The sequence below is a fragment of the Amblyomma americanum genome, chromosome 11, assembly GCF_052857255.1.
Source record: "Amblyomma americanum isolate KBUSLIRL-KWMA chromosome 11, ASM5285725v1, whole genome shotgun sequence".
NCBI lineage: Eukaryota > Metazoa > Arthropoda > Arachnida > Ixodida > Ixodidae > Amblyomma > Amblyomma americanum.
The window spans coordinates 122,756,261-122,828,349 of record NC_135507.1 but is presented as its reverse complement, the minus strand read 5'-3'; the positions used below and the strand labels follow the sequence as shown (position 1 = coordinate 122,828,349).

At 47.5% G+C, this 72,089-nt stretch overlaps 1 long non-coding RNA gene and 1 pseudogene across 1 annotated transcript; both read right to left on the bottom strand.

The window, feature by feature from the left end:
* Positions 1–27,266: 27,266 nt before the first annotated feature.
* On the bottom strand, positions 27,267–47,470 carry LOC144111516 (uncharacterized). Its single transcript, XR_013310072.1, has 3 exons — positions 47,273–47,470; positions 27,995–28,221; positions 27,267–27,915 (listed from the first exon to the last, which is right to left on the bottom strand). It is a non-coding gene; the product is annotated as an uncharacterized LOC144111516 (long non-coding RNA).
* On the bottom strand, positions 41,306–44,361 carry LOC144110867 (uncharacterized; annotated as a pseudogene).
* Positions 47,471–72,089: the final 24,619 nt, after the last annotated feature.

Genomic DNA, 72,089 nt, shown 5'->3' with positions numbered 1-72,089 from the left:
GTGGCAAGCAGTATGTAGGGCAAACCGGCAGATGCCTGAATGATAGGCTTCGAGAGCATGGGCGTGACGTAGATGATATGCGTGGAAAAGGGTTGTCAGTCCACTGCCGGTCATGTCACTGCATACCGCTTCTTGAACAATGCATGGTTTTAAAAGTGCACAATAACCGGTTGACACGAGAAATCATAGAAGCGGAATGGATATCACTTTTGAAAGATGATTGTGTGAGTACCCCCTCTGTATCATTGATGGCGAAAGAGCTCGCATATCTGGCTGATACGCTTTGCTAGCACATGGTTTGACGGCGTGTTGGTCGTGATTTCGTTATAAAACCACTTTTTCTTTCTGAAATAAACCATTGTTGGAAGTAAGCGCCGTGTGTTGTCCGTCTTTCTGTGTCCTCGTTTCTTTGCGCTACGTTTTTCACCTTGAACTCCTTTATCCCTTCCCTTACGGCGCGGTTCAGGTGTCCAACGATATATGAGACAGATACTGCGCCATTTCCTTTCCCCAAAAACCGATTATTATTATTACTCAAGAAAGCAATGAAGGCTAGGCTCGCCAACACAGACATAGGCTTCCATGACAATGGCTCTGACAATGGCTCAGCACCTGTGTATGTCTATGAGCATCTTTGTGCCGCACTTAAACGGCTGCTCGTCCTAGCCAGAAAGAGGTAAACAGAGCACAAATGAAAATCAGTGTGGTCGTTCAATAAAAAAATCGTTGCGAAGCAGACAGAAGCCTCAAAGATAATACAGATTGCCGGAGAACACGACCTTCCAAAGATAAACGAACTTGCAAAAAGCGCATTAACCATTCAGCATGGACTATCGAGAATTTGCTGTACCTGAATTTGTTTTCCCTCCCTCTTTGTCGACCACATCTGCCCTACATTTGAACACCCGTTCGGCACTAAACACGGATGACGCCATCAATAGCTTTTTAAACCACTTTAGCTTTAAATTTAATACAATTATGTTGACTGAGACGAGGTACTACGAGGTCTGTAATATCCCTTGACCAGTATGGATAAAGAGCTTTCTTTCTTGGAGGTGGTGGTACTGCAATCTGTACTGATTCGTCTAAAAATTATGATCTTTTGCCTGGATACAGCAAAGTGACTGTTCACTATAAATGTTGGTGTTATGAAACAAGGATTAAATCCTATCTGTTGTTTACCGCACTCCCAGTGGCAACTTGTCGTGCTTTCTCGAGTTTTTGGAATATATCTCTGAAACCAGAATGCAACTAACACACAGTTCTGGAGATTTCAGGATTGGTATTTTAGAAGACATTAACACAGCTTTCGATTTTATTACTAGATTATCCTCAATTGGTTTTACCAACGTAATTTCTACAGCCACTCGCGCCACATTGTAAAGTACATCGGCACTAGATCTAATTATCACCAACACTGAAACAACCATCCACCGTGACGGCACAATTGCATGTGATGTAAGCGACCACTGCTCTGTACTCATGCTTCATTCCAAGAACTCAAATGGCAGTAATGTGAAAGTTCGCGATTCTTTCTCTTTTCAGTGTATTACAGCTGATGCAATGGAATCATTTAAAAATGAAATAAGCACGTGTGGCTGGTCTTTTATTTTGAAGACATGAGCGGTCGACGCATATTCTGCTGTTATTGTAACATTTGTGCGCTTATACAGACATTTCTCTTTCAGAACAGGCACGCGCTCAAAGAAAATAAAAAAAGCTCCGAATCACGCGATGTCACATGAGAATTATACCGCATAAAAACCGCTTGTACCATTCTTTCCTGTGCGCGCGTGAGCCAGAGGCTTTTCGGGAATTCAGAAAGACACGAAATAAACTGAATGCCGCGATCAAATCAGCAAAGAACGCATATTATAATCACCTGTTTGCAGATATATCTAGACATCAGCCTAACCTAGCTTTGAAAGTAGTGAACAAAGTATTGGGCCGCAGCAACTTCAACTCAACCTCAGATAAAGTCCCTGTTGACGATAAAGAACTCACCAGTAAGTCGCTTGCACATTAATTCAATAAGCATTTTGTCAGCATACGCGCAACAGCACACCTCGTGACATAGGATAAAAATATAATTTGCAGCCCCGTAAGCAGTTTTTATGGAATCCAGTGACGAAAAAGAAGTGTCCAGAACATTAAAAAGCCTAAATAACAGAGTTGCTTTAGATTGAGATATTCTACAAATAAAGCCGGTAAAATATGTATTGGAATTCCTGCTTCCAGTGTTGGTGCACATTTATAACTTAATTTTTGAATCTGGCGTCTTTCCCGGTGAAATGAAACGTTCTAGAATTTCGATCATTTTTAAAGATGGTGATAAGAAAAATCGGGACTAATTACAGGCCAATAAGCATCATTCCTGTCTTTTCGAAAGGGTTGGAAAAGTTTGCGTTCACACGTCTAATGAATTATTTGGCGCTAGAAATGTTATCAGCGATGACTTACATGGTTTCAGAGCAAGGAAATCAACCGAAACTTCTCTCCTAACTTTGAGAGAAACTGTATTGGATAATACTGATAGAAACTTTGTTACCCTTGGCCTATTAGTAGACTTCACGAAAGCTTTTGAATCTTTAAGCCAGAGCATGCTTATAACAAAACTATATCGGTACGGAACTAATTAAAGCCTACTTAACCACAGAACACAACTAGTAAGCTTGGGTAATCATCGATTAAACTTTTTGCCAGTCACTAACGGTGTTCCGCAAGGAATCCTGCTTGGACCGCTGTTGTTTCGTGAGGAGCAAAACCGCAAAACAGGACGGGACTGTAGCAGGCGACAACACAGGGCGGTCCTACCAATGTCCTACCAACTGGCCTACAACCAAGTCCTTCTCAGTTACGCTGTTGTTTAATGTCTTTGTCAGTGATAATGTACACACTGGCAAATCAATTAAATTCACCATATACGCCGCTGACTGTTCTGTACTTATGCCCGGTCCAGATGCAAATGTTTTGAGAGAGCAGTGCCAGAACTTCCTTATAAAGTTATCCTCATGATCAAAGTTAAACGGACTAAAAGTCAATCCAACAAAGACGAAGGTAATAGTTTTCAAAGCCAAAAATAAAGTATATCAATTAAACCATCCAATTACCTATGACGGCCTGAATATAGAAATAGTTGAGTCAAACAAAATTCTCGGAGTCACATTCAACAGTAATCTAGGCTGGGGCTTGCATATTGTAGACATACGCAAGAAACTTTTCAAGGCAGTTGGTGCTGTGTCACGTTGCCGGACAATCCCTCCAATGCAAATTAAGCTTCAACTATATCATGCATTATTTGCTCCGCACATCTACTACTGACATCTCGTCTGGGGAATCACAACAAACAATAACATGCACAAAATTTTTGTCCCGCAAAAAATAATCTCCTCTTACTTTGCAAATCACGAGTATCCCTCTCACACTAGTCCCATGTTCGCGGCCTATAATGTCATGCCCGTGTCGTGTTTGTACGAATTTCGTATTTTACGCTTATTTTATCTTTCGCGAGGCTTCTTCCATTACTTCTTAATTGCCACCGCGTTATTAAAACGTCACGAAAGTATCATTTCAGCAAGAAACTCTGAAATTTGGTTCGTCCCGCGCTTCCGCACTAATTATAAAAGCCAGCCACAAAACATAATCTCTCATCACTACTAAACAAGTACAGTTGCGATACTTAGCCCACGCTAAACCAGATGAAGGAATTTGCAATACTTAGCCCACGCTAAACCAGTTGAAGGAATTTCTTAAGATTTCATAACAAAAATCGCATGAACAATGCTCTGATTACTAGTCTTATGCAACATATCTGTCGATGTAGTTGTGTTTTTTTCATAACTTAGTGGACTAGTTTGTTACTTTGCTGCCCTTTTTTAAATTTACATATGTGCGGTGGTGTTTTAAATACTGTATAACTGGCAAGTGTCTGCCAGTTCAAGTAGTTTCCGGCTGTTTTCTATGAGGAATTTGTTATGATACGCCTTAGCTGGGGCTTAATGACTTGACTGCAATGTTTGGTTGCGCGATTTATTTATTGGAGCTACAATGTTTTATATACTACATATCTTGCTTTTTGAGCGTTTGTGTAGCGCACGTGCGAACAAGTCGGTTTCGTTGTTCTGCTCTGTTTATTTAGAGGTGTCTACATTGTAGTGTTTTCAGGTTCTCCACGCCCTGCCTTCTAATGGTCACATGGGCCTCGTCAAGCTGCCTCGAGCAGCTTTTAACCCAGGTGCTCCAACCAGTAAACATTTGGTAAAAAAAACGATTTGATTTGATTTGAAATGTCACTGGTTCATGGCCCGAGCAAGCACTTGTCCGCCCATTTAAAGAGCTTTTAAGGCTGACAGCTAGGCTAGTTGGTGTCCGGGAGACTGCCCCGGGAGAATGTGCAAGCTTCCGGGGTAAGAATGTTCACTAATAAATGCGTCAGTAATTCATCGTTGTTGTTGCTGGACGCAGAGTTTGACTATTTAACAAAAACTTGGGGGCCTTCGTTACCGCATTCTTAGAGAAGGAAGTGCGATAGCATTTATGTTGTCAGCAGTGATGTCTAAAATGAGTGTCTAATATTCTTCTTGCAATTTTCCTGCCAAAACTCCGGTTAAAACCGATTCCATTGTCCTTATATGGTATGCATGAGTAATCATCTCTCAGAATGCTCGAGTACCATCTATTCGATTATAATATGGAATTATATTAATATAACCCACTAATTCACCTTAATCTTTTTCTGTGGTGGGCCTACTTAATGGATTTTGGGTGTGCTTAGGAATTTTTGGTGGTGGCCCAACTCCCGAATTTCCGCGTCTTCACACTACCAATTTTGCTGATGGCCTAAGATTGGTCCACTGGTGGTCACTCGGTTTTGATGCGGTCACAACCTTCTCAACAGCATTCCTAGATCGTGGGGAGACCCCATACCCCTACTGGCACATTTGTACAGCGGTTAAGGGACGCTTACGTTCCTCTGCAGATGGCTGTTTCAAACACAGCCACCTGCCTCAGGTTGCTCTTCCCGAGCTCCCGTAAGGCGCGCAGCGCCACGCTGGGCAGGTGGCAATTTTATTGAACGTGGCAACGGTGGGCGGGTTGCCGCCTTCGACAGTGTGCAGATTGTGATAGCGTCACTAGGCTACGTGACCTCTCTCAGCCAATCAGAGAATTTCGTTGGGAATTTCACTTGTGTTTTCTTTGAATGGTGAGTTGGGGTCAAATTACCGTTACGACGTCATCAGAGAATTGATCAGTCAGAGAATTTCGTTATGAAGAAGCCTTACTTTTTTTTATGAGACGAGAGTCTAAATGCTATGGAATTAAAAGCAACTTACTTCTATGATTCCTTATTTCAGTCGTGGTGCTGTATGCAGTGTAATTTTTCTTGTCACTTCTTGCACCATAGCCTGGACTGGGCACGTAACGCTTATCCCACATATTGTGTGCGTCTAATGAAAAACTGTTCGCTTGATACTAAGCATTTCCTCCTGTGTGTTCAGTTCCCGTCTTGTGATGCAACAACGTAATGATTATCATCAATAATCTTTCTCTAAGGCGATCCTATCGTAATAAGCGTTGGCGAAGAAAAACAAGGAAGGTTGGCACGCACGTAGCGGTGTGTACTGAAACGGACACGTTCACAATAGAAACATTCTGGCTGCCGGAAGTGCATTATCCCGAGCACAATTTTCTTGCATAAAACAGGATTGCAGTTCAAAGCGCATCAGGAGCCATAAATGCTCATCATGGCATCTCATCGTGCGAGCGCGTCTTTCTCCTGCCGCGACTGCTCACACTTGACCGTGAAACTGCGCCTGGAAAGCTCACGTGTTAAACGCGGTCGTGGAGTACCAGTGCCTTGTGCGGGATGCACAATGAAAAAAAATATGTATATTAGAAGGGAGAAGGAAAGGGAAGGGAACAAGAAAGTGTATGTGGATGCCACAGTTTAAATAAAATGCACGAATCCCTTAGGCCGAGTAGAAAGATTATTTGTACCCCACAAATTTGCCTAAAAGCCGGTTCTTCACTTATTGAAATAGTTCCTCTGGTCAAAAGTCTCGGAGTGCTTTTTATTGAAAATTTCTCATGGGATGAACACGTTGAAAAGGTCAGGGGCAGATCGGCAAACGTTGTTGGTATCGTGTCCCAACGGCGATATTTCTTGGCCAAGCGTATTAAGCAGATGCTGCGCAATGGACTTTCATTTCATTTCATTTTATTACCTTAAAGGCCCCAAAAGAGGGGTGTTACATAAGGGGCGGCACCAATTAAAAGCACAGATTCACTGTAACAGGAAAGTTTTTACATTTTCAGGGAAAAGACTTGGGCAAGTGATGATGGCAACGTTGTTTGTGGAAGGCCGTTCCAGTCTGCGGCTGCACGAGGAAAGAAGGAATGAGAACAAGTGACGGTGCGTGAGCGTGGACGGGCAACTTGTAGGCGATGGCTGGTGCGATGAGATATGCGCGCTGGGGGAAGAATATAAGGAGCGATGTGCATGGGGCTGTGGAAGAATCTGTGAAATAAAGACAGGTGGCAATGCGACGGCGGAGCGATAAGGGTCATAATCCGGATGCTGTTTTTAAGGAGGAAACACTGATGTCATAAGAGTGCGATGAATGAATGAAGCGAGCAGCGCGATTTTGAACAGATTCGAGGGCATTGATGAGGTAAGCTTGATGAGGATTCCAAATGGGCGATGCAAATTCTAGTTTGAACCTGACGAATGATTTGTAAGCTAATAACTACATATTGGGGAGCGTGGTGAAGATGGCGCTTGAGGAAACCTCGCGTATTGTTTGCTGACGATATTATGTTAGTAACATGCAAGCTCCAAGAAAGACCGCTAGAAATTGTTATGCCTACGTACTTGTATGACTGAACTAGTTGTCCGGGAACTTCTGATATTTCGTAAGAGAAAATTAGAGGATTACGGCGGCGGCTGATGGACGAAAAATTACATTTACGTGGGTTAAGTTCCATTAGCCACTTATTACACCACTCCTGAACAGCATTGAGATCATTTTGAAGAGAAGATTGGTCAGCGGTGGTGAGAATAGCACGATAAGGTACACAGTCGTCAGCGAACATGCGTATGTTAGTTGTTACGTTTGAAGGCAGATCATTAATGTATTTGAGAAACAGTAGTGGGCCAAGCACAGATCCCTGTGGAACGCCCGTCGTTACTAAGAGTAATTTAGAGTTCTTATTGTTAACGGAGACAAACTGCGAGCGATTATTTAAAAACTCTTCAATCCACTTAAAAATATGGGGGTGCAAAGTTAATTGGGAAAGTTTTATCAGCAGGCGTTTATGGGGTACTTTATCAAAGGCTTTCGCAAAATCTAAAAATACGATGTCAGTCTGTAGATTACAATCAAGGTTAGCATGCAGATCATGAATGAACGTAGCAAGTTGGGTCTCGCAGTTATAACCCCGGCGAAACCCGTGCTGAGCAGGTTGAAAAAAGTTGTTCGAATCAAGGAATGCCATGGTGTGTGTATAGATGACGTGTTCCATGATTTTGCTAGGAATACTATTTAGAGAGATGGGACGGTAATTAAGCGGCGAGTTCTTGTTACCTGATTTGTAGACTGGAACGACCTTCCCAATTTTCCAGTCTATGGGCAGTTGACCTGTGAAGAGTGACTGAGCGAATAACAAGCACAACAGAGATGAACATATATCTTTGGTATTAATCAGTATTTTAGCGTTGATATTGTCAGTTCCTACAGAGGATGAAAGTTTAATGTTTTCAATTAGTGACGAAATTCCTGCTGAAGAAAATGTAAGAGAAGGCATAGTATCTTGAATGACTGGTGCGTTTGGAGGAAATGTCGGATCTGTTTCATAAGTAATCACGGAAGAAAAGGCTGCGTTGAACATGTTGGCGCATTCTGTTTCGCATACAGTTTCCCCCGAACCATCGGTGAGGGAAATAGTGCGTGTGTGCTGGGGGTTACTGACTTGCCAGAACCTACGGAGGTTAGTTGACAACATTTTAGGCAGATCGGAGTTGAAAAAGGTGCGCTTGGCTTCTCGAATACTTGATAAGTACGTCTTTTCGGCTGCGTAATATTTCTTCCAAGCGTTCTGACTAGGAAGCAACTTGGCCGATCGGAAAAGACGCTTCTTTTTATTTTCAAGGCGTTTGAGTGTATTTGTGAGCCATGGGTTTTGAGGGTTAGTTCGTATATTTATGTTCGGAATAAACCTGTCAACCAAATCGTCGATTACACTCTTAAACAAGGACCAGTTATCATGAATGGATCTTTGATGAAAGTTAGATTGAAATCATGGCAAAAATGAGCGAAGTTCATTATTTATTGCCGTATAGTTTCCTTTATCGTATAATCGGATAGTTCTTTTAGTTGTGGCGCGTAAGAATGGTTTAATCGTGAATGCGGCATGTATGACGTGATGATCGCTGACGCCTGGTAGATACGGGATGGAATGAACGCATTCAGGGTTATCCGTTAATAACAGATCTAGAATATTTGCGCAGTCTTCGGTTACACGGTTACTTTTTTCATCTGATGTTAATTATTGCTTCTTGATTTGGGGTACAACTTCATTTACTGCGGTCAAACGGTCAGACCTACATCGCAAGAAAACTGATTGCAATATTACTAATCCTTCACAATTTGAACATACCGAATTGGTCTTTGCATCACTTGGCGCCACCCCCGCTTCCCAAACTGTATGAAACTATACTCTTCGGGTCGTATAAAACAATTATTAGATAAAGTAATATATTTTTGATACATCTGTTCATTTTAAAACATGAGAACTTAAGTATGCCAGCCATGCTGGTTTCACTTGGTTTGTGCCTGAAATTCGAACGAATCACGGTCGCAAAATGTTGTGCTACACTGTTCCATGTTCATTAAAAAAAAGCATCTGAATGAATGTGGACCTAGATATCGCTGACACTGTTGTGTTACTGGGATTTATACTAGTTTTTTTTTTTGCTTGTGTGCACAGATCCCGTTTTATTTCCTTATTCATGCAATCCGACTGGTACTGTTACGAATGTATGCTACATGCTGTATGACACTCTCATACTGCCCATAGAGTTCCTTAGTGCACCTAGAGGGAAAGCTGGCGGCTTTTCACTTCATCCACCATGGACGCCCGAGGCATGCTGGGAAGACAGCAAACTGGATTCACATCCAGTGGCTCGTTAACTGTGCTACAGCTTGTTTTTTTGTTGTTGTTCAGTTCCGCTTTCATGATTGTAGTTTTTACTGCCATTTTTATTTTTATTTTATTTTTTATTATTTATAGATACTTTACAGGCCTCCGGAGAGGCATTGTGTAAGGAGGTGAAATACAGAAGTTTGTGCAAAATAGGTTATAAATAAAAAAACATAGTAAAAGTACAGCAAAACACTAAAAACAAGTAAGTTTAGATAAGATATCGCAATTCGCAAAAAGTGAAAAGTAGAAAGCAACTGTGCGTCATGTAAAAAAATAGGGAAAATGCATAAAGACTTATACAAAAGCAAAAGAAAGCATATCAGGCATACATGAGGAAAGCTGCGCATCAATAGAACCAAAGAGGAAATAGTCTCAAGCAGCTGAAAACGAAGTTGTATGAATCGTGAGTATATAAATGACGAGCTAAGCGTTATCAATGAAGTGGTTGAGTAGAGGTTCGCGAAAAGTGTCATGATTACCCGGCAGGGCGATGCAGTCCGGAAGACCGTTCCAGAGACGGATGGCACGCGGTAGTGACGAGAAGGTGAAAGCATGTGTGTTGCCATAAATGCAGGCATAGATGTAGCTATTATGTAATCTTTGTGATAAGTAGGAGGGACGTTGTAGATGTGCTGGCGGTGAATCAGTAGCATGGAAGTATTTGTGAAAGATAGATAAAAGGGCATTCTAGCGACGAATTTGTAACGGGTGGAGCGAAAGTTCGATCTTTAGTAGGGTTGCACTGGAGTGATAACTTTAATTTTGCGAAATGAAACGACAAGCCTTTTTCCGGACAGCTTCCAAACTTTACATTAGATATTTTTGATGAGGTGACCAGATGGCTGAAGCATACTCTAGCTGCGGTCTGACAAAATAAATATAGGCTGGTTTACGCACGTGAGGGGTCGTGCAATGCAGGTTGCGGCGAAGGAAACCTAGTGACCGGGAAGCATTAGCGAAAATGGTGGTTATGTGTTCAGCCCAAGAAAGGTTTGGTGAAAGACGGACGCATAGATGCTTATACTGCAAAGTCCGAGCCCATGCATCGCTATTAATGTGGTAGGGAGAATGCGAATTGACTGATTTGCGGCTAAAAGTAATTATCTTACACTTAGAAATGTTTAAAGTCGTTAGCCACGTTTTACATCAGTCGTTAATGCTGTCGAGCTTACTTTGAAGTGTTGAAGTGTAGGTCGGTAGTAAACTCAAATAACTGTGTCTCACAGGAAAAGCCTTTTCTGAAACCATGCTGCTTAAGGAAAAAAAACATGATTTGATTCCAGGTGATTGTCGATGTGTTATACGAAAATGTGTTCAAGCATCTTGCAACAGATGCAGGTAAATGAGACGGGGCGGTAGTTTTCGTGCGAATGTTTGTTGCCATTTTTGAAAACCGGTACAACCTTTCCTATTTTGCAGTTGGCGGGGAGCTCACCTGTAGATAATGGCTGCTTAAAAGATGATGCTGGAGACAGAAATGGTATTTTTTAGTATTTTTTAATTAATTTCGTCAACAGCATAGGAAAAGGATACGTTAAGGTTATTTATCAGGTGTACTAAGCCATCAAGTGTAATGCCAACTGGTGCCATGTAGGGTAGCCAAAATGTGGTACATATGGGATGTTATAATTATCTTCTTCGGTGAAAATAGATGCAAAAATCGAGTTGAATGCTCTAGGAGAGTCAGCATCGGAGTAGGGGGTGTTGTTAACGTCATGTACTGAAATATCATTACTGACGCTATTCTGACGTATTGTTTTCCGGAACTTGCTTGGATTATTCTTAAGTAGCGCAGGAAGGTCTTTTGAAAAATATTTATTTTTTGCGTCACAAAAGGCTGAACAATATAGGTTTAGATAGTTTTTATATTTACCCCACGTGCATGGCGTACATTCGTGCTTTGCATTTTTGTACAATCGTTTTTTTTTCTTATTTCTCATGCATTGATGCTTTCTTGCAAACCAGGGTTAGATTTATCATTTGATAGCGTGATAAGTGGGACATGTTTGGCTACAAGTTCTGCGAGCTTGTCTCTAAAAAGAATCAAGTTATCTTCTACTGACATGTCTTGAAAAGAGGGCATCAGGATATTATCAGAAAACAATTGAAGTTCATCATTTATTCGATTGTAATCTCCTCTGTTATAGTCGCGAATCTTTTTCCTCGTGATGGCAGTGAACAGAAGTGGAATGCTTATTGTCAGTTGAAGTTAATTGTGGTCCTCAAATCGTCTAAGTAATTTATGTAAGACACTGTGTCAGGGGCTGTTGTGAAGATGAGGTCTAATGTACTGGGACCACGGGTGGGTTAGGTAACTAACTGATATAGGTTGAAATTTTAAGTCAAATTAATGAAGCTTGTGAAGCAGTACAAGGGGATGAGAGGTTTGCCTAGTCGATCGGTGGAAAATTAGAGTCTCCGAGTAGGTAAGTTACATCAGCCTGGTACAGCTCAAATGCCCTCGTAAGGCTTACACGTAGTTTATCTGAAAATGAGTCATCGGAGTTCAGTGAGCGGTAACAGTTGCCTATCAAAAGTTTGATGGAGGAAATAATGCGAGCTGTTCAAATGATCTCAAGATCAGAGTCAATACTGATAGCAAATAACGCCAGCGATTTTTTTATGCCTAAGAGTACGCCCCTGCCTCGCTGATGAATGGGATCACACCTGTATATATTTTATGAGTTGGAACCAGAAAGAACTTCGCAGTCCTTGATATGGGGATGTAGACATGTTTCAGTGAAAGCTATAATATCAGAGTCACTGTCTTCGAGAAAAGACGATGCATAAGCGCTCTTGGATAAGATATTTCGGATATTAGTAAAAGATATTGATAAAGGGGAAGATTTGACAAGTTTATTTTTTTTTTGTGGATGTGCGTACTATTGTCTCGTTTGAGCTATTGATCTCACTGCACGACAGCATCTGTAGCTACATTGTAGATGCGCAGTTTATCGACTGATAACTTATACTTCAATTTATGCTGCTCTGCTAACTCGATCAGCTTTGCCCTTGCCTTGCGCGTTGTAAGCGAAAAATCCTCACGGACTGCAAAATCTGTTCCCTTAAGTTTAGGCCCTGATGTCAGGGTAAGTGCTTTGTCCTTGAAATAGGTCAACTTTGCAAATTATTGGCCTCCGCTTCTCACCGTTAAATTTCCCCAGTCGGTGAACCCGCTGAAACTAATGGCTGGTAGCGGTGATTTCAAACTTTTCCGTGCAGAATTTCATTATTTTCTCCTCGGACATTGTGCAGTCTTCACCTGCTTCAACTTCTATTCCTAATAATAGAAGGTTTGAACGCCGCATCCTATTTTCCGCATCGTCACATCTTGACGCAATGGCTGCCAGCTGATTCGAGACGCACACTATGTCCGCATTTTTTTCTTCCTCTGTTGTACTGCGTGAGGCGATGGCTGTTTCTAAGGTCGCAACCTTAACACTAAGTAACCGAATTTTGTTTTCACTTTCTGCCTGTTTTTCTTTGGCAGCTTTCATCTCCTCCAGTAGGAGAGCACAGCCGTCTTCAAGTTTACAGATCGTTTCAAGGGCCTCGGCAAATGCGTCAGCTTCGCCTTTAGACATAGGACCGGGGTTGGATTCAATGTCACCAGAGAGCATTAGCAAGATGTTGCACAAGCTGGAAAAAAAACGCCACTAAAAATGTGAACATTCGCTCTAACATGCCTTCAAGAGCAGGTAGCCACGACACCGAGTTTTGTGAGCTTTGGGGTTGCGTACTGCATGTACGGACAAAGTTCATTTGGGATCCGAAGCATCCTAAGGCGCCTGCATAGACTCGAAGTGAGCTGAGCACAGTGCCTGGTGCCTGCTAGGCCTAAATTCCGTTTGTCCCCTCACTGGGAGCCATTTATGCTGCCAGCTGGGTTTTACTCAGCGGGAACCTGTGCTAGCTGTGCACTTAGATGTGAAAGAAGAGAACAAATTTTGTTTGTGTGTGAACTGACAACGCAACAGCCCGCTGCTGTGACCACTCTGCACATTCCTCGTAGGAGTCTCGGAGAGAATTTATGAGCGCAACGTACGTCGACAAGCGCAACCTGTGCTGACCGCACTCGCCGAGATATTGCGTTCGATTCATTTCGAAGAGTGGCGATGGCCGCGAATTGCGTGCAGGAACGATCGACTTCCACCTCACGAATTAACTCACGCAAATACTCGCATGTTGCACTTGTCAGCGTGAACACGGGCGCCATTTACTTGCTGCAGGAGAGGTTTCGATCGCTTCCTGATTCATGCTTTTCTCGGCACGATCTGTAAGCGCAGCGCCAGGACATGCCGAGAGCCGGCACCTATAGTGCGCGCAAACTGGTCTCTCACAGGAAAGCGGGGGCAAGCTTCTCGCGGCACGAACGTAGCCTGTGTGCGGACACAGGGCGCATCCCGTAACAGCAGACTACGCCAGTGAAACCTTTCTATCTTTAACGATACGAAAACTGAAGCCTCTAAAGCGTAGTATTTTAAGCGCTAACAATATTTTTCAATGAATATTACCTGTGAAAAATGTCTCTTAAACGCAAAAATTATTTTCCATATAGTTAGCTACTTTTCGCGGCATGAAGAGAAAGCCTTCTCTAGCCATGATCAAATTCATTTATCGTCTGCTTTTACGCTCGTTGATTTGCAATATACAGTAAGCGTATTTTATTACAGGACATACTGATTGCAAAACAACGCTTCCTTGCAACGTATAATTTGCGAAAAATTGTATTTTTGCAGTCGTAGTCATGTTCTAGGGCCAAGCCAAGTGCGCCTTGCTGTCTTCCCGGTATTCCCACGGTGGATGAAGTGCTCTTTCCTTCAGAAACTCGCATAGACGGTGGCGCCAGCTTTCCCCCTAGGTAATATTTAGAAACTCTATGCATACTGCTGTCCAGCCATTGTAGGGTGCGTACACCTCTGTCGAGCCTTTCCTCTGGCTTTTTGTCGGCGCACCACACACCCTCAAATTTGACTCTTTGCGGATGAATGCGTTATTTACTCAATCATAAATACCCGTCAAGACCGAGGTAAGTTAAATTGCTCGCTGCAGGCAGATAAAAAATGGTAAAATGAATAAAAGATGGGGACACAAGTTGAATGCATCAGAGACATCTCGGATCAATTTCACTAAATATAAAAAGCCGCTAGAATTTATGACTATTTATACTCTAGACAACGTCGCAGTTACTTAGGCTATAATCAAATGAAATAGGTGTTACACATCACCAGCAACATGACTTGGGAGCCCCCCACATTCATGCTAATGCTAACAAAAACTGCGCTTCTTAAGAAGTGGCCGCCGTGTCCCACCAGAACAGTGTATGTAAAGCCCTTGTAAGGCCTAAATAAGAATTCGCGAATCATATCTGGAGCGCGTACCGAAAGTACCTAATTAACACAATTGAATGAATACAAGCTTTGGCTCTACGCCCTATTTATTCTATGTAAAGCCGTTGCTCCAGCGTCTGCGAGTGCCTCCAGATTAGCGTCTAGATTTAAATTTGTTTTTCTCCTCTACCGAGGTCGCTTTAAACTCAACCCAACGCATCATCTTAAGGAACTCTACAACAGCTGATTAACCACATTAACATGTCGTAAGAACCCCTTATTCTTATTTCCGATTTAATATTGCAGCAAATTATCAGAAGACATAGGAGCACTTCTGTAGACATATTTATTGATAAAATTCAGGATTTTGATTTTTCTTTCTTGTTATGCAAGTTGTGGCATTTTATTTGTTTTATCTTGCACATGTTGCGCGAGATCTTGTTTTTCTGTCTTGAAATCAATGTTTTTGTCATGTATTTTCAAAGTAGCTCAAAAGTTTCACGGGAATCTCCCAAGGTGGAGTAGATTTCTAGTAAGGGAGTACTTACTCTGACATCCACCCAAGCGAAGCCATATACGGCTACAAAGGAATGCTATACTGCTTTCCCAGAAACTTCGTAGTTTTGACCAAAACTGTTCCCACTTCAAGTTATTGATTGATTCGCTCTCGCCCTAGCATAAGACTGCCGTCCCGGTTAGCTCAGCTGGTGGAACGACTGCTCCGGTGAAGCGGTGGTCCCGGGTTTGAGCCCCGGACCAGGACGAATTTTTCTTTAACTGTGAAGTTTCTGAGAAAGTTGCATAGATTTCCTTTGTAGGCGTATGGCTGTGCTTGGGTGGATGCCAGAGTAATTGCTCCCTTATTATTATTTTTCAAGTAATATGTTTACATTTTTACTTTGTTTTCTATATTATCCCCACTCCGGCATGGGCCCGAGATGGCCCTGCAGTATATATAAATAAATAAGTAAATAGGGATTACAGACCCTCTTTGCTCCAACAGTGAGAATAATGAAGACCATGACCGTTTGTGAGACTCCATATATTTTGTAGTAGTTAGAAAAATGTGCACTCGCCGGAGATAACGGAAAGGTAAATATTTGTGCTTCGGTGCATTGCATTTTCTTTGTTCACTGACAGCGCACTCGCCCTGCGCGGACAATACACCGGGTGCGGACTGTTCACGAAAATGACGGTACTTAATTTGCAGCAGTTTTCACGTCCGCTGGTCTATTGCATCATAGTGTTTTTGGCAACACTGATAAACGAGGCGGAGACCATAAACGTCGCACTTTTTGACTGACTTCAACATGTCAGTAACCCTGCGAAGCATGCCACATGTGACAGGGGGCGATACAACGTATCAGCAACCAAAACATCGGTAAAGAAATATCAATAATCAGGATGCTTTATAGTAGCACAAAGGAGAGGAAAACGCCCAAAGCTATCTAAAAGATAGTGTGTGAATGACTCTCGGGACAGTTAAGCGTCTAAAACAGATGGGTTGTCACGCTTGCTTCCAGCGATAAACACAGCCCCCATTAATGCGATCATGTACAAGGTCAATGCCACCTTTTGAAATGCTATCCAGGTCTCGGATGTGGGGCGCCTGCTGGTGAAAACACAAAGTGCGAAAAACAAATCAAAACAAACATTCTAATCCAGCGTGAATTGAGTAGAGAAAGTTTTAATTTAAGCGCCCAAAGTACCCTTAAGTAATATTTTCGCCTAAAACGGAAGCCGCCAAGCAAAGAGCTAGTGTTCAGTAAACTTCAAATACCGCTGTGATCAGTATGCATCACGACGGTTCATAGTCAGCAACAGCACTGTTACCGCCCATTAACATTGAATAAAGCAGTGCAAAAATTAGTGGATAAGACAAGAAAAAAATTTCGACAAGCTCGAATTATCATGACTAAGAGCAAGTTGTCCTGTTATTCTCTGTCCTTGTGACAGCCCTGGTGCGTTGACTGCAGCCTCTGTCAGCACAATTGGTTTTGTTCTCGAAATCAGGGCCGAGTTGGATTGTGTTTCCAGTTCGCGGATAAGTGTTTGCTCGCTAAAGGAATGCCCCGAATGAATGCGGGGAAAAAAATCGACCTGTTCGCCGCGATTCGGTTAGCCAGGGCAGTGAACCACATTCACAGAACAACACACAAAAAAAACGCACTAAAAAGCTGTTCACTACCACAAAGCGGCGTATCCCCTAAATGTGTGTTTGGCTGGCTGCGCAAAACTTGGCAAGCTTATTCAGCATAGAGTATGAAAATACACACTCATGCTGCTACCTAACAAATTTTGAATACTCCCAACTAATATAAATTGAGCCCCTCTATCTGGACGAGAGCAGAAGTAACGCAGCTATCTAACAAGGAATGCACTAAATCATCAGGCACTGTACACTGGTGAAAACATGGAGTCGAAGCGTGTTGTTTCTAGCCTGCAAACAACAAACGAAACACGTTAAGAATGTAAACTCGGCTGAGTACACCCAAAAATGCAGCGCGGGTGAAACGTTGACCTTACAATAACGTTGCTTCATAAATGACGTACCATAAATATTAGCTTCTGTCGGCCGTAATTTGCTTGTATTGACTGCATGAGCATTATACGAAGCAGGAGCCGATCTCGTTTTGTAGACCTTTTGGTGCTTACAATGAGTGACCAAGACACACGGTTGGCTAATTTAATGTGTCGTTAATGATTTGATAAGTAAGGGTTGAATTGTTTTGGTTTTTATTTCGCGAAAATTCGGCTGACTATTTTCAGTGTTTATTTAAAAAGGCGACTTTCGGTTTTGTTGGCCAATAATATTTTCTGCATGGAAATATTCACTTTTTATCGGCAAAATATGTGATGTCCCTGTGCAGTCGAAAGTTACGTAAAGTTTATGTTAACCTTTTTTTTAAAAACCACACGCTCATGTTGCCGCACATAAACGGCGGTCGAGCGGTCTTTGCAGAAGAAAGTCGCACAGTCGTAACAGAAAGCAAAAATGCCAAGGTTAAATGATTGGTCTATGACCCAGAATGAAAGTTTGGTTCTAAATACTTCATTGCCTCATTCTGGTTGCTCTCGGAGCTAAACGAGAGGACTGCGCACCCTATATGCTCCGCGTGCTGAGGCAGCGATCGAACTGCTCCTTGACTGTCGCAAAAGCCAGAACACGACACCTTCATGCCATCGATGTATGGTTTCGCATCAACGGTTGCTTGTTACGGTCACAAAAGTTTTCAGTGTGTCCTTACATGCAGTGGAAGTACCTACTTAACGAAGCGACCGCCACCCCAAGTCAGTGGTAAGTCTGAGCAGGCGGCACTACGTTCACCAGTAGAGCTTAGCCAAGTGGTCGAACTTTCCTAATGGCAACGGCATGTCCGAATTCGTGGAGCAACACCTTATAACTCAGTTATTGGACTAAATTCCTAAGATGCCTTTGTCTCACAGTTTTCCTGGTTCCGGCATTTTCTTATTTTTTTCTCATCATCATCATTTCATTTTATAAAACCAATACATCAAAACTTAATTGGACCAATAGCCAGCTCGGTTAGTGAAAGGTCCAAATACATAATATTCACTAAAGAATGGCAGACATTTAAAATACATGCCCAAAAAGACGTGAGATGCTACAATAGCGGCATTGCACATATGTTAAGCACGTACATATTCTGCAAAACAACAAAAAATAGGTTTATGAATGCACAAAACTAACTACAAACGCATCCAGTCCCACAGTTCTGGGCAGACAAGAAAAATGTTTTTCAATAAGGCCGAAAAATTATGTTTGAGTTTGATGTCATCGGGAATCTCATTCCATATTTGGGCACCAATGTACTCTAATAGCCTTTGACCGTAAGTGTTATGACAAGGGTATGTTAAATCTATCATTAGTGGCGGCTCTTGTTTGTCTCAGCGGCGATCTAAACAGTTTAAGAGGAATTGGATCATTAGTTCTTATTACTGTGTTTATTATTTGAGCTATTTTTAGTTTGTATGCAACTGATACCGGTAATATTCGCAGTTCTTGAAAGAATGGTCGGCTAGGGTCAATTGTCTTTGCAAAGGTTATGGTACGAACAGCACGCTTCTGCAGGCGTAAGATTGATTCTAAATACGTTTTATAGGTACCGCCCCATGTCTCTAGGCAGTAACATAAGTGACTATGGACAACCGCGATGTACAATATGCGTAAAATCGATGCACGAAAACATTCCCTCGCCCTTAATAAAATGTGACAGCCATAAGCTAATTTAGAGCAAACATTTTTAATTTGCTGCTTCCAATGCATGTCCGATTCAAAAACTACACCCAAGTACTTGGTTTGGGAGACATTAAGCAAATACGTACCCTTTAAGGTTAGAAATAAGTTATCACAGCTAATTTTCTTTTTACTTGAGTGAAATAAAGTATACTTTGTTTTCTCGGTGTTAAGTGCGAGCCGATTGTTTACGAACCACTGAGAAATTTTACTAAGTTCCTCGTTAATTTTGCCCTCCAGATCCTCTAATGTATCTCGTGTAAAAAACAGCGCTGTGTCATCAGCGTATATAACAGCTTCAGAATAGTTCAGAAACCGTGGAAAGTCATTGATGTATGAAGAAAAAATGAGGGGTCCGAGTACAGAGCCCTGCGGCACGCCAAGTGTGATTTTTTGAGGAGCGGAGATATAGTTTCTGGTAACAACGCATTGCTCTCGACTAGAAAAGTAACTTTTGACTAAATCATAAATTTTCCCCCTTAAACCATAAGTCTCCATTTTCTGTAGTAATATCGAATGGTCAACCGTGCCAAAGGCTTTTGATATGTCTAAGTAAACAACTACGCCCAGTTTGTTCCTATGTAATGCGGTGGTTATCAGCTGTGTAAGGACCAGAACTGCCGAGGAAGTGGATCTTTGGGGTCGGAAGCCGTGCTGATTTGGACAGAGGACATTGTACTTAGTTAAAATGCTCTGTATTCGCTTGCAGAGCACCTTTTCGAATACTGTATTAATTACACTTATTACTGAAATTGGCCTATAGTTTGATAGAATGGACCCACTGTAACAGCACTGAGTAGCCAGTCAGTAGTGACATGCATGCCCGAAATACTTACCTGTTTCGGTTAAAAACAAATTTCAAAAAATAAATTCGTCGCAAGGTTATCTGTGCTTTTCAGCTTCAACCGAAAAGTCCAACCCATAATTATATGTTACCAGGTGGTATATATTTAGGGCGCCCAAAACTGCAAATAATTCACTGAACATTTAGTTCTACAATTCGAACAGCTCTTCCTCGAAACGCATATAAGGAGGCCAGATGCGATGAATACGTGCATCCTCAAAGAGAACTGCATTAATTATTATATGCATGAACAAACGCATGACAACGATTAAGAAGAACATCTATTGTGGACAAATTTCGTCATTTATAAAGTACATACCGACCTTATGAGGCTTTTGTAATAACTGAGCGGACGTCTAAATCAACTTCGCATTGGTTTGAGTCAATTCCCGAGAATGTTGTGCTAGTAACATGCTGAATAAGTCTGTTATTCTAATTTACGCCCGAACGATGAGAAGTCACTTTCTTTTTTCCCGAGTGGAGCCAGATGAAAGCAGTTTCACTGTGCTTAAGGTTGACTTCACTTATGTATGCACCATTTTTATATAGTCGGTGATTATATCTTTACTTCACTAATTACGGCACTTTCATCGCGATCCGCTAATAATAGAGTCGGATGATCAGCATTCAGTTCAGTTTGGATAAAAGTTAACTCTGAAGGCAAATTATTGATATAAAGAAAGAAAAGGAAAGACTACCAAGAAAGAGCTTTTGGAGAGAAAGAGATTTTGGGAGAGCTCCAAGACTACTGATCCGGAGTTCCCGGGTTCGAACCCGACTGCGGCGGCTGCGTTTTTATGGAGGCAAAACGCTAAGGCGCCCGTGTGCTGTGCGATGTCAGTGCACGTTAAAGATCCCCAGGTGGTCGAAATTATTCCGGAGCCCTCCACTACGGCACCTCTCTCTTCCTTTCTTCTTTCACTCCCTCCTTTATCCCTTCCCTTACCTCGCGGTTCAGGTGTCCAACGATATATGAGACAGATACTGCGCCATTTCATTTCCCCCCTAGACCAATTATTATTATTATTATTAGAGCTCCAACATTTGTTTCTTTAGCAATGGATTGTGAATTCCTAAAGAAAACAACTTGGCGACGTTCCTTTAAATGATTTTCATTGAGTTCTATAAGTGTGCCATTTACCCCATAATCAATTAACAACAACGTGATTTAACGAATCAAACAGTTTAGCTAAATCGATGAGTATGCCTGTTGATTGATAACGAGAATGTATGAACTTTATAGCTAGATGCAAAGGCCGAAACAGAACATGCTGTATAATATTCTTTTGGAAGCAAAAGTGGCAGGGGGACAGGATTCTATGCTGTCCCCGATAGTTGTCTCACTCAAGCAATTTTTCACTGACTATAGGTAATCCAGATTTCGGCCTGTAATTCTGGGTGCGTTCTTTATCATTTGACTTGAATAACGAAAGGTTACATTTTTGGTGGATAAACGCCGGTAGAAAATTAAGTTAACTGTGTGAGCGAAAAGGGGAGATATTAAAAATGGCTTAAGGTTTAACATTGCTAAGCAAGAAGTATTCTGCGAAAGCGCAGCTTTTTGCAGGTGCACACCACCGCCACGTACCTGAAGGCTCGATCGAGGATTCCTCTGGCCCTGAGAGCCAAATATGTGCGTCTGCTACCTTTTCTTCGTCAGTGCCAATTTACCCAATGCACGCCGGCGGCCTATGCTCCAGTGCCGCGTTTCTGCAGCAGTGTTGTCAACGCCAACGGGTTTCTGCCACAACGTTGTCCACACCTAAGCAGGCAACGCACATCTCTCTGTCACTATAGCCACACGGCTCCAAGCGCGAATATTACTTTGATAGTAGTATTAGTTGATGAAGAAGATGATGTGCAAGGCACAGCGCGAGAGTGTGTTGCAGTTAATGTCGAGGCGTGTTTGGCTGCGGCGGTAGCCAAGAGGAAGAAGCCGTTCTGAGCGGCTGTGCTTCAACATGCTCCATGCTGGAAACAGCGCATCGGCCGTTGGCCGAGGTCTACCGACGTCTCAGGACACTACGGACTCGTACAAAGTTGTCCTTCCCCGATTGCCAACCGGTAATGTTGTCCTTAATACCGTTTTCCTGCATGCTGACCTTAAGGGTCGCCCGTACCGAGCACCTGACTTCCGTGACGCACTCGCACAGATATTGGATCTCCGGGAAATTTTGTGCATTGGTCAATACCAAATGAGCCACGTGTGGATGGTTACCTGCGAGAGTAGTTCTTCCAAACAGAAGCTTGTTAACAAAGCGGAGTTTCCTGTCAAAGGACTGCGGTGCATGGTGTTTGACCCGGATACTAAGAACGTCAAGGTTAAGCTCCTTTGGCTTCCCCGCTATATGGAACACCGGAGGATTGTGGAAGCATTAGAGCCTTATGGCACGGTCCAGTCTGTGGAGCGTGAAAAGTGGCGGTGCCCAGGGATGGAGCATATGGAAACGGCGAACCGTGAACTCTCCCTCACACTCAAGGATGGAGTGTCAGCTAGCACCATTCCACACACACTTAATGTTTATGGAGTGCAGGCATTAGTCCTTATCCCAGGGAGACCTCCACTGTGCCTCCGATGTAGCCGGGTTGGACATGTCCGGCGCCAGTGTCGCACGCCTCGATGCACTCAGTGCCGACGCTTTGGCCATACTGCGGAGAACTGTGTCTTGAGTTACGCTGACAGGCTGCGTCAAGGCCAGTGGTCACGGGAAGATGACGTGGCATCAGAACACATTATGGATGTGTCTGAGGGTGTGGACGCGACCGGAGAACTAAGTCATGAGCATCGAATAGATGGGGAACAGAAGACTTCAACACCTCAAAACAACACGGAATATGAAGCGACTGGCCATCTAGCATCCACGCCTCCAGGACGAAAACCGTTGGACCCGGGCCCCCCCGTGAGTGTTACAGAGACTGCTGTGCTTGCTGCACAGGAACACCTCGTTGCCACAGGTCAACGTCCGGATATGCCTCCTGTGGAGTCAGTCGAGGCGATACAGCCAGTGAATGCTCGCCGATCCTCCTCTGATGCTGATTCTGCTTCGTCGTTGGAGGGTAACGGTGAGACGTGTGTGGCGTCGATCTCTGGCGTGTCAGGTTCTCTGTCGGCTGTCAGTGTGGCAGCGAGTGATGTGCTCCCCTCGGGTTCGTGGGCCGAGGCCTTGGCTGTCTCAGAGGAAGACATGGACAGCACCGCACCTTTGAAACGTCCTGCAGATGCTGACGAGGTGTGTATCGATGGCGCTGACCAGAAGGCACAATGTGTAGAGGCCACGGGAAGGGTGGTGTTAAAGAGGAGGGCGATGTCTGCCCGAGAGGCCGCCAATTTGGCGGCGGGCCACCACATTCCAGGGGATGGCGTTTGTTAAGACTGGCACCAAAATGGCGAGCGTCGCAGCATATCAAGTCGCTACCCTTAACGTTAGGGGTATGCGTAATCGTAGGAGGCAACAGCAGGTACGGCATCTCTTAAAGAAATGGAGTGTGTGTGTAGCCGCTATCCAGGAAACAAAGTTGTCCTCTGATGAAGAGACAGCAGCTGCTCTTGAGCCTTTTTTGTCGGAATACAGCATTATTGTTAGCCACGCGAGAGGCTTATCCGGAGGTTGTATGCTATTCCTGGCGAACACGCTAGAGATGACAGCCATGTCTTATTGCATAGATGACGAGGGGCGACTTATATGCTGTGATCTCACAATTTCAGGTGTACAGTGGCGGATTATTTGTGTTTATGCCCCCACAAAGCAGCGCGATAGAAGGCTTTTTTTTCTGTCATTAGTTGAACATTTGTGCACGGACCGCAAAATTATATTGTTGGGAGATTTTAATTGCGTTTGTAGGGATGAGGACCGTTCAGTGGTATGTAAGAGATACGACCATAGTGCTGCATTACTTACCGATTTGGTTTCTGAATATAGTCTTGTGGATGTGGGGCAGGAAAAAAGCGACAGTATACATTTCACTCATTTTCAGTTTTCCTCTAATGCTCGCCTTGACAGAATTTACGTTTCTGTTGACGCATTAGCAAGTGTGTTTGGCTACTGGGTGCGGCCCATTTTCTTCAGTGACCACTGTATGGTGTCTCTTCAGATAGGAAAGTACACTCGGCATGTACTTCACCCTCGATGGGAGTTGTGGAAGATGAATAACTGTCTGCTCTCAGACGAAATCTTTCAGCGTGCTGTACCTACTTGTTTGAAGGACGTATGGTCACGCCGTGATCTTTCCATTTTTCAAAAGTGGGACTTGTTTAAACAGGAGATCAAAAACTTGGCAATTGAGGCCTCAGCAAGAATCGCTTTCCTGAAGAGACACCACCTTCGTGAGCTTGGGCGCACCCTAACCGAGCTACATGAGCTAGAGAGGGTAAGCCCGGGTGCCTATCTCGAAGAGATTAATAACGTAAAAGCACAGCTTCAACAATTTGCGACAGACAGATATAAGGGGGCCTTGATACGATCTAGGTCCCGAAGGTTTCTTGATGAGCAACCTTCTCGTCGGGCCCTGAGTGATGAAAGAGAGAATGCTCTCGCGAAGGAAATATTGGAAATTCAGTATGGTGATTGCACATACAGTGATGCGCCTGGTATTCTTGCTGCTTTCTTCGACTATTATCGGAAGCTGTTTGGCAGTTGCGAAGATCCAAGTCAGGGTTTCGATTACAGTTCCTTGCTCGGAAACTTCCCTCGACTTGATGATGAGAAGTGTGCTATAGTGAAGGGACCTATCACTTTGGATGAAATTCAATCAGCCATTTCTGCCCTGCAGAGCCAGAAATCTCCTGGGCCAGATGGTATTACTAGCGAATTCTATAAAACATTTTCGCCTTGCCTAGTGCCTGTTTTGATGGAAGTTTTCAAAGCATCTTATGATGTGGGTGTCCTGCCTCCCACTTTTTATTCTGGGCACACAATATTAATTCCCAAAAGCAAAGATACCAATCGGTTAAAAACTGATGAGGGATATCGTCCAATTTCCCTTTGCAATGTTGATTACAAAATTTTTGCCAAGGTTCTTAGCAGTCGTCTGCAGCTCGTCATTATGGACTTGATAGGTCCGCATCAGGTCTGTGGTATTAGAGGCCGCAGTATTCAAACACATATCCATATTGCACGTTCAGTATTAGAGACAGTATCAGATGAGATAGGCCAAGTAGCTCTGATTCAAATTGACTTGGCTAAGGCGTTTGATAAAGTTCGGCACGATTTCTTGTTCGCGGTCTTGGAGTATGCAAATATTGGTGACGTCTTGCTCAAAGGCATAAGGCTGTGCTATAAGAACTCCTATACAAGGGTTATTGTTAATCAGGAGCTAACGAAACCAGTACCACTAGAAGCATCTGTTCGTCAAGGATGTCCACTGTCTCCATTGTTGTTTGCCCTATATCTGGAACCCCTCTGTCTCAGTATAATTAACAGTGCAGCTATCCGCGGTTTCTCTCTGGCTCAATGTGAAGTTAAAGTTTTAGCTTACGCTGATGATGTCGCCCTCTTTTGTTCTGACAAAAAGAGTGTACTCGAGGCTCTAAACTTGACTAAACAGTTCTGCGATGTATCAGGCGCGGTTCTTAATTTAGAGAAATCCAAAGGCTTTTGGTTGGGTCATTGGGGAACTAGGCCAAGTCAGTTCGGTGGTATATGCTGGAACTGTAGCCCTCTTGAGTACCTAGGCGTTCCGCTGCACCAAGTTCGCAACAGTAAAGCCTACTGGGATTCACAAACTGTAACTCTACGGCGGCAAACACAGGCTTGGATGGGTAGGGAACTCTCAGTGTTTGCGAGGGCACAGGTCTGTAACATTTTTTTGTTTGCAAAGCTCGCGTATGTCCTTCAAGTCCTGCATTGTGCGAGGAGGAAGGTGCAAGCAATACATAGAATATTTGCAGCATTCGTTTGGCGCTCTCAATGGGAGCCGATGAGGCGTGACAACTTGTTCCTTCCCTTAGAGGGTGGTGGAGTGGGCCTTGTTCACCTGTTCGTGCATCAACTCGTTTCCCGTTTTTTTCTTTTTCAAATCGGCAAACGACCCGTTTCTGGTAGCTGTGCTCATTAGGCGGCTTAGTTTTCATTTGCCTTACTTATTCGCACCGACTGTGCAGGCTCGTGAGGGGACTTTATGGGGATTTCTTAAGGAGGTTGCTGACACTTTCAATTTTCTCACTGTGCGCTTCTCTTTAGATTACCTGTATAGCCTCTCGAGAAAGCAGAAGACCCAGGCTCTCACTGAGTCTTTGTTCCCTACACCATTGTATCGGCAGCCTTATCTGGGGTCTTTGGACATCAGTGTTCTAAAGCGTGTTAGGCGGATGTGCATTCAGGCAGCCGCTAAAACGTTCTTTTTCAAACTACACACAGCGACGCTGCCTGTCAAGACATTTCTTAATGACAAGGGGATGTTTGTACCCTGGAATGTGAATTGTCGTCTGTGTAACGTGCCTGAGACAATTGATCATTGCTTCATCCTGTGCCGTGATGCCATGTTCTTTTGGGACATACTACAACGAACTCTTAAGAAGGACATTGAAATTACACCATACACTATTAGATTTCTGCCTGTTGACAAAAACTCTGTTGTGCCTTATGACGTGTTTGTGTTGATGGGACTATTCAGTCTTTGGAAAAGCCGTATGATGGACAGACATGCCGAGCCACCAAGATCGTCCAAATCTGTGTTTCGGGAACAGTGTGCGTTGGTGAGGAGTGTATATGCTGCTCGCGACGAACCTCCAAGCTGGCTGCCGTGCCTAGATGCTTGTGTGTGCCTCCCTGAATTTTGATGTTTTGATGGGGATGCAGTGGTGAGTTAGGGCTATGGGGGGCTCATATTAAGCAGCCCGGTAACTTGAGACGCGAACTAGTCTGATTGAAGTTTCCTCCTTTCTACAGAAGTTCTTCCATGCAATAAAGAAAAAAAAACTGCGGCGGTAGCCAAGTGCTCTCGTGCAGTGGCCAGCGAAGCTGACCCCCGCCGCGGGTTCGAATCCCTGTCGCGGATATTTATATTTATTTACAATAATTTATTTATTTCACTTGGTACAAACCCACAAACATCACTCACTTAGCAAAAAGCCACATACATCGCAAGATCTTGCTCGGGTTTACCCACCGGAATAGTGCTCTCGCGCTAATATTCGACCGCATCACCATCGGTAGTGGAAAGGTTAAATGGGGACGTTGGTCGAACAAGGCATACGGCACAAGGTTCGCCACTACTTTCAGTTGAAGAAAAGCAGCCACTAAAAAAGGTGCAGATGACATCTGGCGACGTATGTATTTCGCGATTACGTTATTTTATTAGGCAGATATTGCTTTCATTCTCTGCAAAGGTTCATAAGGCTGTAGCCTTTTCCGTTCATACAAACCGATCGCTGAAGTAGGCATTTTTTTGTAGAAAAAAAGAACAATTTTCGAAACTCGTGAGTACTCAGAATACCGGTAGTAGTAGAAATATTTATTTGCTATTCAAAATAAAGACGAAGTCTTCTGCTGCGGTCGGTGCCCTTATTTCAGGACTCCAATAGCCATGGCCGCTTCTCTTTCCTGGGACAGCAGGTTACGCTGAATCGTCAGGTCAGAGCCAGACAGAGCAGCCTCCCACTGCTTCTTCGTGCAGTGTGTATTTGTAGGTTGTCTGGTTTCTCGCGCCGGCAGCCCAACGTGACGTGGTATGCTGTGGGTCTCTTGTCGCACCATACACGGGTATGCTTCTTGGTGGTGCTCAGAGAATAATGTGCTGCATTTATGTAAATTTTGGAAGCTGTTGGTTTGGAGTCGCCTCCAGTCCCCAGGCTCCTGTGGTCACAGCCCCTTGTGTGGTGGGGGGAGGAGTTGACGCATTGGTCGAAAGTATTGCAATCTGGCGTCATAGGTATTGATGTGGTGTCCAGCTGGGCGGCGTGGTCTGTGTGTAGCCTGCTCGGTTTGTATGTCCTCAAGCTGTACTACCCACGACCTCGTTGCCCTCGAGTCCTGAGTGCGCTGGTATCCATGCGATTTGGCATTTGAGCGATGGGTAACCAATTCTGTTAAGAATACCGGTGCCTTAATGATGCATAAGAGGCTGTTTTTACAGCGTCAGCTGTTAAACGCCCTTCCTGGCTTTCGCGTCGTCGTCGTAGTAGCGGTAGTGTGCCGTAGTCGTCGGCGGCACCGCTGAGTGCGTTGTCATGGGGACCACTCGGAGGGGGGTCATCACCGAAACCATCCCGAAGGCGGTCACCGTGGTAGGAGGAGGGTATGGCGCGAGCGTGAGAAGGCGCAACCACCCGAAGAATGGTTACCCTGCAAGGAGGAGAAGGGCCATTGTGGAAGGAGGATGGTGTGGCGAGAGCATAGGAAGACACAACTGGCGGGTGGTTACCGTGGAAGGAGGAGTATGTGGCAGTGCGGAGGAATCCCCAACAGCAGCAGGATGGTTGCCGTTGAAAGACAAGGCCATACTGAGAGCGTAAGGTGGCTCAAGCGGTGGTTGGTTGCCATGGGAATCACCCGGTGGGTAATTATTGGAGTGTTACCTCAGAAGGAGCAGGGTTTGGCAAGATTGTAGGAATGCGAGGCTGGTTACCATGGCAAGCATCTGGAGGGCGACTGCAGTAGAAGGAGGAGGAAGGGTATGGCGAGAGAGGAGGAATGCATAACGGCTCATCTGCGGCAGCCGCTGCGAAATCCGCCACCCGAGGCGAGCAGGGCGTCTGGAGAGGAGGGCTAGTCGAAAAGGACCGTGTGCAGAAAACTAAAAAGAGTGCTCTAGAAATATTGAGATATGAAGTCGCTCTCACATTCGGTCCCTTGAGATACTGGAAATATAATGCATAAATAGCTGTCCCTGAGTCTCGCGTCACACCGAGGTAACCATCTTTTATTTTTTTTAGTTCTTTATACATACTGTACTCCTTTTTAGTGCAGCGTAAGACCATATTTGATATCCAAAGATTTTGCGAGCTTTTGCGCTTGGCGGTAACAGAGTACGAAGTGGTCGCAGCCGCCATTGCTTTTGTGTACTCCTCAACAAATTTGTTATAGCTCTCATTAGCGGAGCTGAATAGATATGCAAACGACCAATCAATTGCACATAGATTATTTACGAACCTCCTGTGACAAAAAACGGCGATTGAATTGCTTGTCAGCGGATTTAAGATAGTTTTCTGATTGTAAATAGCGCAGGATAATGATCCGGAATATAATATATGCCTCAGTATCAAAACAGCTACAAACAGATATTACATACGAAATGGTCAATAATTGTAGAGCTTCGCTCTGTTACTCTCCTGGCTGCGTCCACAAAGCACGTGTAGCCATAACACGTATAGTAAGAAACATATGACAAATAAGATAGGCAGCTCTGATTTGATAAGTCAATTTACAATCACTCACATTGATTGCAGCAGCATTGATTTAAAAAGAGAAGTACAAAGCATGTGGTCAAAGTCGGCCCTGTTAATGTCTTCGTTAATGTCTTCGTTAATGTCGATTGAGATTAGTACACCGTACCGATGACCAAATTCTGGGTGATTTCAACTGCGATTTTTTAACGCATATCCAAACACTGCATGTCCAAGCAATACATATCCAAACACAAATTCAATAATTATTTAGCCGTCTGTAACTTATACTTTCACCGTTGGCACAAAACAACATAATTATGAGGAACATTTGAACGCTTGGGCCAAGCAGTGGCCTGCTCCGGAAATTTCGACCACCTGGGGTTCTTTAACGTGCACTGACATCGCACAGTACATGGGCCTCTAGAATTTCGCCTCCATCGAAGTTCGACCGCCGCGGCCGGGATCGAACCCGCATATTTCGGGTCAGCAGCCGAGCGCCATAACCACTGAGCTAGCGCAGCGGCTTGAAATAAATCTGTTTATGCAACATGCGCTGAGGCGACATTTATGTGACAACCGGTTTCGATAAAAAGTTGCAAGTCATTAGGGTTTAACGAATTTTCAGATATGCCACAAAAAAGTCGAATATTGAATCCGTATTTTTTCTAAGCGTTCTGGCACTGAAATGCACACGCGACAGTACGTCCTGCGATGCTATTCCACGATTGATAATATCAAACATGGAATATTTAACGGCCACGCTTTCTGATATTATCTAGTTGATACTATAGCGAGATCATTGTCGTAGGCCACACGAACGATAGGGCTATCTGTTGTCAATCGCGCCTTCACTTCGCCTTGATCAGCCCATGCGAGCTCTCACTGTGTTTCTATTTTCCTTTTTATTGATTCGGCCGAGACCCTTTTGAAAGCGACGGCTCTAACTGCCGCGTTCTGCAGAAAATTCGACGCCGTCTGTTGTGGTTGCCACCAGCGAAAGAAATCGGATTGGTCGAAAAATGGCTACATCAGGCATAAAGCGGGAAAATTGAATAGCGATTAATACGCAGGTCGTGATTACATGGTCGCAACACGCCACTTACACTTCACGCAGACATGTTTTTTCAGCTTGGTTAAAGCGAGGCTTTATAAAAGTAGGGTTTTTGAGGTAAAGAGAAGTTTTCTGCTGCATAGTAATACAGTGTTGGCGGACGTCAAAACCTGACGAATCATGTTAATTATAATAAAGTGGTTAATTAAATTTTAATATTAATCTCTTTAACTATTTCTGACAGTTTCCTAACTTCAATTAGAGATTTGAAGCCGGCAGTTAGTAATAGCCATATCAGTTTTTAGGATCTGGAAACTGCGGTTATCATCGCCGCTATGACAACTAATTTTGGTTACGTCGTGTCAGAAATATATGCGCTTTCGAATAGCACGCAAGGCAAGCAACCCGTCTAGTGCGCTAACTAGTCGAAATAGGCAATTTTTGTCGAGCCGGACTGCAAGTGACTGCAATGTCTGCTGCAAGTGATGCAGTCTGTAGGCTGCCTGCCTTCACTTTCGCATTTTCCTTAATTCATATTGTCACGGGTGGTACAGCTCGGTTGGATACGTCAAAGTAGGTGACTGCAGCGGACGTCAGTAGCAGTCCCAAAAGTGGAGCATTCGCAGCCAGACACTTCGGCTCCTTTTTCTAAGGCCAGCTCGCGCGCGCATTCCGCGCTCTCGTGGTTCTAGTAGAACGACGACGATGAATGGGCGGTGTCATTACTCCCTGGCAAAAAGAAGCATCGTCCCGATGCTGGGAGTGAGTGGAGAGGTCGGAAGGAATGAACGGGGTTAGTGGGCGAGGCTACCGATCGTGATAAGGCTTCAGGCGGACCACGTGAACCACTTCAGTGCACGGGGACCGTCGGGACTTCTGAAAGCCATCGGGAATGACCTCGTAGTTGAGGTCGCCCAATGACCTGACCACGCGGTATGGTCCGAAGTAGCGATGGAGGAGTTTTTCGCTCAGTCCTCGTCGCCGAATGGGGAACCACACCCACACACGGTCGCCAGGCGCATAATGGACGTCGTGACGGCGCCGATTGTAGCCATCTGCATCTCGAAGTTGTTGGTCCTGAATTCGAACTTTGGCCAGTTGGCGAGCAGCTTCGGCGCGTTCCAGGAACGTGTAGGTATCAGTGTGAAGGCTAGAGTCGTCCAGATGTGGTAACATTGCGTCGAGCATCGTCGTCACTGCACGGCCGTAGACGAGTTGGAATGGGGACATCTGCGTTGTTTCTTGCATGGCCGTATTGTAGGCGAAGGTGACATAAGGAAGCACTTCGTCCCACGTTTTGTGTTCAATATCGACGTACATGAAAATCATGTCAGAAAGGGTTCGGTTCAGTCTTTCAGTCAACCCGTTCGTTTGAGGGTGGTACGACGTTGTTCGGCGGTGGTCGGTATGACTGTAAACCAAGATCTCCTGCAGCAGCTCAGCCATGAACGCAGGGCCTCTGTCAGTGATCAGCACTTCAGGTGCCCCATGGCGGAGTACGATCTGATGAACGAAGAACTTAGCGACTTCTAAAGCGGTGCCGCTGGGTAGAGCTGACGTTTCTGCATAGCGGGTAAGGTAGTCCGTCGCGACAATTATCCATTTGTAGCCAGAGTTCGAACGTGGGAACGGACCCAGCATGTCCATTCCTATTCGTTGGAAGGGCCTTGTGGGTGGTCTAATGGGCATCAAGAACCCAGCTTGTTTGGTTGACGGTACCTTGCGACGCTGACAGGCTCGGCACGTTCTGACGTAGTGAGTGATATCAGCACGGAGACGAGGCCAGTAGTAATTCTCTTGGATTCGGGCTAGCGTACGGGCTATACCCAAATGTCCAGAAGTGGGTTCGTCATGGGAGGCTTGGAGGATTTCATTGCGCAGGCTAGGCGGTACGACGATTAGGTATTGCGTATTGTTTGGAGCGAAATTTTTCTTGACCAGCAGACCATTGCGGATGCATAAAGATGGCAACACGCGCCTGAAAGCGCGTGGGGCGGTCGTGTTGCTGCCGTTGAGAAATTCCATTACGTCTCGAAGTTCGAGGTCGGCGTATTGTTGGTCAGCGAGGCAGGAGGCGCTGAGAGCAGTCAGTAAGATGTCATCATCATTACAGGCGTCGGTAGAAGGATCTACTGGGGCGCGGGACAGACAATCGGCGTCAGAGTGCTTGCGCCCGGATTGGTACACGACAGTCATGTCGTATTCCTGGAGCCGCAGACTCCATCGGACGAGGCGAGCTGACGGGTCCTTGAGGCTTGCGAGCCAGCATAAGGCATGATGATCGGTCACCACCTTAAAATTTTTGCTGTAAAGGTACGGTCGGAATTTCGAAGTGGCCCATACAATGGCAAGGCATTCTTTTTCGGTAGCGGAATAGTTTGATTCGGCTGGTGACAACATCGACTTGCGTAAGCGATGACCCGTTCTTGACCTGCTTGGATCTGGACCAGGACAGCACCTAAGCCGATGTTGCTGGCATCAGTATGGAGCTCCGTGTCGGCGTTTACGTCGAAGTGAGCCAGAACGGGAGGCGCCTGCAGGAGGCTTTGAAGGCTGCGGAATGCATTTTCTTGCGCTGCTTCCCATGTGAAAGGTGTGTCGGACCTTGTTAGGCGCGTCAGCGGCTCGGCAATGCGAGCAAAATCTATCACGAAGCGACGGTAATACGCGCGCAATCCAAGAAAACGGCGGACAGCTTTCAGGTCTTGCGGCGGCGGAAAATGGGCAATAGCTGTTGTTTTTTCAGGATCAGGCTGAACACCGGCTTGATTCACAACGTGCCCTAAGAACTTCAGCTCTGTATGCGCAAAGTGGCATTTCTCATTTTTGAGCGTGAGTCCAGAAGACCTTATTGCTTGTAGGACCAATTCGAGGCGGTGAAGATGCTCCTGGAAAGTCGGGGCGAAGACGACAACATCGGCAAGATAGACGAGACACGTCTGCCATTTTAAATCGGCAAGGACGGTATCCATGGGGCGTTGGAAAGTTGCCGGTGCAGAGCACAGTCCAAAGGGCATGGCCGTAAATTCATACAGGCCATCTGGAGTAATAAAAGCTGTTTTTTCACGGTCCCGCTCATCGACCTCAATTTGCCAGTAACCTGACTTGAGGTCCATCGAAGAAAAGTATTTACCGCTACAAAGGCGATCCAGAGCGTCGTCGATCCGGGGGAGAGGATAGACATCCTTTTTGGTGATTTTGTTTAAGCGACGGTAGTCTACACAGAACCGCAATGTTCCGTCTTTCTTCGTCACAAGGACGACTGGCGCTGCCCAGGGACTCCGGGAAGGACGAATTACGTCGTCGCGGAGCATTTCCTTCACTTGGCGGCCAATAGCGTCGCGTTCAGCGGGAGACACTCGGTAGGGGGACTGTCGGAGAGGGTGCACGTTATCGTCCGTAATAGTGCGATGCTTCGCTAGGTGAGTTCGTCCAACACGCGATGATACCGAGAAGATGTCGCCGTAGCGCAGAAGAAGATCTTTAACTTGTTGTTGCTGCGTCGGGGAGAGTGCTGGATTGACGTCGAACGTGAAACCAGTGACTGGGCTCTGCTCTTGCGACAACGACATTGTGGAAATACTGGGTGTGCTGCTGACATGGGCGATGGCATCAACGTGAGCCACAACGGTTCCCACGTTCAGATGTTGGTGTGCACCACCGAAATTGGTTATCAGCACTTCTGTTTCTCCGTCGACGAGATTAACGACTCCTCTGGCGACAGCAAGGCTCCTGGCAAAAAGCAAGATCTGGTTGCCTTCCGCGATGCCTTCGAAATTCCGCACAGTCTTGGCGCCGACAGAAACCATAATACTCGAACGAGGTGGGATGGTGACGTGGTCATCCAGGATGCAAAGTGCGGTCGGATGGTCTGGATCTCTGTGTATTGCGTTCTCTGTGGAGAAACACACGGCCTTTGACTGGAGGTCGATGACTGCTCCATTCTCGGTCAAGAAATCCATCCCGAGAATGACGTCACGTAAACAATGTTCGAGTATAACGAACGTTGCCAGGTAGGTTGCGCCTTGAACTGCTACTCTTGATGTGCAAGTCCCGGTCGGTGTAACTAAGTGACCCCCGGCTGTACGAATCTGTGGGCCCATCCACGGAGTGGTGACCTTTTTCAGAGTGGCGGCGAAATTTCCACTGAGGATAGAGTAATCCGCCCCTGTGTCGACGAGTGCACTGACGTCTGTTCCGTCGAGGGAAATGCTCAGGTTTGCTGTCGTAGACGGCGTGTGAGCGGTACGGCGCGGTGTTCGGTCACGGCTGCGGTGCGGCGCGGGTTCATTTCGATACGTCAGGTGGCATTCCCGTCGAGTCGGCGTTTCACGGTGTTGGACGGCATTCGGTCGTGGCATCGGGTGGCCACCTAGTTTCGGCGTAGGAGGGTCTGTTACATTTCGTCGGTGAGCAACCTCCCCCTCAAAGGTTGCTGCTTTTAGTTTTCCTGGCGGGGGCTTGGCGACCTTCCCCGAGGAAAGTCACCGTAAGACCGACGACGTGGGGATGGCGACCTGCTGGTCCCACCGGCAGATTCGACCAGATAATCGTTGATTTCTCTGGGTCGCTGCCCAGGCTGCGGACGTGGTGCATCTGCAGGGAACCCCGGCAGGCCCATCTGACGATACCTGCAGTTGCGGTACAGGTGGCCCGGCTCACCGCAGTGATAGCAGAGAGGACGGTAGTTGGGAGTGCGCCAGATGTCACTTCTACGGGGATACGATGGAGCAGGACGAGCAGGTGGTGGCGGCCGAAAAGAGGCCGGGGTTTCCTGAAGACGAGTCGGCGGCGGTTGTGCGCGACGAGCAACAGCGGCGTATGTCATTTGCGGTGGGGCTGTGGACGGCTGAAAGGGAGCTGGTGTTGTAAGCGCCTGTTGCACCTCTTCCCGAATAACCTCGGATAGAGCAGTAACCGTTGGCGCAGGCGGCGTAGCCGGGAACAGCTTCTGGAGCTCCTCGCGAACGATAGCTCGTACGGTTTCGCGAAGCATGTGGGTGTTACTGATGTCCGTGGTTGCCGCAGTCATGGCCAAAGGTTGACGCTCGTATTGCCGCAACCGCATATCGAGTGTCTTTTCCATGGTGGTTGCCTCCGACAGAAACTCTGCGACCGTGTTCGGTGGACTGCGAACCAGTCCGGCAAAGATTTGCTCCTTGACACCTCGCATAAGGTACCGGAGTTTCTTCTGCTCTGTCATGTCCGGGTCAGCTCGACGAAATAACTTTGCCATCTCTTCGAAGTATACCAGTATGCTTTCATTTGGTAGCTGGGTTCGGGACTGAAGGAGCAGATCGGCCCGTTCTCTTCGAATCACCGTGGTGAAATCCTTCTGGAACTGGTCTTTAAATACGTTCCACGTCGTTATGGACGACTCCCGGTTCTCGAACCACGTACGAGCTGCGCCCTCCAGCGAAAAGAACACGTGTTGAAGCTTGGAGTCTTCCGCCCATCTGTTGTATCGGGCCACGCGTTCAAATTTCTCCAGCCAGTCTTCCGGGTCTTCGCCTGGAGAACCTTGGAAGATCGGTGGCTCCCGAGGCTGCTGCAGCACAACAGAAGGTGAACTAATCGTCGTCTGCATGCCTATTTCGGGCTGGACGGTCGTCGACGATGGCGCTGAACGAACCGCTTGGGTTGAGCGAGACTCGAGAAGCCCAAACTCGGGTTGAAGGCCTTGGAGCCGGCGGCTGCCGTGGTGTACAGGCGTCACCTCGATGGCAGATGACCCTCGAGGACTTGAATCCTTGCTTGCTGGGGGAGTCCGAGGCATGGAATGCGTTACCCAGCGCCCTCCACCAGATGTCACGGGTGGTACAGCTCGGTTGGATACGTCAAAGTAGGTGACTGCAGCGGACGTCAGTAGCAGTCCCAAAAGCGGAGCATTCGCAGCCAGACACTTCGGCTTCTTTTTCTAAGGCCAGCTCGCGCGCGCATTCCGCGCTCTCGTGGTTCTAGTAGAACGACGACGATGAATGGGCGGTGTCAATATGTATACCTTTAGTGCCCTAGATGTACGACACCGCTTTCCTGAGCAGTGACTCTAAACGTGTACTGTATAAAAGCTTCTACCCATTAGCCTAGGGTAAACATGCTCTAGAATTTTCTTGGTCAAGCGTTGCGTTGTTTGTGTTCCGTATTGGGAGTTGTGTGCGTTCAGAAAAAGCCGCCAGTGTTCTCTGGAAACAGTGAGCAGGTTCAACCACTGGACTACGTTGTGATTTCGGAAGAAAAGCCCACGAGATTTGCGCATTGTAATGAGAAACCCCCAAAAGTTGTGAGAGATGCCACATTAGAGTCGATTCCAATTTCACGCTTTGCCTTATGCAATAGGTGGAGCATTTGCCTAATGTTTCACATCATAGGATGGCTCATAAGGCGGTGTTGAGAGCATATCTCCATTAATGATAAGATGACTCTGAATTCTAAAATGAAATAAACATTTTCATAAAACATTTTAATGTTTGTAATTTTTTGAAAATTTGGAACATCTCAGCTAGGCCATTGGCCCAGTTTGAAAATTTTTTATAGCGGCCGCTGTTAGAGCGACGTCTGGGAGAAATACGGCGTCCGACTCCTTACGTTCAGGTAGTGACGCTCTTACAATCATCAAATGAGCAAAAATACAATACAATAAGAAACAATCCCTGTGTGACCAGAAATGCGATCGTTCTCTTTTCTTCCGTTTCCATATGCACTTGAGCACGAGGACGTTGTATGAAATCCATGCCGCGGCTGGCACGCTTCGCTGGACGCGGAACTCAAAACACGCCCGCGTGCTGTGCGATGCAAATATAGAAAAAAAAACCTTTACAGCGATAGCTCTAACCGGCTCGTATCTTGCTGCATCCTAGCTTCGCTCCTCGACCACGGGATCACTCCGTGTAAGCAGCCCGCGCCTGACGCTTGCACGTATGCACAAACATGCAGCGTGTGGGACACGTGCAGCAAGCGCTCTGGTCGCCGGTTATAGCCAGTTGTAAGGAAGGACAAGCACGTTGGTCGTTTCACAGCGGGAGGACGCCGGGATGTTTTGGGACACTGTTTCATGTTTAAGAGCGGAGACATAGGGAAAGAGGCAGACATGGCAATCGCTGAACGTCAAATAGTTCGTTAATGCAGGCAGTGGCGCATAAAACGTAACTAAAGAACATAGCGCATGAACAAAAAGACGAATGTTGACGACGAGACAGGGACAAGCGTTAACTTTCAGCACACGTTTATTGTGGAAAGGAGCACATATACCCTTGGCGCAAGAAGTGGCGCAAGCTTTCCAGATTGCTCCACAACGCCACGGAAGCCTTTTGTTGGACAGCCTTCGTCCCTTGGTGCCTCGTAAGAGGGCTTTGGTAAGCAACGATAAAATCCACACCATCGGCGACATTGGCCTCCCGGAAGACGTCTGCGAGACTCTGAGTCTTAGTCCAAAGTTCGCTGGCCAGCCGAGGCAAGACATAGCGGAACTTCTGGCCTGTGTCACGGAAGTGGCGAGGTGGGCGAAAGTGATTCCTGTGTTTCCCAGGGAGTTAATGGTTTTCTAAGGTGCGGACAGGAGCGTCCTGGTGTGCGACTGAAAGTATGTTTAACACTCTTCAGGAGCACGGCCTCTGGCCAGCGGATAAAGAGGGCGGATTTGCCATGCTCACGCATGCGACGTTCCGGGAAAAGGCATTCGAAGCCGTCAAGGCTGTTTTTGAGGCAAGTCCAAGGGTTTTGCTGAAGAAGGTTATGTCACAAGCGAAGGACTTGTGACAACAGCACAACTGAAGCACCAATCAGTACGAGGCCGGCACGATGAAGGAAATGATTGATTTACTGGCTGAAAATGCTAGAACGTATGATGGCGTGCCGCCGAACGGCGCGTGACGCCGGCACGAGGAGCGAGCTCGGCTGCACTTCGGCGTCATCATCTTCGGCCGCTGGTGCTGCTCCTGCTACGTAAGGCCGCTGCTGCTGCTACAGTAAGCCCCCCCCCCGCGCTAGTGAAGGAGCCCGGTGAAGCTGGGAGCCGGAACGATGCTTTCCGCTTCTGAGGAGTGGCAGGGAAAAATGGCGGAGGAGGGCAGCTGGCCGGTTGGGGCAGAGAAAGCACACATGAAGGTCCAGTGGGCGGGGCGTCCTCTGTGAAGGCTGGCTTCAAGCGCTCGATTGAAATGGTGCCAGTGCGCCCATGAATGTCGACGATGAATAACTTCGATGTTCTTTCGAGTACACGGAAGGGGCCGTCGTAGGGGCGCTGAAGTGGCTTGCGGACATAGTCTCGGCGAACAAAGACGTGCTTGCATGTCGCGAGTTCGGATGGAACATGTGAAGATAGTCGAGACTGGCGTCGGAGTTGTGGCGCCCTGAGATGACGGCAAAAATAGCGGAGCTGCGTCACGTAATCGGTAGGGCGGGGACTTGTAGACGAATCGGTAGACTAGAAAAATTCACCAGGAAGACGAAGGGGAAAGTCGAAGACAAGTTCTGCCGGAGTGCAACGAAGGTCTTGTTTCAGTGTATCATGAAGGCTGGGCAGAACCAGAGGTAGAGAGGCAGTCCAGTGGGTGATGTCGAGTTGGGCTTTGAGGGAAGCTTTTGGCGAACGATGGAAGCTTTCGATCATACCGTTGGCTATGGTATGGTAAGCAGTAGTTCTAATTCTGGAAGTTCCAAGTAAAGTCATAAGGTTATTAAAAAGTGAAAACTCAATCTGGGTGTCATGGTCAGTGCTGATGGCCGAGGGAACCCCATACCGGGAGTCCCAGCCGGCGACGAAGGTTCTGGCGATGGTGTCACTGGTGGCTTCAGACAGAGGGAAGGCATCGGGAAACCGATCGATGCAAAAAGGAAGGTATGACTGTCCAGCGGAAGGTGGCCAGGGACCCAAGATATCGATGAGGACGTTGTCAAAACGGGCTGAAGGCGGAGGGAACAAGCCGAAGGGAGAGGTGATGTGTCGCTGAGTTTTAGACTCCTGGCAAGCTAGACAGGCACGGGCCCAGGCGCGCACGTCCTTGTTAATGCCGGGCCAGACGTAACGCTTTGTGAGAAGATGCTGCGTGGCGCGAATGCCGGGATGGGACAGGCCGTGGAGGGCGTCGAAGACAAGACAACGAAAGGCAGAGGGCACCAAAGGGCGCGGCGTGCCGGTCGAAGTGTCGCAGATGATGTGGATGGGGCACGAAGGAAGGAGAATTTCACGGAGAACCAGCGAACGAGGGTTCTTGCGAAGGTCCATAACTTCCAAGTCATGTTGCTGCGCTTTTGCGAGGGCCGCAAAGTCAAGGTTCGGTGATGGAGCAGCAGAGGCGAAGGAAGCAGTAACACGTGAGAGAGCATCCGCCGGGGCATTGTCAAGACCTTGCACATGTCTGATGTTGGTCGTGAATTCTGCCACGTACGAAAGGTGACGAATTTTACGGGACGAGAATTCACCGCTCCCCGATTTGATGGCAAAAAAAGTGGTTTGTGGCCGGTGACGATGTGGAATTGCCAACCTTCTAGGAGGTGCTTGAAGTGCCGCACGGACATGTACATGGCAAGAAGTTCACGGCCGAAAGTACTGTAGCGGATTTCGCCAGCGGAAAACTTGCGGGAGAAAAAAATATAGAGGGCTGCAAGAACCATCCACGAGCTGGTGTAGCACAGCTCCGACACCGGAGTAGAAGGCGTCGGTCATGCGGCGTAGGGGCGCATCAGGGCGCGGATGACCAAGGAGAGCGAGGTCGGATAGTTTCGCTTTGGTGGCCTGGAAAGAATCCAGAGCAGCTGAAGACCATGTCACTTGTGCGGAGTTTGTTTTCTTGCCTTGAATCATGTCTGTCAATGGTTTGAGGAGTGCACCAGAGTGAGGGATGAAACGGCGATAAAAATTGATAAGGCCGAGAAATTCATGGAGCTTGCGGATTGAGTCGGGCTGCGGAAAGTCTTGAATGGCCTTGACTTTTGATGGGAGAGGCCGGATGCCGGAGCTGTTGACACGGTGGCCAAGGAAGTGGAGCTCCGACTTGCCGGATTCATATTTTGCTCTGTTGATGATCAGGCCGTAATCAGAGAGACGTTGAAAAAGCTGCCGCAGGTGTTGCAAGTGTTGCTCCGTATAGCGGCTGAAGACGAGGAGGTCATCGATGTATGCCATGCAGAAAGGTAGACCCCGTGTAACTGTGTCCCCGAAGCGTTGAAATGTCTGGCCAGAGTTACGAAGGCCAAATGGCATGCGGAGGTATTCGAAGAGGCTGAATGATGTAATGATTGCAGTGTTGGGTACATCGGATAGTTCTACAGGGATTTGTGGTAGGCCTTGACGCGATCGATTTTAGAGAAAATTGTGGCGCCATGCAGCGCGGCGGTAAAATCCGCGATGTGAAGTAGGGGATAACGGTTCGGAACGGTAGCGTTGTTGAAGGCACGGTAATCACCTCAGGGGTGCCAGTCCCCTGGGGATTGTTTCGGAACCATGTGTAAAGGGGACGCCCATGGGCTAGATGAAGGTCGGATAATGCCGAGCTCAGTATGTGTTCGAACTAGTTGTGGGCGACCTGTAAACGGTCTGGAGCAAAGCGACGGGTTCGAGCGTGTGTGGGCGGGCCAGTGGTCACAATGTGATGCGTGACCTGGTGCTTGACGGGCAGTAAGAAGTTTGAAGGACGGAGCACAGGAGGATATTCATCCAGGAGGATCTCGTAGGCCGACTGGTGTGGGTGTTGTGTGGCGTGGTGTGGGCTGGGTATACTGGCTAGCGGTTCCTGACGACGGAGGCCCTGAACAGAGAGGTTCGTCGAGCCGTCCACGAGACACTTGGTGTACATGTTGACCAGCAGATTGTAGTGGCGCAGGAAATCAGCTCCGAGGATTGGGTAACGTACGCCCGCGACGAGGAAAACCCATCGGAATACACGTCGGAGGTCCAAATTGAGTGTGAGAGCATGTTCGCCGTACGTAGCGATGGGGGTGAGGTTTACGGCTTGAAGCGATGGACCAGTGCGGCGAGAAAGTGATGATGTAATGCTGGAGGGGAGGACGCTCACCTCTGCTCCGGTGTCGACGAGAAAACGGAGGGCCGAGATGCGGTCGCGAATGAAGAATAAGCGGCTCTTCTCTCCGGGGTGACACCACTTACCGATTCTGGTGGTGTCGTGGGAAGTTTCCCTGGAAGCGAAAGGGAGGGGTACACCGACGCGCTGCTTCACCAAAGGTACGGTGATTCCAGCACTCGCTGGCTTGAAGAGGTGGGGTAGCACTTCGTCGGCAAGGTGAGGTCTCGTGACGGGAAGGCGAAAGAGAGCGGGTGGTCGACAGTGCGGCGATTTGGTCAGCGAGACGTGTGATCTGGGCGTGAAGTCTTCAAGGAGGCTCTGAAGGTCCACGCGGAAAGGAACAGATGATTGCGGGGTGGGAGACTGCGAGACTGCGCCGAGAGAAATTGTGGAGTGGGAACGTCCATGACGGAGTCCGCCAGCTCAGCGAGCTTCTCCAAAGAAAACCTCTGGGTGGGCACAAGCACCAGACGGACCAACGACGGCAAGCGGTGGAGGAAAAACTCACGCAGAAAGGCTTGGTCGAAGGCGGCAGCTTTGTAGCCCAGGAGCTGCTGGAGCCGCCGCAACAACTGTGTTAGTTTGCGGTCCCCCAATTCTTCGGACGAGATGAGCTGCTGCAGGCGGCGATGTTCCAAGACACCTGTTCGCTTGATGAGCTCAGAAGCCAACTAGTCAAACGGGGCCGAGGCTGACGGAGTTATGAGGAGGTCGCGAACTTCGGCGGCAATCTCAGGTGGTAGCGACGCAGCAACGTGATGAAATATCTGTGCCTGGGAGGTGATGCGGCCAATAGTGAACTGGCTGTTGACTTCAGCGAGCCAGAGTTGTGGATCGGCCGTCGAGAACTGGGGAAGGTGAAGGGATCCACAGCGCAGATACTGCGTTGGAGGGTCCGTCACCGGGCATGGCGGAGACGTCGTCGGTGTTGGCCATGGTGGGAGCGGGTGTTCCAGCGGACGTCCGGAGTCACCAATTTGAAGCACCAATCAGTATGAGGCCGGCACGATGAAGGAAATGATTTATTTACTGGCTGAAAATTCTAGAACGTATGATGGCGTGCCGCCGAACGGCGCGTGACGCCGGCACGAGGAGCGAGCTCAATTCGGCTGCACTTCGGTGTCATCATCTTCGGCCGCCGGTGCTGCTCCTGCTGCTACACAACCTCACGAACGTTGTGAAGGGAATAGAGAGCAGTCACTAGCATTTTCTGGATGTGTTTTTCTCGGCTAAGGCCCACAAGATAGAATGCCCCTTCCGCGTAATCGTTTCAGTCAGGCTCCAGGAGTGCGTCGCTGAATTCTTTCAAGTAAACCTGAAATTGATTAACGTAGTCGATCCGTTTTTGACTAAAGATTGTTCTGTCGTTATTGACTTCATCAGAGCAAATTACCACAATAATATCACAGCATTTTCTGTCCATACCAAATATTTGTTTTAGTCATTGCCTCATGAAGGTTTGCTGTCCTGCTTTGAGGCTGTGATTGATGAGTGTGATGCCGCCCGTTCATGTGGTATGAGTACTGCCGGTTTTGTTAGAGGTTTTATCGTTGTATTTGACATCAAGTTTTGTGGCTTTCAACAATAACATTTACCTGCAAAAGCAGGCTGATTGCATAGGACCGTGTATTGCACTCCTTTGGTGGCTCAGTGGTTATAGCACTCGGGTGCTGACCCGAAAGACGCGGGTTCGACCTCGGCCGCAACGGTCGAATTTCAATGGAGGCGAAATTCTAGAGGTCCGTGCACTGAGCCATGTCAGTGCACTTTAAAGATGCCGAGGTGGTCGAAATTTCCTACGGCGTCCCTCATAGCCTGACTCGCTTTTGGGCGCTAATCTCCGACAAACCAAAAACCAAAGACCTTTTCTGTGGTTTCTTAGCTCAATTTCACAAGGCTCTTTTTGAGCGGCTAGGTGATCTAAGGATATGAACATTTTTCGTTACGTTAATGACTTATTTTTTCAGATGAATCTGATTTTACTTAAAGGGCCACAGAAAGGGGTGTTCGAGCTTGGCTCTAAAATGCTTGCACTATGTAGAGTACAGGGCCCCGAGCGTTCATGCCGAGTACGAGACCTCAGAAGCGGGCGGGAAATTAACTGTACATTTTTAAAAATCCCCGCTTTCGTGCCTCGCGGCGACGCGTAGTGCCGGGTTTTCGCACGAAAACCTGGCAGACGACGTCACGTTTCGGAAATGACGTCAACAGCCGGGGGTTATCATTGGTTCACAGCGCCAAATTCTTTCAGACGTCACGCTCTACAGCGGCCGCGGCCACTCCACGCGTGCAGCAGCCGCGGCCACTCCGCGCGTGCAGCAGCCGGCGGAGGTAGGGTAGGGGCCGAGTGAGTGGGGCCGGCGGAGGAGCGCCGCCGTTTTGACGTGCGAGAGGAGAGGGAAAGGTCCGAAGACGCGGAAGTTCAAATTTTGTCTGCATATAACTCATCTTCCACAAAACGCATTGAAATATTTCTTGCCGGTCTTATGAACGGTATTATGAACCGGTATTATGAACGGTCATCTTTTAACATCCCAGACATTTCACACCTTTATTGAGACCCCCTTTCTGGGTCCCTTTAACCTTTTGTCTCGCGTATTTTAGTCTCTGATTGCATGCTTTCGGCATCTTACTTTTACCCGTGAATTATCCGCGTAGGACAGCGTCAGGATTTTACGGCTGCATTTTAACCATGATCACGCGTGTTGGTTGTATGAGCCTATAGAGCTAACAAGCCTCCTTTGCCGTACAGCTCTGCAAACTCAAAGCTGGTCAAGAGGAGCACTGTCCTTTTTTTTCCTGTCAAGCGCTCTCTGTAAATCATGCGATCATGCCATGGATGAAAGTGTCAGCAAGCAGCTGACGCGTTTGGAGGCGGCGGACTACCGTATACGCATGTTACTGTTTCAGTCGCTGAAAGCATGCATCGGAGAATGAAAGTTGCATCTCGGATGAGTGACGAACAGAAAGCGGAAGAGAGGAGAAAGAAGGAAGAAAAAAGAAATAAAGAAAAGGTATCTGCGATTCCCTACCTGCATAAGGTTTCCCACAATTTGAGGAAGGTAGGGCAACGTTCTGGCGTGAATGTCTTGTTTACGGCGCCGAAAAATCTCCCGAGTTCGTGCAAAAAGGGCTGCCCTACGCGAGCGCGGAAAACGCAGTGCCCCAATTAAACACAAAGATCCCTATGTGCCCTTCGGGGGGGGGGGGGGGAGGGGGGGGGGGCGGTTGTCTACAGAATTCTACTCTCATGTGGAAGGCACTCCATAGGCCAAACGTGCGTCTTGAAGAGCACAATAAAAGTGTCTGTAACATTGCCGCAGACGGCCATCTGGCTGCGCATTTTAAAAAATGTGACGCGGGAGCACTTTGTCATCCCCTGTTCGGTAAGACGATCAGTTCGTATAGACACCGCAACGAACTGACAGACGCCCAATACACTTCTGTCACTTAAAACAATGCGGGGCGGCAACAGGTACCGGCCAGTAACGTCTATGTATTGTACTCTTCTTGTTCTTATGTGTGCATCTTTTACGCTGTTACTAAGCTCCAAAACTGGAATCGTCAACTCTCCGAAATTTCTACCTTAATCAGGATTGTTATCTGAACGAAAGGATTGAGGAAAGCGTACAAAGGGAGCAGGTGCAGAAACTATCGCAAAACCTAAGTCACCTTATGAGTGGAATGCGATAACATTACATATGGCATTTGTCGCACCTTTTGTTGCAACTTCTGCGTGCTTTTGTGTCAGTTGCAATTATGGGTCCATCAGTCGCCATATTGGGACTGCGAGAGGCACTATCAGGTATCTGCTATGCTGTGACGCTCTCGACGCTCGCATATATCATATTTGCTTTCTGATTTTTGATTTCGATCCTCTATCTACATTGATCTCCTACTGAACTATGCAGGCGTGGGAACCTTCCACCCTTAGAACTAAGGACAAAGATTGAGCGATTAAAATTTTTGTTTCTAATTATTCATAAGCAGGTTAAGATTAGCTTACCTGAATTTTGTGTAATTTCCCCAGACCAACGCTCCATACACAGGCACAGTTTATACATACAGCCACCGGTTACACGCAATGATACTTTCAAATACAGTTTTTTTTTCCCAAGGGCGATTAGAGAATGGAATGAACTACCAGATTCAGTTGCCATATCATCATCTCTCAGTGCATTTAACGCTGGGTTAGAGGGTCTCATCTTCCCTGACAAGATTGCGTCTATGTAGATTCTGTTTCCAGTGCGTATAATACGAGCGTCTTTTTTCCCTCACTTGTTCACCGTGTGCCACTTTTTTTCATTTACTACCTCTGCTTTGCATTGTCGTTGTCTTTTTGTTGTTGACTTGGAGCAGGACTTTCCTTTTCTTTGTTGTATATATTTTTTCTCCACTCCTGTAAAAGCCCTTCTTGGGCTGACAGTATCAATAAACAAACAAACAAACAAACAAATCTAGAAACTAGCTTGCTCGCAGCCAGGTGGAAGGATGTAATGACGTAACAAGATCATTGACCTCTCTGACCAATTATTCATTTAATTTAAACCTGTCACAGTCAGGTTACTTAAAATGCGGTGGGAAGGTTTCCCCCCGCTGCGGTTGGTGGGTTGTGACAACGTGACAAGGTCACGTGACCCCTTTCGACCTGCTAGGGTGGCCCATCAGGCAGGTTGTGATGACGCGACAAGGTCACAAGACATCTCTGGACCGATCAGCAAATTTTTTCTCGGACATCGGCGGGGATTAGGAGTACGAAGAACCCTAATGCTATCGCATTACAAAGAACTGAAAACGTTCAGTTTCCCATTCGCCGAGTTTCGCGGCTTTCGCAGCATAGCGCAAGCGTAGTGAATGTTTCACTTTCTGCATCCGTTCTCTCGCAGAACGGTTGAGGAGTCCACGAAGAGTAAGACAGTTACTGCACTTTCCTCGCAGCCAGGGCGTGCCGCCCGTTAAGAGTTTGCCAGATATGCCCCGGCCACGCAAGAGTGCTGGCCGCCCGAGCGGGGACGCCCTGAGCAAGCGACGGGGCGCGGTTGGCAAGAGAGCGAAGACAGACGCCGGCCCCATGCCCGGGATGCCAGTGCGTCTGCGAAAAACGCGTGATGACTCTGGGCCCGCGAACAACAAGCGTCCAGGGGAAACGAGGGCCGTCACGACACCCGCATTCGGCACTTTAGACGGATCACAAAAACGCCCTAGTCATCGCCGAATAATGCAGAAAAAAGTGCAGCAACAATTTAATAACGTAGCCCTTTCTATAACAGAATTCTTCAGAACCGCATCTCAGCGTCATCACTCAAACCCTACTCTGCAAACCGCCTCTCAAAGGCCCATCTCAACCGCCTCTTTCAAAAGGACCTCTAAAACCTAATGTCAGGGCGCAGCTGCCTCAGCTATTCGCAGCGCACTTGCGGTGTTCTTCGCGTCTTTTTTTTTTTTTTACACGGCCCGCGTTTCATCATAAACTTCGAAATCAATGTCTTGGGATGGCGTTTCTGGAGCAGTGTACCGAAAATGGCAACACCTGAGCACCACTCTAAGCGCCAGCATTGAAGCACGCGGAATTACCTATTCGCCATTTGACTCTACTTTCTTACAAAGTTCTTGCGCAATGGCTCGAGAGGTGCCCATCAGAGATGTGCGATCCGGCGTAACGTGTCATCGGCCAGAGGTAGGCACGATTTAAATCCGAGCATCTGTCGGAAGAAGGTTAACTTGCGTTTTTATTTGTTCTGAGAAGTAGGTCTAAGGGTTTGTAAACCGGGGACCTGTAACCCGACATAGGTACCAGAGCACAGGCATTTTCATTTCTCGCAGATGGCAGCTCTGGAGCGATAGGCGGCGTACCTTAAAGGTGCTGCGGTGTTGAGAGACGAAGCGCAGTAAGACGTCTTTCGAAACGGCGAAGAACAGTAGCTTACGCCGGAACCCGTGTAGCTTGTGTACTTTTGACAGGCTACGGTGCATCCAGCGTCGCTTTCGCTTATATAGTTAACCCCGTGATAAATCCAAAGATATTATATATTAGTGGAAACCAGGGCCGCGGTTTCAAGATTTCGTTTTGTGGGTAACATGATTATAACCGGAAGAAAATTCAACATAGCCCAGGTAGAAACCGCATTCATCGCAGGCGTCAGTGATTTTTTTCTTGTCGCTTTGTACAGTCGGAGTTCTACGGGTTAGTACAGCCCAGAATGTGGATGCTATATTGAAGATAAGTTGAACAAACCGCTTACCTTGCGCAATTGTGTCCTTGATTCCTGCTCGCGGACGCACGCCAGCTTTCGCTGTTTTAGGACTGAGTGCCGGTCGGGGGCGCGCTTCGAAACTCTAGCTAGGGCAACTGTTCGAAGGACTCCACCACCAGCGATAAGATGGCTCTACCGGCTGGCCACTCCGCGGCAAGTGCTTTCCGTGGTTGACACGAACATGGAGTTGCCTCCCACTGCGCGCCGTTATTTTTGCCCGAGAAGAGGCTGCAGTTGAGATACGGCAAAGATTTTTAGTGTCCGCCGGGCATTGTCCAAAAGATCGCGTGAATCGCCTTTGTGAGGGTTTGTTTCTACAAGTCCCCGACAACCAGGCGTGTTGTCAAGCAGCCTTATCTACCGGCACGGCTTCCTGGAAAAACAAGTACCATACATAAAGGTTTAGATTAATAAGGCTTATGTTTTCACTGCGCCAAAATCTTTCAAATAAATGCTTCACGGCATATAAATCGCCATTATACTGGAAGCTTTTCATGCTCTGTTTATGAGTTAGTGTACACAATAGCAAGAGGGGAAACAATATCTCTAACGAAAGCTTTTTGTTTGAAAAAAAAAAAGCCCTACCTGTAGAACATAGGCGCAGAGTTTTCAATCTCTTGGGGGGGCTAGGGCCCAGTAAGCACCTTCTATATTTTCATCCCCCCCCCTTCATCCGGACATGGTCCTTGGCAAGAGATAGTTATTTATTTTACTCTTATGATACAGAGTACATTACACAGGGGAACGGCAATTCACAGCAATTTAGAAGATAAAAGGTAAGGGGGCCAAGTACAGATCCTTGAGGTTCCCCAGAACCAAGTGGAACAGTAGAGGAATCAGCGTCGTCAATGCTGACAAATTCAACACGAAAAGAAGGAAATCCATGGATCCAGTTAAGAACTGCGGGGTAAATGTTCGGCACACTAGCAGCATAGCAGCGAGTTATTAACTTTATCGAATGCTTTATCAAAGTCAAGAAATAGGTAGTGTTATGAACGGGATGCACACTTGCCGATGAGGATTAAAGCGTAGATTCCATCGACCGTGATGACCACGTGGTAAGGGCCATTTCGACAGGTCGTTGATCCCACTAGGACCTCACGAAAACCAATGATGTGCTGGGAATCTGCCTGCGGAATCTTTCCCACGCTCTTCAGGAGAGGGAAGATGACTTTCCCTTTGTCTGGTTCCCCGCGCGATGCGACCGACGATGGACAAGACGACGAAGAGGGGACGGCGCATTCCTTTAATTAACCGTGCCTAACGAGAACGTCCCGACCGGAGTGAGCCCGCCGAGGCTGTAGCCACGGCGCCGCACTTGTGTTTGGATGGACACGTGCAGCTTGGGGCGAAGTAGCAGCGGACCTCCGAATCCTCCTCGCCCTTTCCCACGGTGCCCCGCGTGGTCTGGGCTGAATCACTCTCCCGATCTGCGTCTCGTGTTCAATTGGCCACCACCTGGTTAAAGAAACGGAGCCTTAGTGTATTTAACAAGCACCCTGAACCGGAACGAACGCTCTGGGTCTTGGCGACAAGGCTCATCCAGTCGCTCGGCGCTGTTTGTTCTTTCTTTCGAAAAATATGTACATAAGTTTCCCTAAGTGCCAGTAAACCTGTTTGTGTTTTCGTTGTCCCAAATGTCAGCTTCCATCCTTCCTCATCCCTTCTCCGGCCAAACAACGCTACGCTGCATCAAAACAACTGGTCATGCTACCCGGCCCGTAACAACAGATGCCATTGGTGGGATAGAAGCGGCTCGTAAATTTAGTCAGATGAAAAAGCGTAGTCCAAATAGAAGTGCAAGTCGTAAGTGAAGGGAAATAGTTGAGTCTCACAAGAGAAAAAATTTCGTATGTCACGCTCTGTTAGAGCGAAGAAGTTATTATCTTCCAGAAAATTAAGAAGATGTATAAATATACGTACCATTATTTTGCATGCAATGGATCTCAAAGATATGGGTCAATAGTTAGATAAATTTGATTTATCTCTCGCTTTATGCACTGGTATGACCACAGCAGTCTTCCAGTCTTCAGTAGAACTCCATGATGATACGATTGTGAGAGCATGCATTTCATGATGATAGAATTATACTCCTTAGCATTCCTTATAAACTTGCCGTTTATACCATCAATTCAGAAGATGTTAGTTTCAAATCGATAATCGGTATGATGCCTTGGAAGTCGAACATGGTGGGATCCATCACGAAATGATCGCACAGTTGGAGATTGGGACGAAGAAGGAAACGACTTAACGAAACTATCATTTAGTACAGTGGCACAGAGGGGGTCGGGAGCAGGTTCGCCGATGGATGCAATAAACACACTTTATTGTTGTTTCCAGGTTTTATTATGTTCCAGAAGCGTAATGGGTTAGTCCTCAGAATGTTCAGGGCGGTTATTTTGAAGGTGGATTCAATAGAATAGTAGAAGGTGGACTTAGTAGACAGCGCTCGTGTTGTCTTTTCTTTCTATTCCTTGTAGAATTTCTCGCTGGTCGTCAAACGAACTTTTGTCAGCGCGCTGGGGGCTACTTCAGCGCTACCCACCCCATCTCTTCAACTACCGCCTTCACGAACTACAGACTCGTACAATACAGGGGGTGCTGACACAACTCAAGAATGCCCCTCAAAGGAGCCCCTCAAGCCAATGGCGCGTACTGATTCTCCCCTTTGACCGCTTCTGTCCTTCCCCGTTGATCGGTCCCCTTGGGCCGGCTAGTCCAAAATCGAAGCGGGGGGGGGGGGGGGGGGGGGCAGATGAATAGGGAGTAACTGTGGCGTAATGGGATTTACCGCGGCCTCACGAAAATCGCTCACAGTGAGCAATATATTTACGGCAGCACAAGCATTTCGAAGAGTGGGCTGGTTGCCAGACCTAGCGCGCACAGCTTCGCGGCGCGCCCCTAAATCAGGCTGGGGGAAAAAACCACATTTCTCGCTTGACCGGTCCGCAGGCCGACAATGCGTCTCGCATAGTAGTGACGTGTGAACATGTGACCGCCGGCCCGGCGTGTGAGCGTGCATTGTGATCGCTCTGCGGCCGGGAGCACTGTCACGCTGGCAACTTGTGGGCAGCGGTTTTATTGCAGTCGGTGAGGTAAAGCGCTCGGGGAGACTTATACGCGACAGCGTTAAGCAGCTCGTGTCGCCGAACAGCAGGTGTCGGTGTTGTAACACGAGAATCTCCAAATAAAAAATCCTGCGGAGACACGGGGAATCGAACCATCTTTAATATAGCATGATGAGCACGCGCACAACACGCTACGAAGGCTAGTTGGTTCGAATAGAATAAAGAATGGACGTAGAGAATGCGTTGTGGTCTTTGACTTCGCCAAGGGTCTTTGTGTTCTGATGCGTACCTGAGTAATTATCAGTGTGCTAATTTTGAAACGGGACCCTGTAACAATAGCGTTCTACTGTCTAAAGCATTTCAAGTGACTGCCATGAGCTGTGGCGATGCAGTGGCATCTATGTTGTAGAAGTGAAAGTAAATGCGAATAGCTTGCTCTGAGGTACGATAGGTGGTGTTGTATGACGGCGTTCGGTGGCGGCTTTCACTCTCTCCTTGGGGCAACGTGGCTGGGAGCTGCAGCGACTACGCCCGAAGCTAATTGCTTTTGGTATTTACACCTGTATACATGCTGTCGAGCGGTAGTTTTAGACCGAGTTAAGGGTAGGGAGGCCAGCGGAGGTGTGTGAGAATAATTTTTGGCGGGTTTTTACGTTGAGCAGGGTCGAGGGCTATCGGCATAGGAATTTTGGCGGGCTTTCACAAGGCGTAGTCGGCCGGACGATGGGTCGGCAAGCTAGGAAAGTTAAGGAGGACGAGGACGGGGAGTTAGTACAGTGCCAGGAGTGCGACCGTTGGTGTTACTTAGATGAGACTGGGTTCGGGAGCTTAGAAGAGGCGGATGAGGCTAGCTTCGTGTGTAATATGTGTAAGCGGTTTGGGGACGCCGTTCATGCGTTAAAAGGGGAATGGGAAGCTGGGTTTAATGCACTTAATGCGGACCGGCAGGTCGAACGAGAGGCACGGATTAAGCTGGAAGCTCAGGTCGCCGATTTGATTAAAAAGGAGGAGAATAATGCCGCCCTGTTGAAGCGAATTGTGGGAGAGATTAAAGAAGAGCGGGAAAAGCGAACCCAGCTAGAAAAACTGGTTAAAGCGCTCAGGTCGCGGCCGGCTGGGCACCCCAATTCGGAGAAGTGTCAGGTGGGGGACGAGGCTCGTCGATCGTACAGTGCTGTAGTGCAGCGAGCATTGAGTGAGAAAAATGAGAACGAAATGAAAAAGGTTAAAGCGGGCATGGAAACTTGCGACAATAGCGTACAGCGGCAGGAGAGTCAGCTAGAGCGATCCGGAGGCCAACAGATGGAATTAGGAAGCGAACGTTTGGGGCGCAGGAGAGTTCTGGTGGTCGGGGACTCGAATGTAGCGAGGGTTGAGGGGGGCGTTCTGACGGCAGTGAAGGCAGACAGGCGGGTGCAGGTGGAGGCTCAGTCGGGAAAGTGCTTGGTGGATGCAATGGCCAGAGCCCGGGAGGTAATGGTGGGCAGCATGGATGGCGAACACCTTGTGGTCATCCATGCTGATCTCAATGATGTACTACAGGGGAGGAGCCAGAATCTTGAGACGCAGTTGGAGGTGGGGATGCGTAGGCTTAGAGAGGCCTCTGAGAGTGTTGCTGTGACCATATGCACAATCCCAGAGGTCCAGAGGCAGGCTCGCGAAACGGAAAGGAGGGTCGTGGAGACTAATCAGGTAATTAGGCTATTGAGTCGACGACTAAGATACGAGGTGATGGAGGTCAACAGGGAAGTGTACGAGGTTAGGCCCCACCCTTTTGCACAGGATGGCATCCACTACGGTGGTGCCACTGGCATGAAGGTGGGTAGTAGGATAGGTCGCCAGGCGACAGCTTTTTTGGGGGAACCCAGAGCTCTGAAGGAACCAGTGTAGAGAAGGAAGAATTAAGATCAAACGGACAATGGAACCATAGGGGAAGAAAGAGACGCAAGCGCCAGGGCCAAGTTAATTCAGATATAGGTTTCATTAACATGCAAGGTGGCAGGAATAGACTGAAATGGGAGGAAATAGAAGAACAGTTAATACAGGAGGAATTAATGGTATATGGTTTAGCGGAAACACATCTTAGAGACCTGGAGCAACCACCCTGTAACCCAGACTACGCATGGGAATATTGCAATAGAACAGAGGGCAGCAGAAAGGGAGGTGGAATTGGGGCATTCATTCATAAAAGTATGAATTTTCAAAGGGTTAGACTGGGATGCAGAGAACATTTATGGCTAAAAGGAACAGTGGCAGGCAAGCAAACACTCCTTGGCTTTGTATACCTGTGGACAGGGGTTAATGCCAAAGAGGAAAACAGGAAAATGTTAGGATGTGTTGCAAGCGACATTGATGAGCTAGGAGGACAGGGCGAGATAATTATATTAGGCGACATGAATGCACACATAGAAGACCTGGATGGGTACACGGATTCGATAGGAAGCATGCTGCAGGACATGTGTGACAGGCATGATTTAGTTGTATGCAACAGCACCGAGAAGTGTGAAGGGCTCATAACATGGGAGGCGGGGAGTCTGCACTCGACGATAGATTATGCACTAATGTCACAGAGGATGTATAACAGATTAGGGGTAATGAGCATAGATGAATATGGTTCCAGAAGTCTAGGTAGTGACCACAAGCGTATCAAGTGGAGCTTCAGAAGAAAAAGCAATGTAGGACTGAAGCAAGATAAACAATCAGGGGGAAATTTTTACTCAGAAAAGCAATTGGGAGTAGCAGCCAAACAAATCGAGAAAGTAATTTTTGAGGATAGTGAAACAGAATGGACTTATACCAAATTAACTCGATTACTGGAGCTAGAGCTAGCTAAGGTGTGAGTAAAGCTAAAAGGGAAAAGATGCAAACCCAAGAGTTGGTGGGATGAGGAGGTCAAGAGGGCAATAGAAAAGCGCAAGGAAGCATCCAGGGAACACAGATATTCCAAGAAGAGGGGGGAACCAAAACCCGAAGTAGACAGAAAATGGGACACCTTCATAAAGTGTAGAAGGGACGCATCCTATTTGATTAATGAGAAAATTAGAAGAAAGGGTGCCCAATGGATGTCAAAAGTAAATAAAAAGGATAGAAAAGCAGCCCAAAAATTCTGGAAACATCTAAATGCAATGAGTAATAAAACTAGGCTAGAACAAAGGTTTATTGTTACAGATGAGGGTATTCGACTAGAAGGGGATGAAGCAATAAAACACAGGAACAAGGATGACGGAAAAATTTTCAGCAAAGCACGTGGTACATAATTTATCGAAGGAGGATAGACCGGTTACAGCAATAGCTTCACTTGAGCAAGGAGAGTGGGAAAGGGCAGAGAAGAAGGTTCCTAGTGGCACATCAACAGGACCAGATAGTATCCCGATTATGTTGATAAAGTTAAAACCAAAATGCAAGCAAACATTAATACAGGTAGTGAACAAAATGATAGTGGATGAGAAAGTCCCCGATGAATGGCGATTAAGTAGAATGAACATGATATATAAGGGAAAGGGGGACAAAGCAGACGTAAGTAACCATCGCCCCATAACAGTGACATCTGTGGTTTACAGGGTGGTGATGTAAATTATAAAGGATAGACTGCAGGCTTGGGTGGAGAACGAGGGGGTGTTAGGGGAACTACAGAATGGGTTCCGGAAACAAAGGAGGTTGGAGGACAATCTATTTTCATTGACACAGTGTATAGAAATTGCGGAAAAGGAACATAGGCCCTTATTGCTAGCATTTCTGGATATTAGGGGAGCCTATGACAACGTTACTCAGGAGCATTTGTGGGACATATTGGGCACATTGGATGTGGAAAATGGAGTAATTAATCTTTTAAAAGATATATATATATAGAGGTAACAGAGTGCACATAAAATGGGAAAAAAATGTATCAGGGCCTGTAGAGATACAGCGGGGGCTTAGACAAGGATGTCCTCTGTCCCCTTTGTTGTTTATGTTGTACCTGCAAGGTTTGGAGGCCAAGCTAGAGGAGAGTGAACTAGGCTTCAACCTATCATTTTTCAAGCAAGGGGAATTGATTAAACAGACATTACCGGGACTAATATACGCGGACGATATAGTGATAATGGCTGACAACAAGGAAGACCTGCAGAAGTTGTTAGACATATGCAGTACAGAGGGAGATAGATTAGGCTTCAAGTATAGTAAGGAAAAATCTGCAGTCATGATATTTAATGAAGAGGGCGGCGAGCATAGAATACAGGAGTTCGTGCTAAAAGTAGTGAATGAGTACAAGTATCTTGGGGTGTGGATAAATAACAGTGTTGAGTATCTTACAGAGCATGAAAAATATGTAATGAATAAAGCTAGTAGGAATGCAGCTGTCATGAAAAATTGGGCACTGTGGAATTACAATAGGTATGAGGTGGTAAGAGGGATCTGGAAAGGGGTGGTGGTCCCTAGCCTGACCTTCGGGAATGCGGTCCTGTGTATGAGGCCAGATGTTCAAGCAAGGCTGGAAATTAGGCAACGGGGAGTAGGGAGGTTAGCTTTGGGAGCACATGGCAATACACCAAATCAGGGGGTACAGGGTGATATGGGATAGGCGTCTTTCGAGAGCAGAGAGGCTAGCAGTAAGATAGTATTTGAGGAACGATTGAGAAAGATGGAGGAAAAGCGGTGGGCTAGGAAAGTTTTCAGATACCTGTATATAAAGAATGTTGACACGAAATGGAGAAAGCGAACTAGAAAATTGACAAGCAAAAATCTGGACAGCAGTAAGGGGGCAAATCAGCAATTATCGGTTAAGAAAAAGGTTAAAGGAACAGAGAGAGCTTTGTGGAAAACAGGGATGCTGACGAAATCGGCACTGGAAACATACCGGACCTTTAAACAGGAAATTGTCAAAGAAAATATCTATGATAATTGTAGGGGAAGTTCTTTGTTGTTTGAGGCCAGGACTGGAGTTTTGCGGACTAAGACGTATAGAGTCAGGTACCAGGAGATAGACACTTTGTGCATTGCGTGCGGAGAGGAGGAGGAAACGGCTGAACACTTGATACTTTTCTGTAAAGGGCTTCACCCTACAGTGGAAGGCAGCGGGGCTGACTTACCCAAGGCATTGGGGTTTAGGGATAGTGAAGGGAAATTGGATTTTAAGAGGTTAGAAGTAACCAAGCGAAGGTTATCTGATTGGTGGCGAAAAGCAAGACAGGAGTAAAATTTCACAAGAACATGGCTAGGTGGCTTGAGCCACCGCCCGATGTAAAGAGTTCAGCCGTATCCATCCATCCATCCATCCGGTTAGAGTTTGGGTTTTGGGGTTCAACGTTCCAAAGCGACTAAGGCTATGATGGACGCCGTAGTGGAGGGCTTCGGTAATCTCGGCGACCTGTGGTCTTTAACGTGCACTGACACCGCACAGGGACTACGCATTTGAATTTGGAGGACCGGCAGACGAATCCTATGAAGACGTCAACTGGTCCGAACGCGGAGCCCGGTGATAACACGACGGCTTCTCTCCTGCGGGTGGCAGCGTGTGCGCAACCCTTCGCGACATAGCCTCAGGCGGACAGGCAGCGACGACCGGACCTGTGTGCGTCATGTTTTGTGCGGATGTCAGCCACTGCGGTGTCATGGAGCCCGTGCCGCCCGAGCGCCTGTGATGTACGACTCTGTGTGCTGTTGTGGCCAGCGATTGCGACGCCAACGGAGACGCAGACATCTATTACGGCCTGTCTTTCTGCATTCCCTCTTCCACTCCAAACTTCCACCCTCTTCTCAAGGCATGGTAGGGATGCCCACCGATAGTTACTGCGCCTTCCCTTTCCTCTAAAATCACAATCACAACAGGTAAGCAAAACGGCCAGTTCAGGGAGCAGCGTCACTGCAGCCCGTTCGTGATCTCTTCGGGCAGCGGATGGGCTGCTGTCAGAGGCCTGCTATAGGAGACACAACCTGGCCAGAGGGCGCTGCGGACGCCAGTGAACAGCGCCCTCTCCGAGCGAATCCGCCTGGTTTATCGGGTAGGACGACGAGCTTCCCCACTGACTTGTATGCGTCTGCCTCGCCCGCACGTGAAGGAAACTAGAGTTATAGTTTCACGTACGTAGAGGCTCCACGTATGTAGAGCTGTTACGGGTGACCAGTGCGCATTCGCAGAACGCAAAGGATATCCGAGAGTCTCGCGTACGTACGTGAGATTGGGATTTTTACGTTGCGGTCTTTGCGTTGCTTGCGTACGTAGCGTTGACAAACATGGCGGCGCCCTGCCCGCCCGCTTCACAGCGATAACAGCTTCGTCGCTGATCCCTCGACGCGATATCGTGTTCTAAACTGTTGTATTCGCCTTCGATTTGCCCATTCTTACCATCACATAAACTTTCAACATCCGACGCAGTACGGCTAGCTTGGCTTTGACTCGTCTTGTCTTAGAGTGGCTACAGCAGTGTCTTCATCTGTCAGCAGATGGCGCTAGGAAGAGAGTGTGCCGAAGAAACCCCTATAGTAATAGCGCTTTTTTTATGAAGTGCTGTGAATAAACAATAAAAAGGAAAGCCAGAGTAGCAAGCAGACGACAGATAGATGGCAATGACATGCCAACTCGTGCTGCTCGTGGCCGATTGAATCAAGGCTCGAGGTCTCGCGACATGATGCATGTTTTTTTTAATTGCATTTGGGCGTACTTCGGCTGAGAAATTGAGGGTGCCCGGACAGGCCTTTTTATTTCGCAAGGCGTGCTCACTGTGATCAGCGAACTGCACGACAGAAACAAGATGCCTGAAACCCTGAAATTCCTATGCAGTAAAAACGCCGTATTAAAGTTCTAAGTTCTAGTGCTACTTCGTAGCTGGAAAGTGTATTCCAGAAGTATGAGATATGCCTAAATATTCTATTGATGCAAATATAATTACCGGCTGTAAAGTAAGCAAATGCTCCAAATTTTGAACTCCTGTCAACGATAATGCAGCGCAGATTCAGTCAGGTACATCATCATCATATTCATCGCCATTATCTGCCTGACAACGTCCACTGAAGTGGAAATGCTTCTCCCATGCCTCTCCAATTAACCCTATCCTTTGCCAACTGGGCCGCCTTGCATATCTCCGCAAACTTGTTAATCTCATCCGTCCACCTAACCTTCTGTCGCCACCTGCTACGCTTGCCTTCTCTCGGAATCCAGTCCATTGCGCTTATCAACCATCGGTTAGCCGCCGCGGTGGCTTAGTGGTTACGGCGCTCGGCTGCTGGCGCGAAAGACGTGGGTTGGATCCCGGCCGCGGTGGTCGAATTTCGATGGAGGCGAAACTCTAGAGGCCCGTGTGCTGTGCGATGTCAGTGCACGCCCAGGAACTCCAGATGGTCGAAATTTCCGGAGCCCTTCACTACGGCGTCTCTCATAGCCTTAGTCGCTTTGGGACGTTAAACTCCCATAAACCAAAGCAGACCAACCACCGGTTATTTTGGCTTCGCATTACATGCCCTGCCCATGACCGTTTCTTCTTGATTTAAACTAGGATTTCGTTAATTCGCCTGACTCACACTGCGCTCTTCCTGTTTCTTAACGTTCCGTTACACATCGACGTGACGACCATATGCAGTGATTCACGAACCGCATGCAAGGCCGCACGTGTACTTGAACACTCACCCGCTCCGCAACACTGCATAACTGTCACGTGGGGACCTGGGCACGAGGGTATCCTCGGTAATCTGCGCGTTCATGCGTAGGCTTGAGAAATCTCTTCCGGAGTGCCGATGGAACTCTCTCCAAACCCTCGCGGCGGCATCGACAGCGGCACGACCGACCATCATGCGACCATGATATGCTACCGCGAGAGTAGGCGGCGCCCTTACCCACTGCCACGCCACTCCCTCGACATGCTTGAGAGAGCTGCCTGGAGGTAGCTCCAGACCAACTCGTATATCTCGTCGGTAATAGTGAGCCACATTCACCCAGACCATTATACACTGCTCTACCTGTCATGCCCCAGTGGCAGACCTATACCATTATTCTTGGGCCTGTCCACAGCCGCGGGCTGACTGGCCCATCTTGAAACCATCTCGGTCTTCTTGGGAGGACGCTCTGCTTGCCGCCGACCTGATGTACTAAGCAAAGACGGCATGGTCACCCACGCGAGGGGTGAGGCGGACGCCAGAGGGCTACTGGATTTTTAGGAGCCCTCCCTGGGTGCAAGAGCTATTTCTAGCCTTATATACAGATAAAGCTTATTTCTCCTCCTCGTCAAGTAGATGCAAAAAAATGAAATAGATAGTTCATAATTGCCCATTCGCCAGCTGTTGGGCTGTTTTCCCAGCAGTACTACCTTTTCCAATGAGTTACCGTGCAACAGTCCGCCGACGTTTCGGGCAGCTGAAACATATATATACTTTGCGGTGGAATATTGGGAGGATCGGTTATGTGCAACGCTGCCAGGACATGATGCACTTTTGAATTAACACTCTTGTCTGGGCGAGTTGGTTCATTTCTAACAAATAATGCACTTGCGAAAAGAAAACAGGACACAACAAAGCCCTCAAGGCAACTTTATCCAGTTTTTAGATCTGCAGATCAACTTTGGTCAACCCGATTGCAATCTGCGTTACAAGTACAACCCACGTACGAGGAAAAGCCTGCTTCCTTATGAAAGCGCCCATTCTAAATTGATAAAACATGGGATTGTAGGAACACTTCTTCAAGCAGCGCTCAACAAAAGCTGCCCGCACTTTATGGAAGACAGTTTTGGAAACCAAATTGCCCGTCTCGAGAAAGCAGGGTACCCCACTGACGTCATCAGCAGTGTCACAGTCAGACTTCTACAGAAGGTAAAAGAAGGCAACAAGAAGACTTCGAGTCCCCCAATCCCAAGACAGAGCATGAAGGTCATACCATGCTACCATACCATACCAGTCTAAGGCACCCTCAATACCATGCATCAAAATCCCGTACAAAGTATGGGTTCCAAAAACTAACTCACATAATTCCTCATACATTAAACACATATCTATACTTAACAGAATTGTCAGTACAAAATATTTCCGAGGTCAGATTTAGGAAATCTGTTCATGAATATTTTTGTTATAGCTAGTTGTGGTGTGTTTTTACCTAATCAGTTTTTGTCTTTGTTATGTTTTGCTCTTAGTTTTGTTGTGCTTAGCTCTGTGCATGACTGATTTCTGTTTCGTTTTCAATATATCCGCTGCTTTTCTAGTTTCTGTTACTTATGGAAATTTTGTACCATTGCCAAGTGCCACTTTGTTTTGTTTTGTTTTTTTTACATGGGGAGGGCAGGCCTCTGTCAGGCGCTACTAGGCGCCTTTAGCTTGCCCTCCCTTGTTTGCAGTCTCTGTACTGGCCAAACAAAACCAATAAATGAAAAAAAAATATCCACAGAATTTCCCACAACTTGAAAAAGAGAGGCCATAGATATGACGTAAAGGTTCTTTTTTCCGCCCCCAGTAAGCTTTCTAGTATTTGTACTGTCCTGTCTAAGAAGAGAGAGTCATGTGAAAAGAAGCACGATTATCGTTACGTCCAATGCGCCACCAACGTCGTGTATCGAATTCCGTTAACCTGTGGTTGCGTATATATCGGACAAACGGGAAAGTGCGTCAACGAGAGACTGCGGGAGCATGAGAGGACAATAAAAAACAATGAAAGACGCCGCCTACCAGAGCATACTGTGGATCATGGATGCAAGCCCATATTTACCTATTCCACGATTCTGGCCCATGCCAAGACCAAACTTCGGAGAGAAATAATTGAGGCTTTTCATATTGCTAACACCGGTGACGAATGCGTTAGTACTGCTTCAGTTGTTCTGCTCGACAAAGAGAACATTCTTAGATGGACATGTGTAAATTCCATGTCCTCTAGGTTGCATTACGTCGGTGAAACTCGGTGCTGTTATCTCTGTGGCTTAATGTGTTTAGCGTTTCACACTCGCTTTTTTGACACTGCTTTTGCAACGAGGATAGTTACCCGTTGACATGTATCACTTTTATGTTTGACTGCTTTTGTTATGGCTTTTTTGACACTGCTTTGCTAAGATATCTCATATTCCCCGCGTTCATTGTTCACCTCATGATTCTTCAGTTTCTTGTTTGGTTTTATGTTTTGATTGTTATGGAGTATCATATCAGTTTGACAGAATGATATCTGGTTGTACCCTTGGCGGCGGCTTGCTGGTATTAACAGCGCACGTGGTTTATCTTTCTTTTGGTTTTTTAATCTTTCTGTTGGCTAACACTGGTATATATTCAAGTGGCCTGCTCTTAATAAACTAGTCGGAAGTTGCGCTCTGTTCTTGTCGTATGTGTTACTTTGTTGTGTCCTGTTTTCTTTGCGCAAGTGCATTAATTGTTAGTAATGATGCACTTTTGTGTGCACTACGAAACGACTCTAGTTTTTTTTTTAACGCCCGGTGGCGTACCTGTACGCTGGGAATGACAGGGTTAGCTTTGGGATTCGTTTGGGTAACCCATGTTCCACGTCGGAGCAACGTATGCTCGCGCATATACGCCGCCTCAGTTCTAGGCTGGCGGTCTTCACGTCACAGTACTTGCGCCCTTATAAGCTCTCCCCGGGCTGGATGTGGCCTGACTCATGCACCAGCGTGCTGTCGCTATATCCGTGATAGCACTACCTTGGAAGCGCGCGTTTGTTTTTAGTCAACGACAGTGTATACCCGTATCGGCCACGCGTTGAATGAGGACAGGGCCTAGAGAAATTATTCATACGTCACCCCCACTGCTTACAGGGCAGGAGCAGCACCATAATGATTGTGTTTTAGTTTTGCAATATTTTTGGTTTGGTTTATGGGGTTTAACCTCCCAAAGCGACTCGGGCTACGAGGGGCGCCGTAGTCGAAGGCTCCGATGATTTCGACCACCTGGGGTTCTTTAACGTTCACTGACATCGCACGGTGCACGAGCCTCTAGCATTTCTCCTCCATCGAAATGTAACCGCAGCGGCCAGGATGGAGCCCGCGTCTTTCCGGTCAGTAGCCGAGCGCCATCATAAGCACTGAGCCACCGCGGCGGTTTTTCGAAAATCCTGTTATTCCATTCTCATCTCATCACTATCTAAAGCAAAGCCAGGCCTCGGCTCTCGCTGGAGTGGATAATTCAGTGAGGTGCGTAATACTAGAACAAAACCAAACGGATACGGGCCGGTGAGACATGCTTGTCATTAGTCGGACGCCTGCCGTCCTTGCGTCTAAAGAGACGCTAAAGGGGAACATTAAGTGAGATAAGACTGACAGGTTAGCGTCACTTGATGGCACCTGTGCCATTTCTGCCGGAATCAAACCTTTGATGTGCCAGAAAATGGCGTAAAAGCTATGTAGACACGGCGCCACCATTAGCGGAATCGTGCAACAGCGGCTGGTGACATATTCATGAGCTTTCTCGAGGAACGATTTTAAGCCAGAAATAGGCAATCACTATTAGAAGTAAGAGAACAGCAGCGCGGCAAGCGTAGACAAGAATTCCATAAGTCCCATAATTAAAATAGCGCAAAATAGACGACAGTGAGAAACGCTAGACGCAAAAACGAGCGTCGAATCTTTTGCCTCGCATTTTGTGCACTTATGCTGCGCTTGGCCATTGTACTATGAGCAGGAAATGAAACGCGAACAAGAAAATTGAGGTGGCAACAGAAAGACACCAACATATTAGCTCCTGGAGGAGAAATACTAACGAGGTTGAATAACACCTTTGAAGAAAAGACTTTGTGCATTCGGAGTTTCAATGCCCGGAGCTAGTATTGGGCTTTCCCTGGATAAGAGCTTGGTATTTTGCTGCTCGTGATTGGGTTGTCTTGTTCGGGTTTGATTTCTTGCTGATCGTACGCAGTGAGTTGACAACCGCACGCTCTCGACGGCTGTTGCGCTTGATGCGGTTTCCTTCTCACTTCAGCGCTTCAGACGGCTACTTTGTGCAGATGGCGGGCTTTCTGAAATTGCAAAGTGTCTTTTAATTTAGTATGCGCTCGTGCAGACACGGGAATGCATGCACGTCGTATGCTGAAAAATGTCTGAGAAGTACCGCATGGCTGTTCCTCATTTAAATTAACTCATTGAAGGAAAAGTCTCCCAGCGTGGGTCATCATGCATACAGTACACGAGGCGCCGGCACGCAAAGCTGGATTTCAACGCTTTTTATTCCAGTGCTCGTGGCGAAGCTGCAGCATACAGATGCGACACGCAGCTGAACTGGTATTAACTGTACACGCGATCCGCGAGGAAAATGTTCCACCACCTGATGTGTGTTGGTAGAGATTATGCGTGCATTCCGGAACGTATCCTGGCTCTCTTCTGCTTGCCACCCTCTGAAAGCTATCCACGAAATTAGAGAGCGCAACGACAACGGCAGAGCCATTGACAAAGATCATCTGCGATCATACTTACTGCGTAGTCAGTCAGTCAACGAACTCCCGATAACAGACAGCACAGCGCTATGTTTGAGGAGCAGCTTCCATGCAATTCTCACTCAGATATGGGGTTCAGTGAAAGACTACAAAAATAAGGCGACTCATTATGATATCACTCTGTGCTACGCGTCGACTACACTTTTCCTACCCGTTATAGGATACTTGGGGAGCGGGTGGGGGGGTGAGTGTGGGAGGGATGAGAGGGCGCAACCAATTTTATTGGCCGCCACCTTGGATTTTAGAAACCGAAAGTATGCCGCCATTTCGTCCCCTGACGTCATACTCCTATAATTCCACCTCTATCCACTATATTTGACCCTGACGTCATCATTGGCACGCGGCAGGGGGTTGTTTCTACATTGCTATTGTAGATGGCGCTACAAGTCTCAATGCGAGATGTGCTGCTGTCTAGTCGGTGCCACAGATGGCGCTGTGATCTCAGGGTGGTAGCAGACCCCACGATATCTTGAAACGTAATGAGCAAAAGCTAATGCTCTTAAAATAACATAGAGCTACAATAGATTCTATAGTCAATACCTTAGCAGAGATGCGAGTCACTTTTTTCGGAAAAGCGAAGTTGTAGTACAGCGTCCTCGTGCCAATTATAGAAAGGACACTGTGGAATATCAAATCATGCTCATCTGTAATGCTCACTGTAAGTTAATTGATATTGCAAAGAAATGTGAAACGGCTGGCAAATTTAAGCGTGAATGCTGGAATTTCATATCTCTGTCTGCATGATTTTGTAATGAGCGGTCTTCCGATCTTTTTCTTTTTTGCTTTTTACTTCTTACTTCCACCTTAAATAGAGCATTCTCTTCACCGCTTGTCTTTAAATTTATTGACCAACTTTTTTTACTTTCCTTTTGCTTTTTGGACACCTCTGTTACATTATGTTTTCACATGTACATTTTGTTATAGTACAATATTCTGGATAATGTTGCTTGTTCTTGTGTAACTGTTGTTGCGAAGAGCGACTGCTGACGAGCCACTGTTGCTGCACAGTCTCCGCGCTCTGATGCCAGGGCCTAGTCAGAAGGATATGTTTCCTCCTTTTGCCCTGCATCCAGGGCAATGCCGGCGGTTTCGTGTCATGAAAACGTGTCCGAACACCTGCCGCGCTGGCTCAGTGGTTAGGGCGCTCGACTACTGATCCGGAGTTCCCGGATTCGAACCCGACCGCGGCGGCTCAGTGCTTCATTAAGTAACACTGCAATCACATTGAAGCTCATCAAGTATGCTTCATTCGCCTTATTGACAATGAATGCACCTTAATTCGCCTACATTTACTCTCACGTTATCATATTGTTACGCCGAGGAGTTTGAGGGAGAAGAGGAGAAAGGCGCGCGCAGACTGATCTGGGCTCTGGGCCGTCGGCGACCAGCTTTCATCCGTAAAGTTCTCACCTGTACTAAAGTTTTTCGTCCGCTACATCTGGTGGAGGTGCTGGGTACACACGTCATCGATTCGGCAGTACCCCGTCGCAGCCGCCGTGTAGCAGGTTTGCCACTTTTCTCGCCTCAAGAGTTCCTCCCAATGCCTACCACGCAAGCGACGCAGACTCTGGTACAGCGACCTGACCAGCAGACGGCCTTGCTCCATCAGCGAGAGCCGCGTACATTCCACGGCGAGACCGAAGAGTGAGGACGTTGAAGAATGGCTTCGAGGTGCAGAAAGTACAACCGTTGGGACTCTACCGCCCGCCTGTAGAACGTCGTTTTCTTCCTTGCTGGCACGGCTCTGACTTGGTTTGACAACCACGAGGAAATTCTTACGACCTGGAGCCGATTCGCTGAAGAAATCAGCAAGTCCTACGGAGATACTCTTGCGAAGAAGGAACGTGCTGAGCAGCAACTTTCCCAGAGAGCCCAGCTGCCCGGTGAAACATGCACGCGATACATCGAGGAAGTCTTGAAATTTGGTCGCATTGTCAACCGGCAGGTGCTAGAAGATCACAAGGTAGGACACCTTCTCAAGGGAATTGCTGAGGACCTGTATCACTTCCTTATTTCACGCGACACCCTTGCCACGGTTGCAGATGTCACAAAGCAGTGCCGTGCATTTGAGGCGCTCAAAGCACTCCGGATAGCGCCCAAATTCGGCCGCCTTTCCAATGTGACAACCGTCGCCAGCATCGACATCCCCGAGCAAGAAGACATGGCTTCTATAGTCAGGAGGATCGTACGAGAAGAGTTGGCTGCTCAGCGTCATCGTACAAATTTTGATCTCCCCTACCAACAGACATCGAGGTCCGTGCTGTCATGGGAACAGCGCACGCCATGGGCTGCACCAAGTAACAACGGACCATATTACAACTCCGGCTCCGAGCGGACCCAGCAATCGACGTCGCACCATATTTCCAGCAGCGTCCGTCGCATCCTGATGAAGTTCCTCGTGGTGCGCCTCTCTCCTCTTCTTCCTCATACTCCTCGGCGTAACAAGTTATGCAAGTCATCCGAGAGTCTTCCAGTCCGTGGGCCGCACCTGTGATCCTAGTCCGAAAAAAGACAATCCTTGGCGATTCTGCGTTGACTACCTTCGTTTAAATGCGCTAACCAAGAAAGAGGTGTACCCGCTACCTCGCATTGACGACGCAGTCCATTGTCTGCATTCAGCTTCATATTTCTCTTCCGTTGATTTGCGATCTGGTTATTGGCAAATTTCCATACATCCATCCGACCGTGAGAAGACCGCTTTCGTAACCCCAGATGGCTTGTACGAATTTAATGTGATGCCGTTTAGTTTATGCCACCCCAGCCGGTCCTTTGTAGCCCGTCGTACCATCCACTTCCCCTTTTGAAAAGGTTGGAATTGACCTACTTGGTCCTTCCCCAAAGTGTTTAGAGGGATGCCGCTGGGTGATTGTGTGTGTAGACTATCTCACCAGATACGTGGAGACCGCCGATCTCGTTACCGCAAAGGCTGGCGATGTTTCAACGTTTCTACTACACACTATTATTCTTCGCCATGGCACACCCCGTGTTATAATAAGTGAACGTGGAAGGCAATTTACTGCTTTTGTCGTGGAAGAAATGCTCCGGCTTTGTGGATCGGACTACCGACACTCCACACCGTACCACCCGCAGACCAACGGTCTTACCGCGCGCACCAACCGCGCTCTGACAACTACGTTGTCGATGTACATCTCGTCTGATCATCGCAACTGGGACGCAGTGCTGCCCTATGTGACGTACGCCTATAACACTGCCTATCATGAGGTCACCGGGTATTCTCCCTTCTAATTGCTCTATGCCAGAACGCTCCGCGTTTTTCTGGATAGCATCTTCCCGTTTTCCCACAATGAAAACTCGTCCGTTGGCCAGATACTATGCCGTGCCGAAGAAGCCCTTCGTATAGCGAGTTTACGTACCCTGGCCTCACAACGCCGTTCGAAAGAATATTGCGACCGGCGTCATATCGTCCGGTGACTTACTCTCCCGGAGACTTTCTCTGGCTTTGGACGCCAATCCGCAAGCGAGGATTAAATGAGAAGGTCCTGTACAAGTACGATGGCCCCTTCGTCCTGTTCGACCAACTGACTGACGTGGATTACGTCGTCGCCAAGGTGACGACGGGTAAACGCCGTTCCCGCAAGACACAAGTTGTTCATGTGGCTCGCTTGAAGCGCTGCCATCGTCGATATACCTAACATTGTCAGGGACTAGAATCACCGGCCCCCGGGGAAACTGTTACACCGAGGAGTTTGAGGCAGAAGAGGAGAGGGGCGCGCGCAGACTGATCTGCGATCTGGGCCGTCGGCGACCGTAAAGCACTCACCTGTACTAAAGCACTTTCATCCGCTACAGTATTAATTGATTGGATTCGAGTAACTCCACATCACATCGTCTCATCATCAGAATTCACGTTCCAGACATCCAAATTGGCGCCACGCGTTGGCTCCGCCCACTTTTCCGGTCACCTGTTCGAACACGTGGTACGTCACGTGGTATTGCACTTCCTGCGATTCAAATTTCGCGCCGCTCGTTTCCGACCACGCCCACCTTTTGTCACTTTTTTGGCTCTAATTAATTAACTAGTGCTCCGATCGTCAGCAAACTTTTTGCGCCGCATCCTCATTCGATTATAACCACTTTCTGGAAGTTCTCTCTTTCTAGTTCCCCACAATTGTAATAATAATAATTGGTTTTGGGGGAAGGAAATGGCATAGTATCTGTCTCATATACCATTGGACACCTGAACCGCGCCGTAAGGGAAGGGATAAAGGAGGCAGTTAAAGAAGAAAGGAAGAATAGGTGCCGTAGTGGAGGGCTCCGGAATAATTTAGACCACCTGGGGATCTTTAACGTGCACTGACATCGCACAGCGCACGGGCGCCTTAGCGTTTTTCCTCCATAAAAACGCAGCCGCCGCGGTCGGGTTCGAACCCGGGAACTCCGGATCAGTAGTCGAGCGCCCTAACCACTGAGCCACCGCGGCGGGTTCCTTAGATATTAAAAAACAGATTTGCGAAACTGATACGGCAACCTCGCCACTACGGCGTCTCTAATTTCCCTGGAGCTGCTTTGCGATGTTAAACCCCACAAAACAATACAGCCGGGCAGACTGCAGCCTTTTAATGCGGGAGCGGGTAAAAAACAACACTAGTAAACAAACACTGATTACGTTCAAGCATAAAGTCGAGAAAAGAACACTCTTGAATCAAAGCAGTCACACTTAATAACAGCGCATGAAACACATCCGCATTAAGAAGAAGCACTCACACACACGGACGAACGCTGCACTCGCGTCTGGTTTACTGCAGCAAGACAGGCCCTGCGTCGTGAAGGCGTGCACAAATATCTGCTGCGGGTCCTTGGACTCAAGATATTACACTTATTTTTGGAATATGGCGGTGTGCTTGGCCCGGTATTGCACTGCTTCCGGGATCGGCGCGGGCCATATTAGCGCGCGCCTTTTCTTTCTATTTTTGCTCTCCTATCCTTTAAGTCCCCTGCTTTCAGCACGCGGCAGCAAGCGTGACTCGGCTTGAGCCAGTAGGCAGGCCCGTGCACTTTCCTATTCTTCCTATCAGACACAGCAATGGGCGCACAGAATGCACTGAGAAAGACACCTGCAGAAGGCAAACCTAGAGTCGAGATGGACGCTGAGAGACACCTTCTGGCAGGAAAAAAGGTCGAATTCCAGTGTGTACAAGAAAATGGCAGCATCGCTTACTCCGTTATTGCCCCATAATGAAGATTGCAGTAATTGCGTAAGCGATGCTTTATTTTCTTGCACAGATCGGAATTCAACCTTTTCTATGCCACAAGATATCTCTTAGTGTGCATGTCAGCTCTAGGTTCGCCTTTGGCGCGTGTCTTCATCAGTGCATTCTGTGCACGCATTCACGACGACGGGTTTATATGCAGCATGTCTTGTTGCCATTACAAAATTTTTAGACAATCTATAGACTGTCTATAGGCTTCTGGATATAAATTGTATAGAATCTCTATAGGCAAATCCCACTGAGAAATCTATAGGCAATATAAAACCTATAGACAGTTTATATGATTCCGCCGCCGTCGCTCAGTGGCTGGGACAATAATAATAATAATTGGTTTTGGGGGAAAGGAAATGGCGCAGTATCTGTCTCATATATCGTTGGACACCTGAACCGCGCCGTAAGGGAAGGGATAAAGGAGGGAGTGAAAGAAGAAAGGAAGAAGAGGTGCCGTAGTGGAGGGCTCCGGAATAATTTCGACCACCTGGGGATCTTTAACGTGCACTGACATCGCACAGCACACGGGCGCCTAAGCGTTTTTCTTCCATAAAAACGCAGCCGCCGCGGTCGGGTTCGAACCCGGGAACTCCGGATCAGTAGTCGAGCGCCCTAACCCCTGAGCCACCGCGGCGGGGACGCTCGGCTACTGATCCAGAGATCCCGGGTTCGAACCCGACCGCGGCGGCTGCGTTTCGATGGAGGCGAAACGCTAAGGCGCCCGTGTGCTTTCGTCAGTGCACGTTAAAGATCCCAGGTGATCGAAATTATTCCGGAGCCCTCCACTACGGCACCTCATTCCTCCTTTCTTCTTTCACTCCCTCCTTAATCCGATCCTTTACGGCGCGGTTCAGGTGTCCGCCGATATGTGAGACAGATACTGCCCCATTTCCTTTACCCAAAAACCAATTTTGATTTTCTTAGACAGACATAGACAGTCTATACATTTATGGCCACACACTTTTAGTAGACGTGTGTCTACAGACAGTGTGTAGATTACGAATAGACAAAAAGAAATATCTATATGAAGGCAATGAGTATAACAAGTAGATAGACTGTCTATAGACCATTTTTATAAGGAATGCAGTGAACCAGTCGTGAGTGCAGCGTTCATCCGTGTGTTTGTTTTTTCCTAATATGCATGTGTTTCAAGTGCGGCAGTTATGTGTGATTGCTTTTTCAGGTAGGGTTTTTTTAATAATTTTATACTTGAACATCATCAGTGTGTTTACGATGTTGTCTTTTACCTACACCCGCATTAAAAGGTTGCCTTGCCCATCTGCATCGTTTTGTGGGCTTAACTCCCCAAATTAAATCATTTGTGCTCAAGCGCGCAACCGTAGGTAATGAAAACACGTATGCCACTCTCGTTGGATACTTTAGGGGGGAGGTGGGGTGTTAACTTCCAAAGCGACTCAGGCTATGAGGGACGCCGTAGTGAAGGGCTCCAGAAATCTAGACCACCTGGGATTCTTTAACGTGCACTTACATCGCAGAGTACACGGGCCTCTAGAATTTCGCCTCCATCGAATTTCGACGGCCGCGGCAATGATCAGCCGAATTTCGATGGAGGTGAAATTCTTGAGGCCCGTCAATGAGAGATGCATTAAAAGAATGGGAAGGGGAGCACAGTGTAGAGATGTGGATCAGTAGCGAACGCCTGGAGATCTGTACTCGTACAAAGGTGTGTCAGCTACACTCGGCCTGGAACATGGTCTGAAGAATGGTGGTGGTGGTTTTTTTTTAATTAAAATAATGGTAAAAACGAAGGAAAAGATTTTTGCTAGCCCCGGCATCTGCCATCGATACTGAAGCACCTGAGCTGGGTCAGCGGAAATAAAGGATAGCAGGCAGAATGGAGAAATTAAATGAAAGAGGTGAGGGGACCCTGAAGAATGCTGCAAATTTCATGCTTGGATGTACGGTTAACCACCGCATCAATCGGTCGCTGTCGGTAGTTGGCTAGCAGCAAATTACTCTATCGGGGCCTCAAAATGCGCGTCCATAGTATCCGGACTCCGTACTGGCAATGGAACCGATTGGGCCTTGTTGCGACTCTGTCATTTTTCGATATTGAGCGCCCTATACTATACTAGCTGCTTTGCTTGTTTTGTGGCGCTACTTGCGTGTTTATATAAAAACCGTTTATTTCTGACCTATTAGCCCTTGCACTCCGCTGACTGTGTCATCTTTTTATGTCAAATATAGATGAAAAGGTGTTAAGACATTAATATAACTGTTTGAATTTCATATGACGTGGTTCGGGTGTCCACCGAGATGTGGGACGATTACTGCACCAGTTCCTTCCCACAAAAATTAGCTGCGATTTAACTACTGCTGAACCTGGTTAGAGCGCGAAAGCTGTGGTACATCGGGCAAGTAGATGCGGCTTGGCGTCTGTAACGTTGAGAAAATTGAAAATTGATTTTGAGGAAAGGAAACGACGCAATGACTATCTCGCATATCGGCGTAAAATTGAACCGCGCCGTAAGCGAAAGAATAAAGGAGTGACTGAGAGAAGAAAGGAGAAGCAAGTGCCGTAGTGCAGGTCTCCGGGATAATTTCGACCACCTGGGGATCTTTAACGCGCACTGACATCGCCTAGCGCACGGGCGCCTTTTGCGTTTCGCGTCAATCGAAACGCGGCTGCCGGGGTCGGGTTCGAACCCGGGTACTCTGGGTCAGTAGCGGAGCGCTCTAACCATTGAGCCACAGTGACGGGCAACGTACTTATGCGTTACAGCGTTCTAGACTACGATTTTGAGAAAAGGAAGAGCGCAAAAATTGCTCCCTTGGTCAGGGACGCGTTGGGCGTTCGCATGTGGACGGACGCACTCCACATCGGCTCCGTGTCTTTTCGAAGATTCCAACCCAATTTTCACGTGGGCCACCGAAAATTTTCGGCTACATCGACGGATAACGTCACCTGGACCACGGCGACACCACTCCTGAGCCGGTAGGCCCATTTTTTGGACTTTTATCGGACTTTCGAGTGGCCACCTGCGGCCGGGAGCGCTGAGCCTAGCGTAGGCCTAGCGCGCTCCCGGGGCGGCCCCGTGCGGTGCTTGCGTGTCTAGACATCGGCCAGCATGGAACCCCGGGACGCTGACGACCCTATCATGAATGAACCTACCCGGACCTCGGCCCAAGGTTCGGCGAATATTGAAAGTACGGACGAATCTCCTGCCGCGCCGCCGGTCAATGCGAGCCCCGGACTTGGGGACGCAGTGACCGAGGCCATGGAGACCTCGCCACCGCAGCGGGACGACGGGGCCGACATCGACCCACTGCAAGACGAAGACATGGATCGTTGGCAGCTTGTTTCTTACAAACGGCGCCTAAAAAGGAAAGGCTCGAAGAAAGGCTCGAAGGGGCCAGGCGATCCCCGGGAAGAAGCAAGCAACAAGATAGCGCCGACAGCCGCAGCTGGCGGAGCAGAGACGCGAGCGAGTGGCGTGCCGCGCTTTACATTAAAACCACATCTGGCGGGAGCGCAGCGGCAGATCAGGCCACGTCCGCCGCCGCTACCGAAGGATGATATCAAAATCATTTATCGCCCCAAGGGAGGCCTAAAAATCAGCGAAATCCGTGTCGACCAGGCAACGCAAGCCCTCGTCGCGGCCAGCGGAGGAACGATCAAGGAAGAAGACTTCATCATGAGACTCCGGCCCGGATCGAACATCATGATTGCGAGCACGCCCGACCTGGACATCGGCGACGTGCTCAGGAAGATCGAAAAGCTCACGATCAATGACCAGACCTATGCAACCAACACCTATCCAGCCCTACCGGACGACCTGAAGCGTGCGGTAATTCACGGCGTCATGCCGGGGCAATCACCGGCCCTAATGAAATCGAGGCTGCGGCTTCGATCACAAGGAGTGAAGATCCTGGAAGCGAGAATGCTGGGCAAGTCGGAAACGGCGCTCATCACGTTCGACGGCCCGTATATCCCGCAGTGGGTCATCTACCGATCCGGAGAATTCAAGACCTACCCATATCGTCCTACGAGACAGATCTGCTACGTGTGCGGAGAGCAAGGCCATCGTTCGGACGTCTGTCCAACGCCGAACACCAAGCTCTGCAGGACGTGCGGCACACACGACCCACCAGAAGGCCACCCGTGCAAGGCC